At 46.5% G+C, this 72089-nt stretch overlaps 1 long non-coding RNA gene across 1 annotated transcript; it reads left to right on the top strand.

Moving 5' to 3' along the window:
* The first annotated feature begins 35644 nt into the window (after nucleotides 1-35644).
* On the top strand, nucleotides 35645-59698 carry LOC143982763 (uncharacterized). Its single transcript, XR_013274505.1, has 3 exons — nucleotides 35645-35718; nucleotides 56145-56235; nucleotides 58869-59698. It is a non-coding gene; the product is annotated as an uncharacterized LOC143982763 (long non-coding RNA).
* Nucleotides 59699-72089: the final 12391 nt, after the last annotated feature.

Below are 72089 nucleotides of genomic sequence, written 5' to 3'. Positions count from 1 at the left end.
ACTACATTTTCAAAAGTCAATACACAGGAAATAAAATATAAGAGGGAATGCTGCACACAGGAAGTGAATTCACTGAATTCTTCCATACACAGGAAGTGCTGGGGGAGAGTCCACCCTCAGTGCCACTCAACACATACAGTATCTCAAACAAACAAAAGTGAGTACACCCCTCACATTTTTATCTTGGTCTCATAAGACCACAGGACATGGTTACAGTAATCCATGTCCTTAGTCTGCTTGTATTTAGCAAACTGTTTGCGGGCTTTCTTGTGCATCATCTTTAGAAGAGGTTTCCTTCTGGGACAACAGCCATGAAGACCAATTTGATGCAGTATGCGGCGTATGATCTGAGCACTGACAGGCTGACCCCCCCCCCCCCACCTCTTCAATCTCTGCGCCAATGCTGGTAGCACTGAAACATCTATTTCCCAAAGACAACCTCTGTAGGGCTGTTCTGAGTGGAACCTGTCCTGTCTAATTGCTGTATGGTCTTGGCCACCATGCTGCAGCTCAGTTTCTTGGGTCTTGGCAATCTTCTTATAGCCTAGGCCAGTGATGGCGAACCTTGGCACTCCAGATGTTTTGGAACTACATTTCCCATGATGCTCATGCACTCTGCAGTGTCCTTAAGCATCATGGGAAATGTAGTTCCAAAACATCTGGGGTGCCAAGCTTTGCCATCACTGGCCTAGGCCATCTTTATGTAGAGCAACAATTCTATTTTACAGAACCTCAGGGAGTTATTTGCCATGAGGTGCCATGTTGAACTTCCAGTGACCAGTATGAGAGTGTGAGAGGGATAACACCAAATTTAACCCAGCTGCTCCTCATTCACACCTGCGATTGTTTCACATGACACCAGGGAGGGAAAATGGCTAATTGGGCCCAATTTGGACATTTTGACTTAGGGGTGTACTCACTTTTGTTGCCAGCGGTTTATACATTAATGGCTGTGTGTTGAGTTATTTTGAGGGGACAGCAAATTTACACTGTTATACAAGCTGTACACCCACTACTTTACATTGTAGCAAAGTGTAATCTCTTCAGTGTTGTCACATGAAAAGATATAATAAAATATTTACAAAAATGTGAGGGGTGTACTCACTTTTGTGAGATACTGTACATCTCATTCCCTGTGTCCATTTCACCACTGTGATCTGTACTAAAGAATGCACAGCTTACACCATTACCCATGTAGCTGTACCCCTGTAGGGGCTTCTAAAAGTTGTGGTCCTCCCTTCACCCTGCCCAGCCCTGAATTCACTTCCCAATCACCTTGGAGACAATGAACAGTCCATGCAGAGGCGTACTAAGTGGGGGGGCGGAGGGGCGTGCCGCCCCGGGTGCCACACACTGGGGGGGGTGTCAGGCCAGCGCTTCCCCCCCCCCCTCCGCAACTGAAGTGTCAGACAGCCGTGCCTCGGGTTCGCAGCCCATACAGAGAGAGCCCGAGGCACTGGCAGTGGGCGGCATTGCGGGGGGGGGGTGCGAGCAGCACCCGAGTGGAGTGAAATCTGCCGGCTCAGTGATCCGGGACCCGGCTCCCCTTCTCTCTGTGGTCGCGTCGCGCTGCCGTTCTGATCAGTCTCGGGCAGCGGCTGTCACTCACAGCCGAGCAGAGTGAAGCCGCCTCCCCCTCCTCTATGCACAGCACTGTGTAGACAAGGAGGGGGAGGCGGCTTCACTCTGCTCGGCTGTGAGTGACAGCCGCTGCCCGAGACTGATCAGAACGGCGCGACGTGAGTCACGTGACCACAGAGAGAAGGGGATTATTGCGCCGGGTCCCGGATCATTGAGCCGACAGGTGACACTCCACTCGGGTGCTGCTCGCACCTCCACCCTGCAATGCCGCTGCCTTGGGCTCCAGGTACACTATGGGTCCTTAGGGGAGGCTGTGCACTGTAGGGGGGTTCTTTACTGTGGTGGGTCCTGCACTGTAGGGGGTCCTGCACTGTAGGGGGTCTGCACTGTAGGGGGGTCCTGCACTGTAGGGGGTCCTGCACTGTAGAAGGGGTCCTGCACTGTAGGAGGGGGGGTCCTGCACTGTAGGGGGTCCTGCACTGTAGGGGGGTCCTGTACTGTAGAAGGGGTCCTGCACTGTAGAAGGGGTCCTGCACTGTAGGGGGGGTTCTTTACTGTGGTGGGTCCTGCACTGTAGGGGGGTCCAGCACTGTAGGGGGGAAGTCCTGCACTGTAGGGGGGGTCCTGCACTGTAGAAGGGGTCCTGCACTGTAGAAGGGGTCCTGCACTATAGGGGTCCTGCACTGTAGGGGGGTCCTGCACTGTAGAAGGGGTCCTGCACTGTAGGGGGGTCCTGCACTGTAGAAGGGGTCCTGCACTGTAGAAGGGGTCCTGCACTGTAGGGGGGTCCTGCACTGTAGGGGGTCCTGCACTGTAGAAGGGGTCCTGCACGGTAGAAGGGGTCCTGCACTGTAGAGGGGTCCTGCACTGTAGGGGGGTCTGCACTGTAGGGGGGTCTGCACTGTAGAAGGGGTCCTGCACTGTAGAAGGGGTCCTGCACTGTAGGGGGTCCTGCACTGTAGAAGGGTTCCTGCACTGTAGGGGTGTCCTGCACTGTAGAAGGGGTCCTGCACTGTAGAAGGGGTTCTGCACTGTAGGGGGGGATCTGTACTGTAGGGGAAGATTCGGCACTGTAGGAGGATTCTGTACTGTAGGGGAGTCTGTACTGTAGGGGGGTGGGTCTGTACTGTAGGAGGGTCTGCACTGTAGGGGGGGGGGTGGTCTGCGCTATAGGGTGGAGGGGTCTGTACTGTAGGAGGGTCTGCACTGTAGGGGAGGATTCTGTACTGTAGGGGGTCTACACTGTAGATGGGGGTCTGTATGGTAGGGAGGGGGGTCTGCACTGTAGGGGATCTGTGTAACATGCAGAGGGTCCAGAGCTGTGAGGGGCTGTGTAATGTAAAGGGGTGCAGAGGTGCAGGGTGCTGTGTAATGTAAAGGGGTCCAGAGGTTCAGGGTGCTGTGTAATGTAAAGGGATCCATAGGTACAAGGGCTGTGTAATGTAAAGGGGTCAGGAGGTTCAGGGTGCTATGTTATGTAAAGGGGTCCAGAGGTACAAGAGCTGTGTAATGTAAAGGGGTCCAGAGGTGCAGGCTGCTGTGTAATGTAAAGAGGTCCTTAGGCGCAAGGTCCTGTGTAATGTAAAGGGGTCCAGAGGTGCAGGGCGCTGTGTAATATAAAGGGGTCAGGAGGTTCAGGGTGCTATGTTATGTAAAGGGGTTCAGAGGTACAAGAGCTGTGTAATGTAAAGGGATCCAGAGGTGCAGGCTGCTGTGTAATGTAAAGGGGTCCAGAGGTGCAGGGGGCTGTGTAATGTAAAGAGGTCCTTAGGTGCAAGGTCCTGTGTAATGTAAAGGGGTCCAGAGGTGCAGGGTGCTTTGTAATTTAAAGGGGTCCAGAGGTGCAGTTGTGGAGAGGGGGGGGTACACAGTAGTGACAAAAAGATATTGAAGGATGCAGAGGTATGCAGGGGACACGGTGGGTGTTTTTACATTTTATGGTGGGGGGGGGGGGGGGGTGCCAGATATAGGATCCGCCCCGGGTGCCAAATGCTCTAGGTACGCCCCTGAGTCCATGTGCTTGTTTTTGTATTTTTATTGAAGAATTTAAACTTGGATAGGTATGGGAATATAAGGGATGCCTAGTAGAAGGAACAATGGGTTGATTGGATTGGACAAATATATACACTTTACAGCTCCAATCTCCTCCAGCACATATCTTGCTTGCAGAGTGCAGACTGTTACTCTCACTCTCTTTCTCTCTCCTACACAACACTTAACTCCAGGCACAGCTAGCACATGGTTAGGCCCAACACTTACTTAGGCCCTAGAAACTGCCACTTGTAGGCAAAGACCGAAGGTCCCTTTTAGTGTAGCAAACATAGAATAGAAAGTCTTTAGTGCTAGCTGTCCTATGGTGGACTACCACTCCCAGGAAGCCCTCTTCAGGCCCTGCCAGCCCTCCCAGTTGCAGCTGCCTGACTCCACTGCCTGTGACATCATAGTCCCCACTGCTGGCTCCGGACTCATCCCATACTGCACACTCTCAGTCCCCTCCGGCACACCTCCCCAGTCCCCTGACTGTGCCCATCACCCACTGACCCTCCCAGTCACACATACACCGGTGGTTCCCTCCTGAAGACTTGCTCGGTGGTACTAGCTCCCACTGTCCTCTCTGACACCTCTCTGTGCCTCCTGTCCAGATCCTTCTTGTGTTCATAAAGAGATCCCTTCTGCACCCAAGTCACAGGCCCAAGGTTACCCCCCCCCCCGACTGGGGGGCTCCCTCAAAGGCCCCGACAGCCTAGCACTCCATCCTCAGTTCTTCCACCCAACTCCCCAGCTGGGCTGACCCTGGGTATATAAACGAGGCCTGCCCCCTGCCAATCCTAGATGGGGATTGGTCAGGGCTCCCTGAGACATCTCAGACAGCTCCATCTCTCTTCTCCTCCTCTCTTCTAGAATCCTCTAGAAGCCAGAGGGAGGTATCTGAGAAGTGATGCTATCTATGAGTCACCAGCCTACTCTGAGCCACTCCCAGCCCACACAGATCAAAACAAACAAGACTAGCTTCTAGCTAGGTCTGCCTAAATTTACTTGTACTCACCAAAAATGTACCTCTAGCACCTGCCTAGGTAGAGGGTTCTACACCCAGTATCTATGTCACCAGTGATATATGCAGTCCAGTACACGCAGCTGGTTTCTAGTATCTATTTTGACAGTAAGCTTTACACATCAGTACATATAAGTCGCTACTTAGTATTCATGCCACCAGGGAGATTTGCAATTAAGAACTCAGAGTGTACTCAGTAATACTCATGCCACCTTATTCTGTAGAACTTTTAGCACCGCTGAGATCTACAGTACCTTCTAATGCACACTGATCACCTCCCAGTAACTATGCAATCAGTGGGATCTGGCTTCATACACACAGCTCACTCCTTAAAAGCCATGACATCAGGGCCAGATTGAAGGGAGGACAAGAAGAAGAATTTCTTTGGGACCCCTACAATTGCAAAGTTTATTAGTGTTCAATAAAGTGATTGTAAAGTCTTGCTTTTTTTCTGTTTAAAAATAACAAACATGTTACACTTGCCTGCTCTGTGCAGTGGTTTTGCACAGAGCAGCCCAGATCCTCCTCTTCTTGGGTTCCTTGCCAGCACTCAGAGGCGTAACTAGAAACCTCAGGGCCCCGATGCAAGAAATCAGGAAGGGCCCCCCCCCCCGAAAAGCATGATTTTGATACTATATTTTTTTCCACTGTAGAACAAAGTAAAACATTTCTGTGCAGCCTGTGTCCCGAGTGAAACCTGTGTCACCAGTGCAGTGGTGGTACTGGAGGGGGGTGGCAGTGGTACTGGAGGGGGATGGTGGTCCTGGAGGTGGGTGGCGGTGGTGGTCCTGGAGAGGGGTGGCAGTGGTACTGGAGGTGGTGGCAGTGGTACTGGAGGTGGGTGGTGGTGGTGGTACTGGAGGGGGGCTGATGGTGGTACTGGAGGTGGGTGGCGGTGGTGGTACTGAAGGTGGTAGCGGTCCTGGAGAGGGGTGGCGGTGGTACCGGAGGTGGGTGGCGGTGGTACTGGAGGCTGGGTGGTGGTACTGGAGGAGGGTGGTGATGGTACTGGAGAGGCATGATGGTCCTGGAGAGGGGTGGCGGTGGTACTGGAGGTGGGTGGCATGGTGGTGGTACTGGAGAGGGGGTGGCGGTGGTACTGGAGGTGGGTGGCGGTGGTGGTACTGAAGGGGGGTGGCGGTCCTGGAGAGGGGTGGCGGTGGTACCGGAGGGTGGGTGGTGGTACTGGAGGAGGGTGGCGATGGTACTAGAGAGGCATGGTTGTCCTGGAGGTGGGTGGCATGGTGGTGGTACTGGAGAGGGGGTGGCGGTGGTACTGGAGTGGGTGGTGGTGGCACAGTCTGGAGGGGTGGTGGCAGTCTGGAGGGAGGGTGGTGGGCTGGTGGTACTGGAGGGGGGTGGTGGCACTGGAGAGGGGATGGTGGCATTGGAGGGAGGGGTGGCACTGGAGGGCGGTGGTGGAACAGTCTGGAGGGGGGTGGTGGAACAGTCTGGGGGGGGTGGTGGTGGTGGCACAGTCTGGAGGAGTGGTGGTGGTGGCACAGTCTGGAGGAGTGGTGGTGGTGGCACAGTCTGGAGGAGTGGTGGTGGTGGCACAGTCTGGAGGAGTGGTGGTGGTGGCACAGTCTGGAGGAGTGGTGGTGGTGGCACAGTCTGGAGGGGGGGATGGTGGCATTGGAGGGAGGAGTGGTGGCACAGTCTGGAGGGGTGGTGGTGGTGGCACAGTCTGGAGGGATGGTGGTGGTGGCACAGTCTGGAAGGGTGGTGGTGGTGGCACAGTCTGGAAGGGTGGTGGCACAGTCTGGAGGGGTGGTGGTGGCACTAGAGGGGTGGTGGTGGCACTAGAGGGGGCTAGTGGCAGTCTGGAGGGGTGGTGGAGGCACTAGAGGGGGGGTGGTGGTGGCACAGTCTGGAGGGGTGGTGTTGGCAGTCTGAAGGGGGGGTGGTGGGCTGGTGGTACTGGAGGGGGGGTGGTGGCACTGGAGGGGGGATGGTGGCATTGGAGGGAGGGGTGGCACTGGAGGGCGGTGGTGGAACAGTCTGGAGGGGGGTGGTGGAACAGTCTGGGGGGGGTGGTGGTGGTGGCACAGTCTGGAGGAGTGGTGGTGGTGGCACAGTCTGGAGGAGTGGTGGTGGTGGCACAGTCTGGAGGGGGGGATGGTGGCATTGGAGGGAGGGGTGGCGGCAGTCTGGAGGGGTGGTGGTGGTGGCACAGTCTGGAGGGATGGTGGTGGTAGCACAGTCTGGAAGGGTGGTGGTGGTGGCACAGTCTGGAGGGGTGGTGGTGGCACTAGAGGGGTGGTGGTGGCACTAGAGGGGGCTAGTGGCAGTCTGGAGGGGTGGTGGAGGCACTAGAGGGGGGGTGGTGGTGGCACAGTCTGGAGGGGTGGTGTTGGCAGTCTGGAGGGGGGGTGGTGGGCTGGTGGTACTGGAGGGGGGGTGGTGGCACTGGAGGGGGGATGGTGGCATTGGAGGGAGGGGTGGCACTGGAGGGCGGTGGTGGCAGTCTGGAGGGGGGGTGGTGGAACAGTCTGGAGGGGTGGTGGTGGTGTCACAGTCTGGAGGGGGGGTGGTGGTGGCACAGTCTGGAGGGGGGGGTGGAGGCACTGGAGGGGTGGTGGCACAGTCTGGAGGGGTGGTGGCACTGGAAGGGGGTGGTGGTGGCACTGGAAGGGGGTGGTGGGCTAGTGGCACTCGAGGGGTGGTGGTGGCACAGTCTGGAGGGGGGGTGGTGGCACTGGAGGGAGGTGGGGGTAGCGGCACTGGAGGGGGGTGGTGGTGGCACTGGAGGGGGGTGGTGGCACAGGAGGGGGGGTGGTGGGCTGGTGGCACTATGGTGGCACTGGAGGGGTGGTGGTGGCATTGGAGGGAGGGGTGGCACTGCAGGGAGGTGGTGGCACAGTCTGGAGGGGCGGTGGTGGCAGTCTGGAGGGGGGTGGTGAAACAGTCTGGAGGGGTGGTGATGGCACTGGAGGGCGGGTGGCACAGTCTGGAGGGGTGGTGGTGGCACTGAAGGAGGTTGTGGGCTGGTGGCACTGGAGGGGGGTGGTGGCACTGGAGAGGGGGTGGTGGGCTGGTGGCACTGGAGGGGGGGTGGTGGCACTGGAGGGAGGTGGTGGCACAGTCTGGAGGGGTGGTGGTGGCACTGGAGGGGGTTGTGGGCTGGTGGCACTGGAGGGGGGTGGTGGCACTGGAGAGGGGGTGGTGGGCTGGTGGCACTGGAGGGGGGGTGGTGGCACTGGAGGGAGGTGGTGGCACAGTCTGGAGGGGCGGTGGTGGCGAACAGTCTAGAGGGGGATGGGGTGGAACAGTCTGGAGGAGGGGATGGGGTGGAACAGTCTGGAGGAGGGGATGGGGTGGAACAGTCTGGAGGAGGGGATGGGGTGGAACAGTCTGGAGGAGGGGATGGGGTGGAACAGTCGGGGGGGGATGGGGTGGAACAGTCTGGAGGAGGGGATGGGGTGGAACAGTCTGGAGGGGGGGATGGGGTGGAACAGTCGGGGGGGTGTGGTAGAACAGTCTGGAGGGGGGGTGGTGGTGGCACAGTCTGGAGGGGGGGTGGAGGGCTGGTGGTGGCACTGGAGGGGTGGTGGCACAGTCTGGAGGGGTGGTGGCACTGGAAGGGGGTGGTGGTGGCACTGGAAGGGGGTGGTGGGCTAGTGGCACTCGAGGGGTGGTGGTGGCACAGTCTGGAGGGGGGGTGGTGGCACTGGAGGGAGGTGGGGGTAGCGGCACTGGAGGGGGGTGGTGGTGGCACTGGAGGGGGGTGGTGGCAGAGGAGGGGGGGTGGTGGGCTGGTGGCACTATGGTGGCACTGGAGGGGTGGTGGTGGCATTGGAGGGAGGGGTGGCACTGCAGGGAGGTGGTGGCACAGTCTGGAGGGGCGGTGGTGGCAGTCTGGAGGGGGGTGGTGAAACAGTCTGGAGGGGTGGTGATGGCACTGGAGGGCGGGTGGCACAGTCTGGAGGGGTGGTGGTGGCACTGGAGGGGGTTGTGGGCTGGTGGCACTGGAGGGGGTGGTGGCACTGGAGAGGGGGTGGTGGGCTGGTGGCACTGGAGGGGGGGTGGTGGCACTGGAGGGAGGGGGTGGCACAGTCTGGAGGGGCGGTGGTGGCGAACAGTCTGGAGGGGGATGGGGTGGAACAGTCTGGAGGAGGGGATGGGGTGGAACAGTCTGGAGGGGGGGATGGGGTGGGACAGTCGGGAGGGGGGGTGGAACAGTCTGGAGGAGGGGATGGGGTGGAACAGTCTGGAGAGGGGGATGGGGTGGAACAGTCTGGGGGGGGGGATGGGGTGGAACAGTCTGGGGGGTGTGGTAGAACAGTCTGGAGGGGGGGGCTGGTGACACTGGAGGGGGGGGTAGTGGGCTGGTGGCACTGGAGGGCAGGGGGTGGCACAGTCTGGAGGGGTGGTACTGGAGGGGCGATGGTGGGCTGGTGTCAATGGAGGGCAGGTGGTGGCACTGGAGGGGGGTGGCGGGCTGGCACAATCTGGAGGGGGGGTGGTGACTTACCGCCAATCAGTCGATGATGATGATCGATTCCCCCTCCTCAGAATCCTGCAGAGTGACGTAAAGTTCCTCCACGAAGCGTGCCTCCGCTGCTCCTTGCTTCAGAGAGTGCCTTCACTGCATTGGCTGAAGGTTTTTTTGTGTCGCAGAGTCGCAAGTGCCCTGTAATTTTCGCCCACTTCAGGGGGCCCACCGGCAGCCCGCCCGCCGCCCGAGGGGCCCACCTGACTGTCCGGCCGGGGGTGTGCGTGTGCGGTGTTATTAATGTCAGGTTCATGCCGTCCTTCACCAGCGTGAGAGAAGTGCTCGGTTGGCTCCGCCCCCGCCTATCCAGAGCGACTGTAAGGGAGGCGGGGGCGGAGCCAACCGAGCACTTCTCTCACGCTGGTGAAGGACGGCATGAACCTGACATTAATAACACCGCACACGCACACCCCCGGCCGGACAGTCAGGTGGGCCCCTCGGGCGGCGGGCGGGCTGCCGGTGGGCCCCCTGAAGTGGCCGAGAATTACAGGGCCCAGTCGCACTTGCGACTGTTGCGACCCTGATAATTCCGCCACTGCCAGCACTCCCTCCTGCTCAGTGCTTTCACAGCAAGCAGCTTGCTATGGGGGCACCCAAGTTGAGCCACTGCTCTGTTTCCATTCAGACATGTAGCCACGGCTCGGCCACACCACTCTCTCTCCTCATTGGCTCACTAACTTTGATTGATAGCAGTAGGAGACAATGTTGTCTTAGCCAATAAGGAGGGAGAGTCTTGGACAGGCGAGGCATAGGTAAGTATTAGGGTGCTGCTGGACACAGAAGGTTTTTTATCTTGATGCATAGAAGAACCCTACAGTCTTATTCTGTAGTGTTCTGGGAAGGCTGTCCACAAGGTTTAGGAGTGTGTCTATGGGAATGTTTGACCATTCTTCCAGAAGCCCATTTGTGAGGTCAGGCACTGATGTTGGACGAGAAGGCCTGGCCCACAGTCTCTGCTCTAATTCATCCCAAAGATGTTCTATTGGGTTAAGGTCCAGACTCTGTGCAGGCAAATCAAGTTCCTTCACCTCAAACACATTCATCCATATCATTATGAACCTTGCTTTGTGCAATGGTGCACAGTCATGTTGGAACAGACAGGAGCTATCCCCAAACTGTTCCCACAAAGTTGGGAGCATGAAATTGTCCAAAATGTCTTGGTATGCTGATGCCTTAAGATTTCCCTTCACTGAACTAGGAGGCCAAGCCCAACCCCTGAAAAACAACTCCAAACCATAATCCCCCTCTACCAAATGATTTGGACCAGTGGTTACACCTGTTTATTATCTCATGTGTATATATGAAAGGTATTTAGGACCAGAGCACAGACATACCCCATAATGCATAATGCAGGTCAATGGTTACAAGTTAGAGATACCTGAAGTAAATAAAAAGGCAGGGATGTCTGAAGTTGCTGGACTATTCTTTATTAGGAGCCAATGAGTATGCTCTCTGTGCTGTAACCCCTTTGTATTTTATGTACAATGTATAGTTTATTTTGGTCCTTTTAGGGACATACCTTGTTACATGCATAGATGTTGGAGCCCGACAAAGATATTGGTGCTGTTCACCATGCAAAACCTTTTTTAATTTTTCATATAGCGATAAGGATTGGATCCCCTGTGTGGTTTTCACTGCCGATAAGGATTGGATCCCCTGTGTGGTTTTCACTGCCAAACATGGTTTAAGTTTTACCTCAATTATTGTAAAAGTGACAATAGTTTTCTCCAAACAGGAAGGGGGGAAAAATCTGCAATAGGGACAAAGGTAGCTACTCAAAAAAATAAAAAACTACGGGGGTCCTAGCCTTCCCCTACTCAATTAAAAAGCTATTTTAATCAGGACTGTGTTGCCGATGCAGATTTTTCTTCACTTCCTGTCTGGGAAAAATGCTATTACCGAGACATGGGTTTGTCTGGAGTCTGGACTGAACTTGTACTCTAAACATCTCCCACCTAGCCTATAGACTAACTGTGGCCAATCAAAGCTAATCACAATAGTATGCACTGAACAAATGGATGTGATTCACAATTGTCTGATTTCCTTTAGATTTACCAAAACCATGTAGTGCAAGGGCCTGTCTGATTTTTTTCCCAAAATATTCGGTCTTTATTTGTTTATTTAGCAAAAAAAAACAACAACAAACCTAGTGGTGATTAAATGCCGTGAAAAGAAAGTTCTAATTGTGTGGAAAAAATATATAAAAACGTAATATTGGTACAATGTTACATAACCAAGTAATTGTCATTCAAATTGCGACAGTCCTAAAAGCTAAAAATTTTCCTCGGTAGGAAGGTATTGAAGTGGTTAAAGTAACACAAAACCTAGAGTTAATATTTATTTGGTTACATAGTTACATACATACTGTAGGTTGAAAAAAAAACATATCCAACCAGTGGAAATAAAATTAAAAACCTTCAATCACTATACCCTAAACTGAACCGGAATATGAAGACACAGTATTTCCACAATATATTTGACAAATGAGCAGAGTAACTTTGTTTTGTGCTCCTGTTGATAGTAACAGATTATGCCATACTGGCGGGGATTTTGTTTTGTTTCACAGCATTATTTTGCAGTTTTGCACTTAGCAAACACACTCATGTTTTCTTTCCAAGGCACCCACATCAGATAAACCCACAAAAAAAGCAGAACACCCAGCACTAACAGTAGCAAAAGATGTTTGCTGTATATAATGGTTAAAGCAGAACTCGAGGCAAATACTGTAGCTAATCATTAGTGTTTTTAGGTTTTGTGCTGCCCTAGGCCTCACTAAACTTTTGTATCCCCTAATTTAAATATGACCCACCCTTTCCTGTCAATGTCATGCCCCTTCCTGTTTAAGATCTGCCCTGTCATCTGTAAACACACCCCTTCCACCTTTTCCTCTTAGAGGCCCACCTCTTCCTCTGTGTACATTAAAAGTGGGTACCAAGTGCAGCCTCGTCAATGTCCATCAAGGCAGCCTCATCAGTGCTAATCAAAGCAGCCTCACCAGTGCCCATCAACGCAGCATTCCCAGTGCCCATCAACGCAGCATCCCCAGTGCTCATCAGCTCAACCTCATCAGTGCCCATCAATGCAGCCTGATCAGTGCTCATCAATGCAGCCTCCCCATTGCCCGTCAATGCAGCCTCACCAGTGGCCAGCAGGTGACTTTGGGTAAGATTTGTATAGACATATATGCATGAACCCACACAGATGTCTGTCAAATTACCCCCGAAGTCAGACTGCATTGCCAGTTTGAAATTGTGCGAGTTCAGCTGAACTAACATGATCTACAACCTGCACCAGTGTGAACCTGGGCTTAATGTAGTCAGCAGGATGGGTAATGGCAGGTAGGTATGAAAGGTAACCACATATACAAGGAGACACCAGGTGTTAAATAAATTAAAAGGTACTAGTGCGCACAACCAGAATCGCCTACCTAGAACAGCCACTAATAAAAAAATATTATTAAATGGGAAGCTGCCAACATAAAAAGTGATCTCTGCACAATTAAGATATATGTATAAACGGTATGTGGCGCTACCTAAATTCCTAAATATAATCATATATATTACCTAATAAAAAAATACAGTATTCATATCAATAATAAAGTGCAATCAATCATAAATGTGCAAACATAATAACATGATGATGTGCAAAATAAGCTGAAACAACGTGCAAATCCACAAATAAATGCGCGAATCCTATGAGACAAATAATGTGCAAAAAGCAAATAAAGTACAAATAGCTAGCAAATAATTCAAGTGAATCCGTGTATCACACTAATGATGTGATCTGGTTAGCAAATACATTTCTTTTAGCAAAGTCCCAAAAGTGATAACCAATGCTTCCAAAAGTTCAATTGATTCATGCAAATAAAACTGAGTGCAAAACACTTCAAACAGTGACAGTCCACCGATGATCTATGTTCCGGAGTGCGCCCCCTTGTTTCCCCCAGCCTCTCACCTCAATAAACAGCCACTACGGAACATATGACGCTGTGTATAACTGGCTGTGAATAACTCCTCCTTCACTCCTCGCAGGTTCAGCCCGTCATATATTAACATGTATTATCGATAATATAAACTCATGTTGGATAAGGGAAAAAGAAGAGGGGGGCTCCAATATTTAGTATATAAAAATCAACTTTAATAAAACAATATCCACACTTACATTTAAGCAGAGTGCGAAGCGCTTGTAAACAAACTATACTTCCGGTCTCGGCCGTGACCGGAAATGACGACAATGACATCTGGCTCCTCTTTGACGCGTTGCGTCACCGTGCACGTGACTTTTTCAAAGGGTCAACGTTAATATATGATGGGCTGAACCTGCGAGGAGTAAAGGAGGAGTTACTCACAGTGAGAGGCTGGGGAAAACAAGGGGGCGCACTCCGGAGCACTTTGGAACATAGATCATCAGTGGACTGCCACTGTTTGAAGTGTTTTGCACTCAGTTTTATTTGCATGAATCAATTGAACTTTTGGAAGCATTGGTTATCACTTTTGGGACTTTGCTAAAAGAAATGTATTTGCTAACCAGATCACATTATTAGTGTGATACACGGATTCACTTGAATTATTTGCTAGCTATTTGCACTTTATTTGCTTTTTGCACATTATTTGTCTCATAGGATTCACACATTTATTTGTGGATTTGCACATTGTTTCAGCTTATTTTGCACATCATCATGCTATTATGTTTGCACATTTATGATTGATTACACTTTATTATTGATGTGAATACTGTATTTTTATTAGGTAATATTTAGGAACTTAGGTAGTACCACATACCGTTTATACATACACCACGTGTTAAATGCCATTAATTCCAGAAGCACTGGCCTGCAGATATTGAGCTGTAAAGAGTTAAGCATATATGCAAGCAGCAGTGTACATGTGTCCATTGATGCAGAGAAGAGAAGCACAGTCCTTCCCTAGCACCAAGGACACAGAAGGTTAATTACCATTGTTCCCATTTCAGATAACAGCATAGTTGCCAACATTGTAAAAAAAATTATAGGGACACTTTTTTGCCCGTAGGCGGAGTTTTATTATAATTAGGGGCGGGTCATTCACTTGTAGGCGTGGTATATCAGAAAAAGAATAAATGCGGTGCGCTAAGCACACAGCTGTGAAAAATAGGCGTGGTTAAGTAGAATATTGGGCATTGCTTAGATGGGCTTGGTTTAAATGGGGTGTGGTTAGAGTTTGAGATGAATGAGGGAGAGAGAGAGAGAGAAAGAAAGAAAGAGATAGGGAGGAAAGGAGAGAGAAGGAAGGAAAGAAAGAGGAATGGAGAGGCAGCAGGCCCAGATCCTACACCATAATAAAAATATGTGTATTCCAGAAAGTTCAACAATCAGCAGATACAGAGACCCCAAACAACTGGTCTTAGTACTTCAATCATCCCAGCACCAAGGTTTTTATGGTGTCAGGATGATTGAAGTGCATTATTTCTATTATTACATTGTAATATAAAATTAAATTGTTCAACTCACCATAATGGAGAATCAGTGGGAGCCCTGAGTGTGTCACCTGCAATGTTGCCTGCCACCAGATGCCACCAGGTGCCCCCCAGCGGAGTTCCTCCTTACATCAGGGGCCCCCAGCGGAGTCTCTCCTTACATCAGTTGCCCCCAGCAGAGTCCCTTCTTACATCAGACATTCCCAGCAGAGTCCCTCCTTACATCAGGTGCACCCGGCAGAGTCCCTCCCTACATCAGGCATTCCCTGCAGAGTCCCTCCTTACATCAGGTGCCCCCAGCAGAGTCCCTCCTTACATCAGGTGCCCCCAGCAGAGTCCCTCCTTACATCAGGTGCCCCCAGTCCCTCCTTACATCAGATGCCCCAACAGAGTCCCTTCTTATATCAGGCACCCCAGCAGAGTCCCTTCTTACATCATGTGCCCCCAGAAAAGTCCCTCCTTACATCAGGTATTCCCAGCAGAGTCCCTCTTTACATCAGTGTCCCCAATGGAGCGACAGTTCTTACATTAGTGTCTCCAGCAGAGCCATAGTTACATCCTTACATCTGGTGCACAACAAGCCGTGGGATCAGTGGAGAGGGGAGGGGAGTCCCATTCGTGCAGCCAATTGGTTTCAGGGTGCAAGAGGATAGTCTATAGTCTAGAAGCCGATTGGCTGCCCCTCCCCTCTCCATTGAACACACAAGGAAAGACACCTCGCAGCGGTGGTGGTGGCAATTCGTTGTAGCCCACTGGCTGTTTTTGCCTAAAACATTCCTGATTTCCCGGGACAAAGGAAACATCCTAGGAATTTAATGGGGTCAAGCTCCGATCAGGACGAGGGTCCCAAAATCTGGATTGTCCCAGGAAAATCGGGACTGTTGGCAAGTATGTAACAGGAGATAGGAGAAACAAAGTGAAAGCTGGAGCACAGATAAGCAGAGGTTTGAGCTTTGTAAGGATAAACAGTGAGGAGGATTGGTATCTTACTTTCACTCCCTCCAAGATATGCAGAATGTAGCTAGGTCTGCCAGCTGAAGCCACAATCTGACTATTCTGGAGGCTCCATGTGCACATGGAAAAACAACACAGGAGGCTGACCAGTTCTCTCTCTACTCTCCTGTCTGTGCAGAGGGGAGGGGAAGTGGGGAACTGTGAGCATACGGTCTGCTCTATGAGAGACGCTGTAGCCAGCAACTTCCGACAGTGAATGGACTGACTCCAGAGGAGGAGGGGTGGCTTTTTTTGTTCACGGGGGCCGCCCCCAAACTTGTAGGCCTAGGCCAAAATACAGCACTGTAGCCAATTACACAGATAAAATACATATATGGGAGCTGTTTAACCTGCCAAAGGCTTTGTATTTCTGTCCATCCATTTCTAAGATTTACACAGCTATGCCCCACAATAGAACTCTGTCTAGTGGGGCAGGGAACCTGATCTTTCTCTGCTGCAGTTTTACTTTCATTTACAGGTCCCCTGCTCACACTTATCCTCACCCTCACCCTGTGATTTGACAGTGAATGGAAAAGCAGCAAACTGATTAGCTCAGGTCTGTGTCACTTCGCTCTACCCTCCCATCAGCATGCTTTCCTGCATTACAGCACACCTGATTGGCTCCTTGTGCTTCTTTTCCCTCCCTTCTCTGAGCTCTACTGTAAAGAATGTAAAGTAAACTACAAGAAGCGAATACCAAGTCAAATTCAGACTTTGAATCTTGCATTTAAAAATAAACTGCATTTTAGGACGTATGAATAAATACCAATCTGCATCAGTTGTGCCTTTTTATATCTGCCTGGAATTTAGCTTTTAAAGGAAAAATGTATTATGTTTTTTAAGCAAGTAAATGTAAAGTCAGTCCTGGACTTCCAATGCTTCCACAAACAGCTCTTTAGGATTATGTGGTATTGACAATAGGTAATTATGTCACAACTTCCATCACTCCACTTACTGTCAGAACGATGATGTCAGATGATCTGAATTACATTTGAATTAGCTAGGCAAGAGTCCATTGCTTATGTAGGTAATCACGATGCAATTTATTTTAGCTATTGCAACTCTGTGGAAAAGTTGTCGTTGTGCTAATCTGTGCCCCCATCAACCCCACTTAATTTTATTTTAATAATATGCTAACAATTTATGCAAAGCATTCAATCCCCTGTATACATCACAATGCACCAATGAAATAAACTCTTACCTTGACTTTGAGCCTTACTATCCTGCTGCATTGATTTAAAGTCACACAAATGTGATAATTTAATCAGCAGACTTTGTTGATTATGCTTTGGGATAAATATATGGAGGTGTGCAAATTACATAAATGTTGCATTAGAAAAATTACAAGAATGTTTTATTTCTAATTTTTTATTTATTGCCAATAAAAACCAAGCAAGTTAAAATATATGTATCCTAAGTTTCTACCAAATTAAAGCCCTGCCTGTCATTAAAGTATCTTTAACCACTTGCCGCCCGCCCTATAGGCAAAGGACGGCTGCAAAGTGGTTTCAAAATCCTGACTGGGCGTCATGGGGCGTCCTCAGGATTTTGAGCCGCTGCGCGCCCCCATGGGCGCGCATCGCGGCGATCGTTGTTGCAGTGTGTGTGTCTGACCCCCCGCAACTACGATCTCGGTAAAGAGTCTCCGACGGAGACTCTTTACCACATGATCAGCCGTGTCCAATCATGGCTGATCACAGTGTAAATAGGAAGAGTCGGTGATCGGCTTTTCCTCGCTCGTGTCTGTCAGACGTGAGTAGAGGACAGCCGATCGGCTGCTCCTCTGACAGGGGGGGTCTTTGCTGATCGATTATCAGCGCAGCCCCCCCCCCCCTGAGGATGCCCATTCTTGACCACCAGGGATGCCACCAGACCACCAGAGATATCCAGCACCAGGTATGCCACCCTAGACCACCAGGGATGCCAGTCAGTGCCCACAATTGATGCCAATCAGTGCCCATAATGGATGCCAATCAATGCCCACACTGGGCATCACTGATTGGCATGCATTATTGTTTGGCACTGATTGGCATCCATCAGTACAAAACAATACAATACAATGCCGCCTATCAGTGCCCATCCGTGCCACCTATCAGTGCCCATCCATGCCGTCTATCAGTGCCCATCCATGCCCATATGTGCCGACTATCCATGCCCATCTGTGCCTCCTATCCATGCCCATTCATGTTGCCTATCCATGCCAATCCGTGCCAGCTATCAGTGCCAATTTGTGCCACCTATCAGTGTCCATCCGTGTCGCCCATCAGTGCCACCTATCAGTGCCGCCTATCAATGCCATATATCAGTGCCCATCAATGCCACCTCATCAGTGCCACTTCATTGGTGCCACCTCATCAATGCCCACCAGTGCCGCCTTATCAGTGCCCGTCAGTGCAGCACCATCAGTGCCCATCAGTGAAGGAGAAAACGTACTTATTTACAAAGTTTTGAAACTGAAACAAAAAAATTTGTTTAGCAAAAAATAAAAACCATAGAGGTGATCAAATACCACTAAAAGAAAGCTCTATTTGTGGGAAAAAAAATGGGTACAGTGTAGCAATTGTCATTCAAAGTGCGACAGCGCTGAAAGCTCAAATTTGTTCTGGGCAGGAAGGTGTTTAAGTGCCCGGTATTGAGGTGGTTACGTTCTAAAGGCAATATTTAAAAAAAATAAAAATAAAAAGCAGCTCTGATCCTCTTCTTTTTAGGTCCCCTGACGGCGGTCCTGGCTCCTCCTCCCAGCTGAGTACCCCCAAAAGCAAGCCTCTTGCTCCCGAGCGAAGCTCCTGTAAATAGATATTGTCCATTTACACAGAGAGCCCACAGAAAAGTAATAGAGGGTAAATCTTCCAATGGTGACACTAGGACTGGAGTCCCTAAGAAATTCCCTTAATTTGTAGGGATTTCCTCTCACTTCCTGTTTGGCTATGGCACAGTAAAGGGCAATCCCTGCCATGGGACACAAATGTCAATAAAAAAAAAATCTGACAGGGGTTATAACCCTTCCTTGCTCTATCCAAAATGAAAACAAAGTTTTGCCCTAAGTTCTACTTTAGTGCATACAAAGTATTAAGGTAAAAAAACCTAACCTATATAATAGGCGGAACAGACATATTCCCAAAAGAGAGAAAACACTCTGGGACTCAAGGGAATTTCAAGAGGAAAAGGTCTGGGGACTCAAGTGGTTAAAGAAGTCTCATGAGGACTTGGTCTATTGAATTGTGTTTAAATCATTATCTCTGCTTGAACAAAAAAACGCTGATGAATTATCGAAAAAAAAATTGAACCTCTATGCTATTATTGCTATTGTATTGCTCAGTCCCTCCACGATGCCCAATTTGTGGGTATTCCTATTGTGCAGCTCAAGCAGAGCTTAGTTTGTATTGCTCCTTCTACAGTGATCATGAATGTTGGGCCAGTCATGTGTATGTCCTCCACTGGGAAGAAGAAACTCTTGCTGACATGCCCTCCTCATCCTGCATGAGTAGTAACTGCGCTGGTCTCGGTTGTATCCCTACAAGGAGACAAGGGCTGTCAGAACAAATTATGTATATTCTTCCTACCGTACCAAGCAGCATGGTTGAACAACAATGGGGGCAGGGGGCATGCTGTTGACCACTCTAGCTCGGTGTTAACAAAATGTATTAAAAGAGGACAAAGTGCTACGTGAATCGTGTCTCATGTGGGATTGCATGAAAAGAAAATGAGTGTGTTATGACTTTATATAATGGGATGCAAAAACATTTTTTTTTTTTTTTTACATATTTTCTTTATTTATTAGGACAAAAATAAATAAAAGAAAGGAACAAAAAAAATGATGTAAAAGAGAAATATTGCTTATAAATATTATGCAGTCTTCTCTCCAGCCAGACCGTGCAACCCCAGTTTCCTTTTCAGCTATTCAGCTCTGCTCCAAAACTCGAATGTATCATCTCATCAGTGACTCATCCCTTATCTGATGGCTCAGCAGGACATTTTAATCAGACAAACAGAGGTGCAGAACAAGCTGCTTTGCTCTTCGGCTAACCAACCTCTTTGTGGTGAAAATATTTAGCAGAAACATGTGTATGCTTTTTTTTTTTTTTACACCATCTTAATATGCCCATTGTTGTTTTTCACAGCTGAGGTCTGAAATACAGAGAAAATGTTTTTGATATGGTGTAGCGTGAAGCGAGGGCAAGAATAAATGGCTATACAGTCTTTAACTTCTCCAATCTCTGCTATAATTGCAAAAATATGCAGATAAGATGGGGTTTTTGAATATATATTTCATTTGTATGGATTTTTATAAGTTAGATTTTTCACAGACATTGTATAACTATCCTGATAAAATCCTGATGTCCTAATGAAAAGGATGTTTATTTTGATTTCTGTGAAACATGTAGATACAAACTATCAGCCTTTCTCCAAAAATGTGTATGAAAATATTAATTTGAGACACCAAGATGTGTGTGTAGCTGGGTGCTTAGCTGGCCAAATGGAGCAACTATATATACAGTGCATTGCAAAATTATTCACCCCTTTGGCATGTTTCGTGTTTTGTTGCCTCACATCATTGCATCATTTAATTTACAGAACATGCCCACAACTTTGAATATGTTTTTTTTTAATTGTGAAGCAAACAACAAATAGGACAAAATAACAGAAAAAGTCAATGTGCATAACTATTCACCCCCCTAAAGTCAATACTTTGTAGAGCCACTTTTTGTGGCTATCACAGCTCCAAGTCGCTTTGGATAAGTCTCTATGAGTTTGCCACATCTTACCACTGGGATTTCTGCCCATTCCTCCTTGCAAACCTGTTCCAGCTCCTTCACGTTGGATGGTTTACACTTGTGTACAGCGATCTTTAAGTCTGACCACAGATTTTCTATTGGATTGAGGTCTGGGATTTGACTAGGCCATTCCAACACATTTACATGTTTCCCCTTAAACTGCTCAAGTGTTGCTTTAACAGTGTGTTTGGGGTCATTGTCCTGCTGGAAGGTGAACCTCCATCCTAGCCTCAAATCACCCACAGTGTGGTACAGGTTTTGCTCAAGAATATCCTTGTATTTAGCACCATCCATCTTTCCCTCAACCCTGACCCGTTTCCCAGTCCCGACTGCTGAAAAACATCCCCACAGCATGATGCTGCCACCACCATGTTTCACTGTGGGGATGGTGTGTTGGATTTGTGCCAGACATAGCGTTTTCTTTGATGGCCAAAAAGTTAAATTTTAGTCTCATCAGACGAGAGCAACTTCCTTCATACATTTTGGGAGTCTTCCACATGCCCTTTTGCAAACTCAAAATGTGCTATTTTGTTTTTTGCTGAAAGTAATGGCTTTCTTCTAGCCATTCTGCCCAACTCTCTGGAGCGTACAGCTTATTGTCATCCTATTTACAGATACTCCAGTCTCTGCTGTGGAACTCTGCAGTTCCTCCAGGGTTACCTTAGGTCTCTGTGCTGCCTCTCTGATTAATGTCCTCCTTGCCCGGTCCATGAGTTTTGGTGTGCGGCCGTATCTTGGCAGGTTTGCTGTTTTGCCATAGTCTTTCCTTTGGATATGATAGATTTGATGGTGCTTCTAGGGATCATCAAAGATTTGGATTTTTTTTATAACCTAACCCTAACTTTTACTTCTCAACAACATTGTCCCTTACTTGTTTGGAGAGTTCCTTTGTCTTCATGGCAGTGTTTGGTTAATGGTGCCTCTTGCTTAGGTGTTTCAGCCTCTGGGGCCTTTCAAAAAGTTGTGTATATGTAATGACAGATCATGTGATACTTAGGTTGCACACAGGTAGACATCATTTCACTAATTATGTGGCTTCTGAAGGTAATTGGTCGCACCAGAGCTTTTTTTGGGCTTCATAACAAAGGGGGTGAATACATATGCGCATGCTAATTATCAGTTTTTAATTTCTGAAAAATAGTTTTATGTATATAATTTTCTAATTTTACTTCCCCAACTTAGACTATTGTGTTCTGATCCATCACATATAATTCAGATTAAAAAAACATTGAAGTAAAGTCTGTAATGTAACAGAATAGGTAAAAAGCCAAGGGGAGCGAATACTTGCAAGTCACTGTAGGTACCGTGTTGAAGCCACTTTTGTATGCTCACATAAGACTCCCATGCTGACTTACTGCTGTTTTGCCTTTGTCTACTAGAGGGAGTCAGTGAAACATGGAGGACTAGAAAGAATTCTAATGCAGACTGTGCTAGATGATGGAAGATTCAGTTTGGGAAGAGTGCTCTGTTATGGAAGCAGATGGAGGGCAGAATACAATCCCCAGGGGAGATTCATGTAAGGAGAAGAAAGAGCAGTTTTCCTGGGCAATGAAAAAAAGAACTTCTTCTTGCTGCAAGAGGACTGAAGGATACACATCTCCACTTCTTGTGAGCAGTCAGCATAAGAGCCTCATCCTTGGGCTGTAGACCATGAGTAAAGCAATTGGGAGTCAGAGCCACAGAGAAGATATTGGCACTATTCTTGTTTGCCAAGCATCTGGACCAGAGCTTGCCATGTAAGCAGGACTGCAGAGTGGTTGCTTAATTGGGGTTCACATTACCACTGCTATCAGAGTGAGAATGATCTTTGCTAAGGAGCATTAACCACTGCATGCAGAATCTTAAAGGGATGGTAAACACACCACCTTACAGACTGGACCCCACTAAATAGCTACCAGAAGAATGTGAACAAAGAGCCAATTAGGTATTGATGGCATCATGGTGATCACTCACATAATTGGCTCTTAGTCTGGGAAACCCTTTGCGAGTTACTTACCAAGTGCACTTTGGAATGTTCATGGATTACTCTCTGATAAGAACCACGGTTTGCTATAGGTTACTATACTAGATACTGCTATTGCTGATTGTATTTTCTGCTTGATATGTTTCTGCGGTATAGGTATTAAGTGTGAGTCATTATACAGTAAACCAATGCTAATACCTGTTATTCCATATAGAGCCATAAACCAGCCTCGTGTCCATTTTCTGGTGCCTCTTCATAGTTGTGTGCAGGATATTTATATTTGTGCATGTATAGGTGTTTGCAGCAATCCTCTACACAGCCAGGTGTGTCAAGAGAGACAAAGCTATTTACCGATTTTTGGCACATAAACATGGAACCCAATATATCCAATGGCTCCTCTGGTGGTAAACCAAAAATGTGCATACACCGATCAGTCATAATTTTATGACCACCCACCTAATATTGAGTAAGTCCTCTTTTTGCTGCCAAAACAGCACCTTTTGCCATCAAAACATTTCTGACATGTCAAGGCATAGACACCACTGGACCTCTGAAGGTGTGCTAGGGTATCTGGCACCAAACCATCAGTAGAAGATCCTTTAAGTCCTGTACGATACAAAGTCGGGCCTCCATGGACCGGATTTATTTATCCAGTACATCCTCTAGATGCTCAATTGGATTGAGATCTGGAGATATTTGAAGGCCAAGTCAACCCCTCAAACTTTGTCTTGTGTTTCTCAAACCATTCCTTTGCAGTGTAGCAGGGTGCATTTTTGTGCTAAAGGAGGCCATCTTCTTCCATTGCTCTGAGGCAAGGCAGATCTAATAATCATTTGCCCATTGTATGCACTTTAGGCTGCGGACATGGGCATCCTGCACAACACACTACTATGACAATTTGTTCTACTTTTAACACATTAACAACTTTAGGGGCAACAAGTTAACTTGCTGCCTAATATATCCCACTGACTTTCAGATACCATTGCAACAAGATAATCAATGTTATTCACTTACCCTGTCAGTAGGATTGCCAACTTTCATAAATTTACTGACGGTTGGCAACCCTGCCTGTCAGGGTCATGAAGTTATGGCTGATCAGTGCATATAACATAAGAATGAGGCACCTCCAAAATATAAGCTCCAAAATATAAAAGATTGCCCTACGTTATACATTTTTGAACACTAACAGTGCTGAATCATGTATTAATACATGGAGAGCAAGTTAGTAAAACACTTTGAACTCATATTGAAAAAAACTTTCATTTTTTTTTTTTAGTTTGCTTAAAGACATTAAAACCAGAGATTGATATTGTTATTGGCAATATTGTTTTATTATGCAGGTGTTATATAGTGCCAACAGCTTGTGCTGCACTTTACAACATAAAAGGAGACAGTACAGTAAACTACAATTCAAAATAAGAGAGTTTAGGGGGCCCTGCTCAAGAGAGCTTACAATCTAAAAGGGAGGGTCAAGTAAAACAAAAAAAAAACTGTGTCAGGTGAGTTTATGAAGAAAGTAGGAGGACAGTTTATTAAGTGATGGCAGAATAGGCTTCCCTGAAAAGATGGGATTTTAGGGATCGCCTAAAGGTAGAGAGAGTAGGAGATACCCAGACAGATTGGAGTAGGGAGTTCCAGAGGTCTGGATAAGCTCTGAAAAAATCCCAAAGGCCAGTATGGGAGGAGGTGGTGAAAGAGTTAGAGAGCAGGAGTTCTTGGGAAGAGTGAAGAGGATGGTTTGGGTGAGATTTTGAGATGAGGCTGGTGATGCCCCTTGGGGAAAAATTAAGGAATGCTTTGATAGTTCTTGTTAGTATTTAAAATTGTATTCAAACAGTGAGCTGGGGTCAGTGAAGGAATTGGCTGAGAGGGGTGGTAAAGTGGATGAGTCAAGCAGCAGCATTCATGAGGGGGGAATAGCATGTGTAAAGATAAACCAACGAGGAGGGAGTTGCAAAGAGCCAGGGAACCATGAACATTCTGGAAATACTGTGCCAAATATTTATCACTTTCCCAGATCATACTACTAGAACAAAATTGACTTGGATAATAAATATTTGGAAAAAAAAACATTTCCAAACCCCTTTCCCCCTCAGCCTCCTGACACTCACCTCTCGAGTGCCCCCTTGACATTATTTCCTCTATTTTAGCTAGCATAAAACATCTTGTTCTTCTGGTTATGATGGGGCATGTGATTTTATACTATGATGCAGTGCTCAGGCCTAGAAGTCAATTGCTAGGCTATAGCACTGTCACATGATGAAGGTGGTAATGGAGGGAGTGACATCATATCTTTCTCAAGGCTTCAACAACTGCTGATACTGTTTATTTTGGTAGTGGTGTCAGTGGTGACAGCAGCGATTGGCAGAATCAGTAAAGAATCTGTGCTTAGGCATACTTCATAAGTGATGAAACAGCGTGTAGGGCAGCTAATTTATTTCAATGGGTTGCCCATCCCACAGAAACGTGAGGAAAGAGGTCCTAAAATCGTACCACACCCATGAGGTTGGCTGTGTGCCAAAATGCACTGCATTTGCCGATGCGTGGGAGTGCCTGTAAGAAGTAATGACACAAATGAGGCATCTGCTTAAGAGCAGAGCGTTTCTCTGCATGTGGGTAAAGCAAGCGATTGCAGACATGCAGTAGTCTGAACCTAGCTTTAAGCCTCGTACACACAATCAGATTTTCAGTCGACTGAACATCCGTTTTTTGTGGCATGCTAGTCTCATGTCGAAAGTGATGAGGTTACTCACCATATGAAAATTCTCGTACCACACAATACAACTTCAGAAGTGATGTAAGTTGACTAGTTTTGTATTTATTCTTTCGTTTCTGAGCATGCGTAGTCTTCTGCTCTAGTAGTCTACTAATTAAACGAAAATCGGACGTTGAGTTAACGTACAACAAAAATGTTATAGTCTGCACATCCAGCTTTTGTTTGACGAACAACTGGAATCGGCTGTTGAACGCACCATACTAATGACCCAAAAATCGGCAGATCGTTTAGACGAAATTTTACTTCCGATTTTTGTATCGTGTGTACGGGTCTTTAGGCTCTAACATCCTAACTGCTCTCTGGGGATCTCAAAAGTATTCAAGACACTTACTGAATAGCATAAGGTCTCTATATCGGGTGAGTTCCGGGGAGTACAGAAAGCAGATAATAAGAGAAAATTAAGAAACATTACATTAATATGTACAAATAAAGTCAATTATTTTTTCAAATAAATAAAGAACTGCATTAATTAGTATTTTCTATATTTGCTTGGATTGAACTTTTAAGCCTTTTGATTGAATAATATATCTTTCCTAGACAGCCTTGGAAAAATAGGCATGGCTTTATGAAGATTTCTTTTTACACTGCCTCAACCAGAGTTTTTTCTATGGAGTAAATGTTTCAGCTTGAAGTGAGAAATACAGAGTTAAATCAGTACTGCTCACATTCAGACAAAATGTATTATGAGACCGGATTTCCCCTAATGTGGTTGCCTTCAAAACGTGAATGCTCTTCTAATTTGCATTTATTGAACTGTCACTTACCAGAACAATCATCACATAAGGCATTTTTAGAACACAGCTGTCATGTAAACATATTCACATATGTTTGCTGCAAATGACTGAATAATTTAGTATTTCTAGTAAGTATGTTGTTTTTTTTTCTTTTTCAAATTAAGAGGACTGTTTAACCACTTGCTTACAGGGCACTTAAACACCTTCCTGCCCAGACCAATTTTCAGCTTTCGGTGCTCTCACAATTTGAATGACAATTACTCAGTCATGCAACACTGTACCCAAATGAATTTTTTGTCCTTTTTTTCCCACAAATAGAGCTTTCTTTTGGTGGTATTTGATCACCTCTGGGGTTTTTATTTTTTGCGCTATAAATGAAAAAAGACCGAAAATTTTGAAAAAAACCGCATATTTCTTTGTTTCTGTGACAGAATTATGCAAATTATTAATTTTTCTTCATAAATTTTGGTCACAATTTATACTGCTACATGTCTTTGGTAAAAATAACCCAAATTAGTGGATATTATTTGGTCTTTGTGAAAGTTAGAGAGTCTACAAGCTGTGGTGCGAATCGCACAAAATTGATCACATCTGATGTACTGGTGGCCTATCTCGCTTCTTGTGACCCGAACAAGCCAGGAAAGTACAAATACCCCCCAAATGACCCCTTTTTGGAAAGTAGACATTCCAAGGTATTTAGTAAGAGGTATAGTGAGCTTTTTAATGTTGTCATTTTTTTCCCACAATTCTTTGCAAAATTAAGATTTTTCATTTTTTTTTTCTCCACAAAATTGTCATTGTAATAGGTTATTTCTCTCACGTGGCATGTGTATACCACAAATGACACCCCCCAAAAAATTCTGCTACTCCTCCTGAGTATTACAATACCACATGTGTGGGACTTTTTCACAGCCTGGCCACATAGAGAGGCCCAACATGCAGGTAGCGCCATCATGTGTTCTAGGAACATAAGTTACACATCTAACTTGTTGACTATTTATTACACTTTTGAAGCACCAGGACAATGACACGTGACACTGATGACAGATGGCACTGATACGTGGCAATGATGACAGGTGGCACTGATGACAGATTGCACTAATATGTGGCACTGATGACAGATGGCACTAATATGTGGCACTGATGACGCGTGGCACTTATACGTGGCACTGATGACACGTGGCACTAATACGTGGCACTGATGACACGTGGCACTGAAACGTGGCACCGATGACAGATGGCACTAATACGTGGCACTAATATGTGCCACCGATGACAGATGGCACTAATACATGGCACCGATGACGCGTGACACTGATGACAGATGGCACTGATAAGTGGCATTGATGACACGTGACACTGACAACAGATGGCACGTGACACTGACAGGTGGCACTGATGACAAATGGCACTGATACGTGGCACTGATGACAGATGGCACTATGTGGCACTGATGACACGTGGCACTGACGGCAGGTGGCACTGGGGGCAGGTGGCACTGGGGACAGGTGGCACTGGGGGCAGGTGGCACTGACGGCAGGTGGCACTGGGGTGGATGGCACTGGGGGCAGGTAGCACTGGGGTGGATGGCACTGGGGGCAGGTAGCACTGGGGTGGATGGCACTGGGGGCAGGTAGCACTGGGGTGGATGGCACTAGGGGCAGGTAGCACTGGGGTGGATGGCACTAGGGGCAGGTAGCACTGGGGTGGATGGCACTGGGGGCAGGTAGCACTGGGGTGGATGGCACTGGGGGCAGGTAGCACTGGGGTGGATGGCACTGGGGCAGATGGCACTGCTGGGGGCGGATGGCACTGCTGGGGGCGGATGGCACTGCTGGGGGCGGATGGCACTTTTTATTTCATTTTTTTAATTTATTTTTTTTCCACAATCAGAACGGCTGCCGCTGCAGCCGTTCATCTCTCCCCTCTCGCACTGTCTGTGCGAGGAAGGAGAGCGGCGCTGCGAGATGATCTCATATGTTTACATATGAGATCATCTCCCATTGGACACGCCGATCACGCTGTAAACGGCCGCTGTGATTGGCCGTTTACAGCGATCTGTGTTTGCCTGTCCCCGGGGGACACGGCGAACACAGAACTTCCGCGATGCGCGCCCGCGGCGGCGCGCATTGCGGAAGTAAACATCAGGCCGTCCAGGGACGACCGCCCGAACGAACGCGCCTGCTCTACGGCCGTCATTCGGCTATAGGGCGGGCGCGAGGAGGTTAAAATGAACAGTAAATTTAAGTTACAGAGTTAGGCCAATTTGTCAAGATGAAGCATTAATACAAGCAATAACGCAAATAGCTCTAAAAAAACAGGACAAAATCTTTGACCATATGATTTATGAGTCAGTTGAGAGTGATGATCCTTATGCTGCGTACACACGACCGGACTTTCCATCGGAATGAACTCTGACAGACTTTTCAACTGACTTTTCAACGGAGTTTGGCTGAAACAGACTTGCTTACACATGATCACACCAAAGTCTGATCATTTAACGTGATGATGTATGACGGGACTAGAAAAAGGAAGTTCGATAGCCAGTAGCCAATAGCTTCCCTTGCATCGTTGTTGGTGCATTGAACCTGCATACAGACGAGCGGTTTTCTCAATAGGAACTGGTTCTGGCGGAATTCCGGTGGAAAGATTTGAAACGTTCTATTTCTAAAGTCTGTCAGATTTTTAGATAGAAAAGGTCAAATGAAGCCCACAGACGATTGAATTTTCTGACGGATTCCTGCAGTGCCCTGGTAGTTCATTGAGAACCACATATCGACAGCCGCAAAGGCTGTTCTTTCATTCACAAAACTGTGTGATTAAATGATGCAGCCGGGTGAGCAGAGCCCCGCATGGCCGCAGCTATTTTTTTTAATTGTGACAGCGAGCAGGGAGAGAAGATCCTTCGCTCGCTGTCACAACAGGAGTTCAGGGGTGAGGAGGCTTTGAGGGAGTGTGGGGGCTAGTGCTACAGTAATATGTTACACCCTGAATATGAGTGTAACATGTAACATGTTACAAACAGTGAACTTATCCTTTAAAATGCACTCTGCCAGTGGTGCGGCTCTTGTTCTGAGCCGTTGTCATATAACGGCGGCACATTCACGCAGGGAATGCGCGTGATCACGGGTGCGCAGCCCTGCACTGTTGGTGGTGGCATGCCCCCGAGACACAGCGCGTCACCGACAAGGGTGAACAGCCATTGGGCATGGCTGTTCACCATGTGATTGGCCGCGATTACATCACGGCCGATGGCAAATGGGTATTCCCCGCTTTAGACCATGCATGCACGCAATTGGGTGTGTGTAGTGGGGTCATGTTGGTGGTGACATGTTCCCAGAACCGACAAGGGTAAACAGCCAATGGCTGGCGGCTGTTTAACAAGTGATCGCCTGTGAACCATTCACAGCCGATCACTAAATGTAAGCATAGACCGGTTACTAGCTGTTACCAGCTATTCTCTCCTCACACACCATTTCCAGTGTGAGGAGAGATGAGCCAGGAGCAGTGAGTTACTGATCCATATGTGTATGTGCACCAACACCACAAAAAAGAGAACTTGTCACATCGCCCTCCCCCCACCCCCATTACAGCTGTCACCCAACAGTCACCGCATCATTCCTTATAAAAGTGCACCTGTCACCCATCAGTGCCCACAAAGTGCACCTGTCACCCATAAGTGCCCACAAAGCGCACCTGTCATCGTCAGAGACTGCTGTCAGCGGTGCACCTGTCACCCATCAGTGACCATCGCCAGTGACATCATCAGTGACCCATCCGTGACCCTCAACAGTCCCATAAAGTGCACCAGTCACCATCAGAGACTGCCACCAGTGACCGTCACCTGTCACCCACCAGTGATCATCACACGTCACCTGTTACCCACCAGTGACCGTCACCTGTCACCTGTCACCCATCAGTGACCATCATCCGTCACCTGTCGCCCATCACCTGTCACCCATCAGTGACCATCATTTGTCACCCGTCGCACAGCCCATCAGAAAAAATGGCCAAAAGATTCTATACAAGTGAGAAGGCATTCCAGATCCTCTCCATGACTGATGAGAGCAGCGGGGAGTTCTCATCAGATTCAAATGCCAATTCCGATTGTGAATCAAATTCAGCATTTGAACCGATCGATAGTAGTGGATCGGCAAATGAATCAGAGTAAGAATGGATCCCTCATAAAAGAGCATGGTGCTCTGGAAACCAGACAGCCACCAGCAATATACCCCAGGATCAAATTCCCAGGTGCAGTACCAGCGCTGCCACCAGCGATAGATGCCAAAACCAAAGGCCCATTAGCAGCGCTGCTACCAGTGAAAGGCCACAAGAAATGACCAGGCCCAGTATCAGCACTGCCGCAGCATCCCGCCCAAATGCCAGCACAGGAACTTCAAATCCCCCAACTACCAGCACTGGAGTGCCACGTCCCCAAAAAGCCTGGGCCGCTACACATCTTCCAGCTGGTCTTGCCAATCCAACATGGTTGCCTTCTGACTCAGGATCAGCAAGAATTCCCCCTTTCACCGCACAGTCAGGTGTGCAGGCAAATACCGAAACTTTTTCTGAAAGTGATTTGTTTTTATTTATTTTTGCCCGACACTTTGCTGCAACTCATCGTGAACCAGACCAATTTATATACCCAGCAGCATATTGCCAACAACCCCCCAATCATCATACACCCGTCCATTTGAGTGGAAGGATTTGACTATGGAGGAGCTCAAAGTGTTTATGGGCCTCACCATAAACATGGGGCTTACAAAAAAAATGAAGGACATGCCTATTGATCCACCAACCCCATCCACCTCATGCCCATTTATTTTTCTGTAATGTCTGGGTCCCGATATGAGATGATAATGTGCTTTATTCATTTCAGTGACAAAACCCAGTGCCCTCCTCGCAATCATCCAAATTACGATAAATTATATAAAATTCGCCCACTCAATTTATTTTCCAGGATTTGCAGAACTCTATGTCCCGATAAGCATATATGTGTAGTGAGTCCCTGGTACCCTTTTCAGGCCGGCTAGGAATAAAACAATACATTCCTAGCAAAAGGGCCAAATACAAATACGGAGTAAAATTTTATAAGCTTTGCGAGAGAGTCAAGGGATATCTGTATGAGTTCCGCATATACGAAGCAAGAAATTCCCAGCTCCAGCCCCCTGAGTGCCCAGCCTACATGGGTATACACTAAATAAATTGTATGGGATCTGTCATACCCACTGCTGAAGAAAGGTTACTGCATATACCTGGATAACCTCTACACCAGCCTGCCCCTTTTCAAACACCTATACCTTGCAAAAAATCCTGGCTTGTGGAACCTCCAGAAAGAATAGGAAGGGCTTCCCACAAGCCATAGTGAATAAGAAATTGCGAAGGGGAGGAAGACCAACTTTTAAATGCAATGAAGTGCTGGCCTTGAGGTGGATGGATACCAGAAATGTGTACATGATGTCCACCATCCATGATGACACTACAGTTGAAGTTCAGAGAAGACAAGGTCCCACTGTAAATCCAACATGTGTACAAGATTACAATCTGTATATGGGGGGGGGGGGGGTGGATTTCAACAACCAAATGCTTTCAGCCCTATTTATCAATAAGGGAGTTCAGTTTCTGGTACAAAACAAAGTAGTACTCTAATTCATTTGGTCATTTATAATACCTACATAATTCACATCAAATCCACAGAAAGCCCTGCCCAATTCCTAAAATTCATAGAAGAAGTTGTCACGTCCCTCACCTACCATCAAAGAGCCCCCCAGAAAACCTTCGATCTGATGCTGTTAGCCAACTTCACGAACGCTACTTCCCAAACAACATTCCACCATCTGTAGCAGGCCAAAGACGCCAAGTTTTCGAAGAGATACCAGCTATCATTGTCCCCAGTGTCCCTCCGAACCTAGCCTTTGCATTGGTGAATGCTTCAGAATATATCACACATCCCTAAAATATTAGCTTATATTCTTAACCATTTCCCCATTTTCATCATCTGTGCTGACCATTTCCCATGCTTCCTCAAATAACCATGCCACTGCCTTCCACGTGAACTGGCCCTGGCCTGTTTTTTGACTAAGCCTCTGCAAACCGTTTGGACTGCTTCCACGTGAACTGACCCTGGCCTGTTTTATCAACTATAATTCTGCCTACTGCTTGGACTGCTTCCATGTGAACTGACCTCGGTCTGTTTTGTCAACTATGTTTCTGCCTACTGCTTGGACTGCTTGCACGTGAACAGTCCCTGGCCTGTTTTATGGACTATGCTTTTGACTACCGCTTGGACTGATCTGTTGCCCTGCTACAGTAGTACAAAGGGGTCTCACATGTGAGGGGTCCAAAAATGTTTTTCCGTATGGAGAAAACAATTATTTTCGTTGTCTCCGGGTTTCGTAATTTCCCGATTAGGCTTCATAGAGATTTGGGTGGGTCAAAGCCTCTACCTCTGTGCCCCTGTGCACAGGTCTTACCTGATTGCGGCCCTCAGCCTGCTGCTGACTTACTGCCGCCATGCCCTCTGCCTGCAGCATAAACTGACCACACCTCTGCCTGCTATCTGGACTATGGAAATAATTAGCTCTAGCAAGAGGTAGTATGTTTATGAAGGGCTGGAGAGCATTACAATAATGAGTGCAGGCAGGTAACGGTATACCAGGACCAATATTATGGCTGTGCTGTCTCTGCCTGGACAATTTCTATGGACAAATGCTTTGGTTGTGCTGACGATATCCTTGTGCTGACTATAAACAATATTGCTGCCTGGATAATTACTTTTGTTGCTAAGCACATCCCTGCCTGCTGCCTGAATCAATTCACTCTTCTGGGGACACTACTAAAACCACAGGTAATATTTTTTTTTACCCTTTCCTCAATAGAGTTTATTTTGGAGTTGTAATTTTTGGTATGTAAATGCTATGTGTTAGAAAAATAATAGGTTGTCAGGAAATTAGATGTGTAATTTATGCTTGTAGAACACCTGAAGGTGCTACTTCAATGGTGGGCCTCTGTATGTGGTCAGACTGTGTAAAAGTCTCACACATGTGGTATTGCCATATTCAGGAGGTGTAGTAGACTGTATTTTGGGGTGTAATTTTTGCTATGTACATGCTATGTGTTGGAAGTATCATAAAAATGGACAACTTTGGGGAGAAAAAAATGCGTTTTCATTTTGTTTCCACATTTTCCCAAAACTTCTGGAAAAAAATGAACCATTCAAAAGACTCATTATGACTCATAGATTATACGTTGGGGTGTCTGATTTTCAAAATGGGGTCATTTTTGTGGGTATTTGTACTTTCCTGGCTTGCTAGTGTCTCAAGAAATTAGAGGTCTTCAGTACATCAGGTGTGATCAAGTGTGATCAATTTTCAATGATTGGGACCATAGCTTGTAGACTCTATAACTTTCACAAAGACCAAATAATATACACTAATTAGGGTTATTTTTTACCAAAGATATGTAGCCATATAAATGTTGCCCAAAATTTATGAAGAAATATTACTAATTTGCAAAATTTTATGACAGAAACAAAGAAAATGCATTTTTTCACCAAATTTTCATTTTTTATTTTAATTTATAGCACAAAACCCACTAGTGATTAAATATCACCAAAAGAAAGCTCTATTTGTGTGAAAAAAAGAACGCAAATTTCATTTGGGTACAGTGTTGCATCAATGAGTAATTGCCATCTAAAGTGTGAGAGTGCTGAAAGCTGAAAATTGGTCTGGGCAGGAAGGGGGTGAAAGTGCCCTGTAGGCAAGTGGTTAAAATCCAACTTGCAGTGAACAAAAAAAACTGGCATTTTTTATTTTTGAATGGATTTTAAAGTTTTTTTTCTAGTCAACAAAATAAAAAATAAAAAGAATCTACCTATAGCATTCTGTGTTGATATGCGTCAGTTAACGTGAAAATACCTCTATGACTAAGTTTTCTTATTGACAACTTGTTCTGTGAAATAGGAACAAACATTGTTGCACATTCTTAGTTCTCTATTGCAAAGTTTTTAACTTTTGACTTCACACATTAAGCACAATAAAAATAAAAATTCCCAGGTAAACTATTTGATACAATTCTTAACCCTGAACATAGAATTTACAACTTACAATGCTGCTGGCTCCTGTTTTCTCAGGTTTTCTTCCCTAAACTTGCTGTCTTCACAGTCTGTTAGTTTGGAGAAGGGAGGGGAAGGATCAGGGGAGTACCATGCCATCCCAAGCTATAGGGCTGTTTGTTACTATTGATGCACACAGTGTAGGGAGACACAAATCTAGTCTCTGCATGAAAGAGTGGCTTCATAGGATGCTGTAAAAGAAAGGAGCCACCCTAAAACAGAGGTAAACTATTTGATACAATTCTTAACCCTGAACATAGAATGTACAACTTACAATGCTGCTGGCTCCTGTTTTCTCAGGTTTTCTTCCCTAAACTTGCCGTCTTCACAGTCTGTTAGTTTGGAGAAGGGAGGGGAAGGATCAGGGGAGTGCCATGCCATCCCAAGCTATAGGGCTGTTTGTTACTATTGATGCACACAGTGTAGGGAGACACAAATCTAGTCTCTGCATGAAAGAGTGGCTTCATAGGATGCTGTAAAAGAAAGGAGCCACCCTAAAACAGAAGACCTGTAGTGGTAGGCATGTCCCAAACTTAAAACCGGAGCATAGCCAAATATTTAAAGATGAGAAAGCTGCATATTCAGTATGTGATTAAATCAGCTGCTGAAAATGCTTAAAAAGCATTTAATATTGCTTTAATTAATAATAATAATACATTCTCTGTGAAAGGGACATTTTATATTTGGACATATCACTACAGTCATATAGATATTTTTTGTGAGCAGCAAAAGCAGTAGTATCAAAAGGGACACGAGGCTGCCTGGATAAAAAGATTAAGTGCTTTGGCTTGCCCTCTCACGGTCTGAAAATATAAAACCCTATATAGTGGCATTTATTATCACCTGGATGTGGTTGTCACCTTTTATTTTATGACACTATGACCAATTAATTTATAGTCCTTGCTTTTAAATGCAAAATATTGTCTGCATTTGTCAACTATAAGACTTACATGTTGCTCTTTTTATTCAGGGAGACATTCATTGTCTGTTTAATGGGAAAGTCAGACACTGAAGTGATGCATGCACCAATGCAGCAAGAACATATATTTCACAGTGACCTAAAAAAAAGAAAGATATATGCACAGGTTGGCTTGTATACTTTGAAAATAAAGATTCAGTCTATGTTTTTAGCAACAGAACTTTTGAATATATATATATATATATATATATATATATATATATATATATATATATATATATATATATATATACTTTTGAGACAGTGTAAGTGACTGAATGGAACACCCCCTAATAAAAGCTACGTTCACCTGTATAAAAGAAAACTAATATAAACACATATGTTTACAGGAAAAATTTAATTCATAATTTTTTTTTACAGAGCATGCCTGCAGTGCATTGCATCAACAATCAGCGTTACAGCTTTCCGCCTGTAACTCTATATTGGCTGTCAGGACTTGAATGAATTGCGAGGATTCTCATCAGTGCCATGGTGAGAGTCAGGAGTTTCCTCATTTATAAATTGCTCACTGTCACAATGGGAGATGGGGGGGGGGGGGGGGGTTGCAGGGATCAGTGCTACAGTAACACGTTACACCCAAAATAATTTGAAATGGTATAAGTTGGGTGAATTTGTGGGTGTATTATGGGACTATATAGCCCTCCTCCCCTGCCAGGTCCAACGTCAGCTCGTTCTTCTGGCTTCTGGCGTTCACGCGGTTACAGCCGACGAGGGTAATTTCCGGCGCACCTGCTGATGTCACTTCCACGTTCCTCGTGGGGGTCAAGTGGAATCTTCTCTCGCAGCACGGGGCGGTGCTCCAGGTAGCGTTCGAAAAGGGGGTGGGAGGGGAGACCCTCTGTTCACTCAGGCGGGTTCACGTTTTTTGTAACCATTCACGGCATGATGGCTGGGGGGGGCTGTCCAGCTGGGCTACAGAGGGGATCACAGGGGCATGGTTGCTGTGGATCCAGCACTGAGGGTTGGCTTTCAGCATCATCAGCATACTTGGCTGTCACCTCTGTATGTTGAGCAACTCTAATAATGGGCTTGCTGGACTCATGTATCAGGCTGTCCGTCATACTATTGGTATTCATGTGGGGGTTCAGGTCCTCTGTTCTGGGACGAGCTGGGATACGGTCTGGTCTGCAGGAGTTGGTCTCCGTAGGGGTGATGGGCACTCCATTGGGTTTTGGGCAATTGCAAAGGTTGTCAGGGGATTGTGCATTACCTTGATGATTTCCTGCTCTTGGAGGACCTTGGTTGGACACCTAAGGATTTGCAGTGTCTTACTGAACTGTTTGCAAAGTTAAATGTTCCACTGGGTGCTCACAAGGTGGAAGGTCCCAGCAACATCATAACTTTTTTGGGTATCACGCTTGATTCAAATCGCATGATTGCAAGTCTGCCCAGGGAGAAGTTGGCTAGGATATGTCAGACGATTCATTTATTTGTCCGGTCCCCAGTCTGGTCGATGAGGGATTTAATTTTTTTTTTTACAGATCATGCCTGCAGTGCATTGCATCTATGATCAGCCTTACAGCTTTCTGCCTGTAACACTATGGGCTGTCAGGACTTGTGAATGAACTGCGAGGATTCTCATCATTTCCACGGTGAGAATCAGTAGTTTTCTCATTTACAAATTGCTGTAGTTGAGTGACGTAGTAGGGGAGTCACAACAAGAGATCGGGGGGGCTTGTGCAGGGATCAGTGCTACAGTAACATATTACACCAAAAATAATGGTGTAAAACATGTCGCAGGCTCCAAAAAAATTATAATTATATATATATATATATATATATATATATATATATATATATATATATAGTCATGGCCAAAAATATTATATAGTATGTATGTATGTATATATGTATATATATATATATATTCATGTAGAATAGAATACTTTCATTTTGAAAACAGTACACAACGCAATGTGTTCAGCAACAGATAATAATACAAATCATTAAATGTCTAACAGACAGTGTCAAATGGAATCCAAATTGAATAGTCCCATTCTTAGTTGCTCAGTTATAAATGAAAACCAGTCATTTTGTGAGAACATCTTTAGATGCAGGGCTGTTTTAGAATGTATATGACGAACACTAAACTGGCTCTAAATAACATAACTCTGTCCCTGTCATTTCTGGTTTCACCCCCTAATTCTGACTCTCAGTCACTAACAGACTCTTATCAGTGCTTATGTTGATAGGTGTTCTTGTCAAACAGTTTCAACTGAAAAACAAAGCTGCTTAAATGCATGCATTTGAATACAAAACACATTGGACAAGAAAAGGCAACGTTTGACTTGCTACTTTTGTAAAATCAATAGGAATCTGCTGATCTGCTTTTTCTGCATGTTTCAAACCTGTGGGAATGGCAAAATGGCCAACTGTGTGCTGCTATGAGAAAGTAAAAGGTATCAGTAACAGCTCCCACATGCACTGCATACTGGGACTGTGAGGTAAAGCACAGAGACAGGTGAAGATTTTTTTATTAAAAAGTCTAAAAGGTCTATTGAGGTCTATTAAAACCACTATGAAAAAAAGGTTTCAAGTTTTAGTGCACTTAGCATAAATGTTCTGCAAGGTTTTCGTAAGGAACCTATACCTAATAATACAATTCCGGGTGTGAGAACAAAACAGGACAGGAGATCATGCAAAGCACCATATGGAAGCCAATCAAATATCTGCAGGATCTAAAAATACTGGAAATATTTGAATTTTGATTTGTATATACCTAGTTATGACTTGAACTAAAAATAAACTGTTACTAATGTTCCTATTATAAGCCTCCATGCACAATGGACATTTTTAACTCAGCTGTTGGGCATCTGGTAGGCTTTTATTTTTCTCCAGCTTCTAAAGGCCCCTGCACACATAGGCCTTTACAGGTAGGGTCGTTTAGAGGCAGTGGAAAAACCCACTGCAAGCATGTCCAGGAGCAGCAGTGTTTTGGTAGAAGCGCCTATACATGTATAAAAAAGTGTAAACATGTATAAATGTGTGTTAATGCTTGAGCATTAAAGGGGTTTAAACCCTTGTGTTTTTTCACCTTAATGCATAGGATGCAAAAAAACTTCTAGCAGTGACCAGCCCTGCTTTACTTACCTGAGCCCCGTATTTTCCTCCCGACTCTTGATTGGCTAGATTGATAGCAGCGCAGCCATGTGAGGAGGAGCTGCCAGGGGGACCCCAGAAGTTGAAGATCGGGGCCACTCTGTGCAAAATGACCTGCGGTCAGAGGATGCTGGGACTGTGACATCATAATGGGCGGGGACATCACCCGGCGATGTCCCTATATAAGTCACCGCATGCCGCGTCAAAGTCATTGTGGCCAGAGACAGTGACGAGTCAACAGCTCAAGAAGAGAAGAACAGAAGAACAGAAGGTGGCGACGAAGACAGCGGCGACAGCGGCGATAGAAGACCGGGCCACCACTTGTAAAAGAGCTAGAAGAAGGCACGGAGGCCCGGCAAGAAGAACCGAAGAGGGGGACAAGACTCCTGAAGAGGGGGACAAGACCCCCGAAGTCGGAAGAAGAGGGCGGCGATGAAGAAGAAAGCCGGGCTCCTCCGCTAGTAAAAGAGCTAGCAGAAGATAGCGGAGGAGCTTGGCGAGAAGACCCCCAAAGACGGAAGAAGACCCCCGGAGCTGTGCAATAAAATTTTTAACCCTTATGTGTTGTGTTTTATTACATTTTTTTCACAGGTGAATGGGTAGGGGTACATTGTACCCCATACTCATTCACATAGGGTGGGGGGCCAGGATCCAGAGGCCCCCTTATTAAAGGGGGCTCACGGATTCCGATAAGCCCCCCGCCCGCAGACCCCGACAACCAACGGCCAGGGTTGTCGGGAAGAGGCCCTTGTCCTCATCAACATGGGACAAGGTGCTTTGGGGTGGGAAAACCCCAGGGGCCCCCCTTCCCCAAAGCACCCCCCCATGTTGAGGGCACGCGGCCTGGTATGGCTCAGGAGGGGGGGCGCTCGCTCGGGTTGCGTACTCGGATAAGGGTCTGATATGGACCAGGTGACGGGGCCAGCGACGCTTCCTTCGCTGGTCCCGGCTACCTGGAGCCGCGCTCAAAATGAACGGACTTTCCTCCGTGTGTGCGTGGGCAAGTCTGTTCATTTCAAAAGTAGGGCGGATAGTCCGGAAAAGTCACGTGTGTGGGCAGGTCCGCTCGTTCGGACAGACCGACAGACTTTACGGTGGTTTGTCCGCCAGACTAAGTCCGCCAGATAGTCTGATCGTGTGTACGCAGCATTATTGTCACTTTGGGTGTAGGATTCTGTAACCCTTTGTTTGCTCATTATAGCCCACTAGAATGCCCTCAATGGCTTTGTTCTCAAGCTTGGATCGCTTTTCACTTGAAATATAGGCATATGCACCTGACCTGCATGCTTTGGCCAATCACAGTGCGCTCTGCTAAGAGAGCCATAATTGGCCAAAGGCGGGGTGCCTTTGGTGCACTTTAAGTTTATTACTCTACACAGACACACTCCACGGATAAACTATAATAAACTATAATATACTGCAATATAATGCAACAAACGTACAGTGACACACACAGAACTATATGGCGCTAAACTGGCAGTAACGAACACAAAACGATATGGCATTAAACCGGCAGTAACGCACACAGAACTATATGGCGTTAAACTGGCAGTAACGTATGCAAAACTGTATGGCGTTAAACTGGTGGTAACGCACACAAAACAATATGGCGTTAAACTGTCAGTAATGCACACAGAACTATATGGCCTTAAACTGGCAGTAACGCTCGCAAAACTATATGGCGTTAAACTAGTAGTAACACACACAGAACTATGTGGCGTTAAACTGGCAGTAACACAAGCAAAACGATAAGGCGTTAAACTGGCAGTAACACACACAGAAGTTAATGGCGCTAAACTGGCAGTAACGCAATCAAATAGATGCTGTTCAACCGTCACTACACTGACACTATCTGAACTGTCCCTACTCTAGCTATACACTAATGTAAAGATTACTGACACGGTCTCACTATACTACACTGAAACTATATGAGCCGTCCCTACTCTACTCTAATGAATGCATGAATGACACGGTCTCACTATACTACAGTGGAACTATCTGAGATGTCCATATTCTAGCTGCACACTAGGCAAAGCTGAATGATGGTCCTCCTCACTACACTCACACTATCCCTAGACTGACACTAAACTAATATTCTACACTGACAATTGAAGCAAAATAGCACAGTATAGCACACTAACTAATAGCACTGAAAAGAGCCCTGTTCTATTTCTCACCATGCCAAAATCACACTAAAAATGGCTGCCACTGAAAGAATACTTTTATATTGTGGGGCAAGTCATGATGACAATGTCCAGTTATGACTCTGACAGTGCTCTGTGCCCTGATTGGCTGAAACTTTCACTGCTTCAGCTAATCATGGCTTTCAATGCACTGTTCAATGCCGCAATGCATTGTAGTCAGTTTGAGGTGCCAAACAAATGGTTGAACGACCCAATTGTTCAGCAGTTCATTGAATGTTCGAACAGCAAAAGTTCGGCCCGAATTTATACTCGGCCCGAACCGTTCGCCCATCTCTAGTACACAGTACACAATACAGTGCAGCTGTAGCACAGTTTCTAATACAGTGCAGGCGGTGTACACAGTATCTAATGCAGTGTGTACAGTTTCTACTACACTTCTGATGGTGTACACAGTACAAAATACAGTGCAGCCGTATTAGTTTCTAATACTTTTCTGGTGGTGTACACAGTATCTAATACAGTGTGTAGTCTCTACTACACTTCTGGTGGTGTACACAATACAGTGCAGCCATAGTACAGTTTCTAATACAATCCAGGCTGTGTATACAGTATCCAATACAGTGTGTGCAGTTTTTACTACACTTCTGGTGGTGTACACAGTACACAAGACAGTGCAGCTGTTTTACATTTGCTAATACAGTGCAGGCGGTGTACACAGTATCTAATACAGTTTGTATAGTTTCTACTACACATCCGATGCTGTACACACTACACAATACAGTGCAGCTGTAGTACAGTTTGTACTACTTTTATGGTTGGGTACACAGTATCTAATACAGTGTGTACAGTTTCTACTACACTTCAGGGAAGCCCGGAGCATGGTGACACGCAGGGGAACCATAGTGCAGGGCTGGGCATGACGAGGTGCCCAGTCACGCCCAGGGGAGGAGTTCCGGGAGGAGCTCGGGGGGGGGGGGGGGCGGCCGTATATTAGAGGGGGCGGAGCTGGAGGAAAGCCAGTCGGCAGGACAGCGTGCGAGAAGGTGTTTTTTTACACGCCGCTCCTCGCTGTGGATCCAACAATGGCAGACGCCGCGGGACTATTAGAACAGTTGCGGGCGGCGGCGGAGATGAGGGGACCGGCTTGGCACCAGGCACAGGTCGCGGTGGCGCTGGCTGGGGGTGGCGAGGTCGGGCATAGCCGGCGGGAGGCTGCCGCTCCGGTATTCCCCGGGGGGGGGCCCGCGAGGATGGCAGAGAGCCCGGGCAGGGAGGATTCTACTCCGCCGGCGAAGAGGGGCTTCTATTCGCCCACAGAAGGACAGAGGAGGCCTGCTCGCTGGCTTACTGGTTCGGGGGGAGGGGCCACGGGCCAAGATGGCACCGCTTCCCCACCGCATGGCAGTCAGCTTGTTCAGGATGGTCCCCCAGCAGCTCTGCACGGGGTGAGGGGGAGGATTGGGGGGAAACACAAAGGAAAAGGCTCCGGCGCCGGGAAGGCCCGGGGGGGCGGAGGAATGCGGCGGCACGCATGGGGGGGTTGTGGCCCGGGGGTTCTGCGCAGGTGGGGGGATGAGGGTTTGGGAAAACGGCGGGCACATGGGGCGGAGGGCCCGGGGGTCGCTTTGGGGGGACTACCGCAGGGTTCGGGCTCCCCTGCAGCCCTGCACGGGCGGGGGGGCAGACAGAAGGATGTCGGCGCCTCCGGCCGCAGCTGGTCCTGTGGGCCGGGTCACGAGAGTCGCGGCAGGGACGCAGACGCCTCCGGGCAGTAGCCGACGTGGGTCACGTGTCCAGAGTGGTGCCGTGGACGGCCGTTCTGTGTGGCAACCCAGGAGCGGAGGGACCCCTGCAAGGCATGGTGCACTGCCGGTGAGCCACAGAATCGAGAGAGGTCGCACGGCGTCCAGGTCTCCATCACCTGGGGGGCTGCAGTCAGCAAGCGGTCCGGAGGAGGAGGGACGTTCCGAAGGAGAGCTGTCAGAGGACGGCGAAGTGTCCGGACGGTCGGTTCCTGCTCAGGCAGTCAGCGCAACGGCTGTGGAGACTGCTCCCAGTCAGCCCGGTAAGTCGTGTGACAACTCTGCTTTTACTGATGCATTACAATGTTTGTTGGGGGTAGTGTCGGGGGGTGGGGGCCAGGGAGTCCCCCCTGCTTCGCAGGTGGCTGCCACATGCCAACCGCGGGTTGGGACTGGGACGGGGGCCACGGGATCTGGGGGTCAGTTGCAGGAGTTGCTGGTGGCGTTGAGGACGCTGGTGGGTCACTTTGATGGGAGTACGGGGCAGTCTGTGGGGGAGGTGCCTGGGGGTGGGCCGGTTTTGGGTGTGGGGGGGGCTCCCTCTGGGGAAACGGGGGTTTCGTCCCAACTGGGGGCGGCGGCAGCTCCCCTGGGGGCGCCGGCGGCGGCTGAAGTGGGGGCTGGTTCAAAGGGGGCCGCGGAGCCGTCCGCTAGGTCAGACATCGTGTGGATCGCGGACGCGGCAAAATGTGAGATGTATGTGTGCTTCGAGGGGCCATTGGGAGCAAATTTGAAGCAGGAGGTCAGGGACAAAATTGTCAAGGGGCAATATGTGGAGATCTTTTCACTATTGCCCCTTAAGAAGTTTAACTTGGATCGGGTGAAGCCGGACGATTCCAAGAAAGAAGATGAGGAGAAGAGGCGATATAGATTGATTCCGCGAACGTTTGCCAACTGGTTGCAAGCGTTCGCAATCATGGCCAGTGTCATAGGAGAAAAGAACCCCGAGCATTGCTCGCTGTTGTTTTGTTATATGGACGCTATCGGAGAGGCTTACATGGTTTATGGGGGTACTGCTTGATTGAGGTACGACGAGCAGTTCCACCAGCGTAGGGCCGTCCGACCCACGCTGCGCTGGGACCATAAGGACATTAGCCTCTGGATGAGGCTCATGGCTTCAGCGAGGACGCCTACGCAGTTATTTCCAGGGGGGCCGGGGGTAGCCACTCCTCAGGATCGCCGGCCGGAAAGAAATGGGGAGTGTGCTGGCAATTTAATGAGGGCACGTGCAAATTCGGGGGAACATGTAAGTTTAAGCACGAATGCTTGGGGTGTGGGGGAGCCCACACCTTCACCAGGTGTTTTAAGAAGGGGAGACGTGCCGGAGATCCTGCTCACAAGAGGGACGACACCGGTGATGTGGGAAAGGATGCAGCCTTTCCTAAATAGGTACCCGGACCGGGCTGTGGCGGGGTTGCTGGGGGCGGGCTTCCGTCACGGTTTTAGGATTCCTTGTGGGTTGAAGGTGGTCCCCTTACAGGCCGAGAACTTGCGGTCGGCGTTGCAACATCCTGGGGTGGTGTCGGAAAAATTGGCTAAGGAGGTGGCGTTGGGGCGCGTAGCGGGGCCGTTCACGAGCAAGCCCATTGGGGATTTGGTGGTGTCACCATTGGGGGTGGTCCCGAAAAAAGAACCCAACAAGTTTCGGCTGATACACCATCTGTCCTTCCCAAAAGGGGGGTCGGTGAATGATTTCATTTACCCGGAGGCGTGCGCGGTGTCCTACACGTCGTTTGATGACGCGGTGCATTGGGTACGGCGTTACGGGAAGGGGGCGTTGATGGCAAAGTCGGACGTGGAGGCGGCGTTTCGGTTGCTGCCCGTGCACCCTGAGAGTTTTAGATTGTTGGGATGTTGCTGGCAGGACCGGTTTTATGTCGACAAGTGCCTGCCCATGGGTTGCTCCATTTCCTGCGCGATGTTTGAGGCATTTAGCTCATTCCTGGAGTAGGTGGTAAGGGACGTGTCGGGTGTGGAGTCGCTCATACATTACCTGGACGATTTCTTGTGCGTGGGCCCTCCCTCTTCGAATGTGTGTGCGATTTTGCTTTCTACGTTGCAACACATGGCGGAAAGGTTCGGCGTGCCATTGGCTGCTGATAAAACAGAGGGTCCTAGGACTGAACTGAGCTTCCTTGGCATCGTGATCGATTCCATGGCTATGGAATGCCGGTTGCCTGAGGCTAAGTTGGTGGACTTACGAAGGGACATCAGGGAGATTCACAGTATGAAAAAGGTTTGGTTACGCTCGTTGCAATCGTTGTTGGGCAAGCTTAATTTTGCTTGCCGGATTATTCCCATGGGGAGGGTTTTCTGTAGACGGATGTCTGCGGCGACGGCGGGGGTCGCTTCCCCAACTCACTTCATTCGCCTCACCAAGGAACACAGGGAAGATCTGAAGGTGTGGTATCAGTTCCTGGCAGAGTACAATGGCAGGGCAATGTGGATGTCGGGCCCGGTGAGCAATTTCGATGTGGAATTGGTCACCGATGCAGCGGGGTCTACGGGGTACGGGGCCTTTATCCAGGGACGGTGGAGTGCTGAACCCTGGCCACGCTCCTGGGTCGCAGCAGGCCTCGTGCGGAATCCGGTACTGCTGGAACTGTTTCCGATAGTGCTGGCTCTGGAACTGTGGGGGGAGGCGTGTCGGAACCTTAAGCTGAGACTGAACTGTGACAATATGGGGGTGGTGCAGGTCATCAATAGTATGTCGGCGTCTTCACAACCTGTCGTTCGGCTGATGCGGCAGTTGGTGTTGCGTTGCATGCAATTGAATGTGTTTCTTTACGCTGTGCACATATCGGGGGTGGATAACACACTGGCTGACGCTTTGTCTCGCTTTCAGTGGGACAAGTTCAGGGCCTTGGCTCCGGAGGTGGACGAAGAAGGCAGGGATTGCCCGGGCTTGATGTGGGAGCTGGTATTGGAATCGCCGCAGGATGGATCAGGAGGTTGGTGAGTGGCGTGAAGTGGGGGGCCTATACGAAAGTGTGGAAGGAATGGTCGGATCTGGTGCAGGAGGCGGGAGGGGAGCAGGATGGGTCGGCCGCGCAGTTGTTGGTCTTGTATTTTGTGTCCAGAAATATGGAAGAGGGGCGCTCGGTGTCGTCTATCGAGAAAAAGATGGCGGGTTTGGCGTTTTTGTTTAAATTGAGCGGACAGGAGGATTGGACGAAGTGTTTTTGGGTACGGCAGGCTCTCAAGGGTTACCGGAAGGCGCATCGGCGACAGGATACGCGCAGGCCTATTACTTTTGCTAATTTGCTGACCTTGATGCAACATCTGGGGTCGGAGTGTTCATCCTCTTATGAGGTGTCGCTGTTTTCGGCGGCTTTTTCATTCGCGTTTTTTGGGGCGTTTCGGGTAGGGGAACTGGTTAGCCCATCTAGGGCTGTGGCGGGGGGGTTTTTGGAGGAGGATGTACACCTCGGGGAAGATAGGTTGTCGGTTACGCTGCGGAAATCAAAAACGGATCAACGAGGGAAGGGGGTTCGGGTGTGTTTGTTTGCGTTGCCAGGGTGTGCAGCGTGCCCGGTGGAGGTGGTGGGGTGTTTTCTCAAAAGGAGGGTGGTTGGTGGAGGGCCTTTGTTGGTACACGAGGATGGGTCTTATTTGTCTAGATTTCAATTCATAGCGGTCTTGAGAAAATGTCTTAGTAACATGGGGATGGACGGTTCGGCATATGCCTCGCACTCCTTCCGGATCGGGGCAGCCATGGAGGCTGCCAGGTGCGGGTTGGACGAGGCGACAGGGGGGAGGTTGGGGAGATGGGAATCGAAACGATTCCGCAGTTACGTTAGGCCAGGTTTGGTTTGGGAATGATTTTTCTGTTTAAAAAAAAAAAAAACTGGGGACATGTTCTGTGGTGGGGGGTATTGCCTTGCTGCATTCATCTGGGGTTGTCCATTATTTTGTTTGGTCTTTTCGTTTCAGATGGAGGTTACCCACGCCTTGTCTGGATCGTGGGACATTCTTATGTCTCCTGGGGAGCCAGGAGAGGGGACGCCAGACCTGAGGGGAGGCAGTTGGGGATATCTCGGATGGAGGCTCAGATAAGGTGGCTGGGTAGGCCTGGGATGATGTGTGGGGGGGGGGTTGTCCCGGAGGTTAAAAAGTATGTGAGGTTCGGCGGGCCACCAGATGTGTTGGTGATACACGCAGGGGGTAATGATTTGGGGTTGCGGACAGTCAGGGATCTGATCGCGGACGTAAAGTCGGATCTGGGGTACCTGCGTTCGGCATTTCCGAACACATTATTGGTGTGGTCAGATATGGTGGCTAGGACCGCGTGGCACATGGCCAGGTCAGTAGACAGGCTCAACAAAGCCAGGATTTGGGTTAACAAGGTGGTCAGGAGGTTTATGGTCCGTGAGGGGGGTTTGGTGGTACGTCACTGGGAGCTAGAGAAGAATGTCGGCCTTTACCTAGGGAGGGACGGAGTGCACCTTACTGATGTGGGACTTGATTTGTGGTCCCTGGGTTTGCAGGGGGGGATACAGCAGGCCTTGCGGGTGTGGAGGGGCCCTCTAGGTTGAGGTGTCATCCTATCAGGCTGTGGCGGTGTTTTTGTTTGTTGGTCAGTGACGGGAGCGGTAACGGAGGTGACAAAATGGGGGGTGGGGGGCTCATCGGTAGTATGGCCCCTCCGGTGTATTCATCAAATGGTTGGTGAATACCGGTGGTTGCACTGCGGGAAAAGGGGGTGTCTCCGAGCGGCACAGCTGGAGGCCTATGATGGTTGATAAAGGTCCCGCAGTGTACTGGTGTGATCTATAGGGATATATATATATATCCGCTGAAAGAGGAGATAGCTACACCACTGACCAATAAACGGGGGTTGAAACATGTTGTTTCTCATGGCTGTTATTACTTTGTTTTATAAAGTTATTTTGGAGTTTTATGTTATCTGGTTAATAAAAGGCTGTTATGGCCATTTATACTCCATAAGAACGGTGTGGTCTCTTATTCTAAGAAGGTAAAAGGGGTATGATGGGTCTGTAACAGTTAGAAGGAAGTTATCTGGGTTACACTAGTCATGGTGATGTACACAGTAGAAATACAGTGCAGCTGTAGTACAGTTGCTAATACAGTGCAGGCAGCCTACACAGTATCTAATACAGTGTAGTGTTGTGTTGAAAAACAAAAAATACATCATGTCCGGAAGGCCACCAAGGTGAGGCAGACACTCACAGGCCACCAAAATAGGGCAAGCAGCCTCTATGTCTACAGTCAACAGTGCTGATCGTGGACATGGTGCATCCTCTGCAGGTGGCTGTGGGGCACGCTTGTCCTTTTTTTCTGCTGCTGGCCATGTTATTGAGCCAGAACATGCAGAAGAGTTGGTGGAGTGGATAACAAAGCCATCCTAGTCCTCCTCATCCTCTGTCATCCAGGCTCACAGTAGTTTGCCTTCCAACGGAACTTCCAAAGCAGCCTATTCCACCAGCTCCTTGTCCACAGTCACTCCTTTCATAGCCCCAGCATCATGCACAGGGGAGTCCTCGAATTATTCGACCACAGTGTCGGGCACATGCTGCTCGAGGATGCGCAGTGATTTGAAGGCTCCAATGTTGGTTCCGAGGTTGAGGAAGGGAGTAATGTGAGCCTAGAGAGAGGAGGTGCCAAAGAAGGACAAGAAACTGTGAGTCATGTTCCCCCAGTTGCAGCATAGTGACAAATTTGCTCCAGTGACAAGGAGGCAGGTCACTGACTGTAATTGGGAGCCTGAGAGAAGAAAGGAGGAGACACAACTCCAACGAGGCAGGATGTCCTCTGGGGGCAGCTTAAGGGCAGCCACACTCCACATGTGCAGGACACTGCTGACTCCCACTAACTTTTAAAAACTTCTTGGTATGGGCCTTTTTCGACACGTGTGCAGCAGCGGATCAAGCGTGGCCAGAACAGGAGCCACTTGGTCACCACATGCTTGACCAGACATGACCAGACATATGATGATCTGCCATTCAGTCCATTGTTCTTCATCTGGGATCTCCAACCCTACTATATTTCCAGTCCTCTCAAAAACCTGCACTGAGAGGAATGAATGTATAGCAATAGGTGTCCCAAGTACTTGCAGCCAATATGCTAGCAGTAAACCCCCATCTGAATTTAGCAGGCAAATTTCCCTACCACTGTTGCTGAACTATAAAAAGAAATTTGGTTCCAGCCACCCACATGCTCAGTATCTAAATGCTAGCTTGGCCAAATTGCTAGCAATGCAACTGCTGCCTTTTCAGCTGGTCGACTCTGCCCCCTTTTGTGAATTTGTGGAATGTGCTGTACCTCAGTGGCAGGTTCCAAAATGGCATTTCTTTTCATGGGAGGCCATTCCGACTCTCTACCGGCATGTGAAAGGCAATGTTTTGGCCTCGTTGGACAGGGCCTTCAGCAGTAAGGTTCATATTACCTCAGACTCATAGTCCAGCAGGCATGTGCTAGGATGTTACCTTTCCTTCATGGCACACTGGGTAACTCTGCTGGCAGCTGGGAAGCATGCAGGACAGGGTTCATGGTTGTTGGAGCTTGTTCCACCACTATGCCTCCAAAATGCTAGTGGTGATTCTGCCACAGCTCTCTCCTCCACCCCTCTTCTTCTTCGTCTATGGCCTCTGCAGATTTGTCCTCTGAACCAGCGGTGCTCCATAATCGTTCAAGGGGCTACGCAAGCAGGTAGGCTAAAATATGCTATGCGGTGATTGAGTTGCCTAGGGGACAGAAGCCACACTGGGGCAGAGATTCTGTCAGCTCTGCAAGGGCCGGCTCAGAGGTGGTTGACACCACACCAGCTTAAGCCAGGAATGGTTTTATGTGACAATCCATACCAAGTGACGGGGCTCGCAAGGTGTCAATCTCGCTAATGGAGGTGGCGACATTGACTTCCTTCTCCAGTCCCATCGTACCTGAAGTCACGTTCAAAATGAACAGACTTTAGTGTATGGACAAGTCCGTTCATTTGGAAAGTCCGGTGGACCTCTGCGGAAAAGTCCATTCATGTGTGGGCGTGTGTGGGCAAGTCCGCTCGTTCGGAAAGTCCGGCAGACCTCCACCGGATAGTCTGATCCTGTGTTCAGCCATTAGTGACCCAGACGACTCAGAATCAAATACCTCTGAAAACTTATGCTGCATGGCCTCCCTGATTCTGCAAAGCCTGCGAAAGGACCCTAGGATTTGTGGTATCAAGGAGAGGGATCATTACTAGAGGTAACCCTTCTTGAGCCACGTTACAAGGGTACGATTGCAGAACTCATCTTGCCTTCGCAGAGGGAGCAGAGGATGAAACATCTTCAGGAGGCCCTGAAGAAAGGTTTGTGCAGTGCATTTCCAGACCCTGGGAGGTTACATTTTCCTGGTGCTGAACAACATGTTTCTGAGGCTTCCTTCAGTTAGAAGAAGAGCGGTGGAGAAGGTGGCTGGCTTACCAATGCCTTTAAACATTTTTTTAGTTCTCAGCACAAAGGTCTGATAGGTTCAAGCAACTGCCAGCATTTGCATTTCATGGTGCAGAAATATCTAGGGGCAAGAGCAGACTTGGTGTCAGGATCAGCGGCTAGGGAGGCCAGACACATAGCTACACAAGGGAACTGAGACCAAACAAAGGATATATATATTAAAGTAATATTTATTCATAGTGAAACACAGCAAACCATTAACACAGCAAATACAGCACACAGTAAATGTGAACATAAACAAACCCCAAAAGACAGATAACAAAGGAACCCAACTACTAACTATATACAAAAACCATCTAAAGGACAAGGATGCAGGGAATGCAAGGTTGCAAGGAAGGGGGCTCTCAACAGGGTACTCGAATAGGAGCAATGCAGGAACAAGGCAGAGAGGTACAGACTGGATCAAGCTAGGCACAGCCACCAAGGAAGGGACCAGAATCATGACGCACCGGGGGAAGGGAGGAGAAGCCTTAAGTAGCCCCCAGGCAGCTGAACATTAATTAGCCTGATTACACCAGCCTGCTGTCTCCTGGGTGACACCTGCTGGTGGACACTAGAACTGCAGCAAACAGCCCAGAGCAGGATAGTGCCACCAGCAGGCGAACGTAAACAGATTCCCCCCCTTAAGGAGTGTCCTCTGGACGCTCCATAGGGCCCCACCACCAGGGTCTGCAAGCTGACTGAGCACTCCACTGTCCATGCCTGAAGGCCTGGTTAGAACCCCGCCGCCGGGGTCCCAATACTGACTGGGTTTTCTGCTGGTCAGATCCCCAAGGAGGCGCAACACCAAAGGCGTATTCTCAAAATCAGCCTGTGTCCCAATTCTGGGACACCAAAGGACACCTGACCGCCCAATTCCAGAGTCCCTGGTCCATGCAGGTATCCTAATACCAGGGCATTCCTTCAAGACTGGACCTTCTCTTCCTCTGTTACTAGTGGCCTCTCTGCACGGTACCTGTCCCTCGGGTCTGCCCAGCGCATAGGTTACCCCACTTGGGTCCCCAAATGTGCCAGGGATTGCAGAGATGACTCCTGGGTCAGGACAAAGCTCAAATGGAACACTGTCCTTTCCCATGGGACCTCTACTACCAGAGCTGTAACAGCAGACGTGGCTCTCAAGTTCAAAGTGGAGATCTGGACCTCCTGGCCTTGGTACAACAGGCTCCTCTAGCTGCAAAAAGAACTCAGGATGAGCAAATGTAGGGATCTGGACCCACCCAGACAACCCCTTTAGACCACATGACACTGGATTTTTAGAACCCTCAGACACATCAGTAAGTGGGAGTTTAACCCAGTCAGAGTCCAGCTTAACAGCAAGTAGGGATTTGGCATAGTCCAGAGGTGCGGCAGCCCCAGAATCAGCATAGTCCAGAGGGACGGCAGCCCCGGAATCAGCATAGTCCAGAGGGGCAACAGGCACCAGATCAACAGGCTGGGCAGTGGGCACATCAGACTCGGTAGCAGCCTGGGAACCAGGATAGTCAAGCTGGGCAGTGGCAGCCCGGGAACCTGCCATGACAAGCTTGGCAACAGACAGCAGCATGGAGAAGGAATGTACACCATCGGCAAGCAACAGCATGGAGGAGGCATGGACCCCATCGGCAGGTGGCAACATGGAGGAGGCATGGACCCTATCGGCAGGCAGCAACATGGAGGAAGCATGGACCCCACCATCAGGCGGCAACATGGAGGAGGCATGGACATCAGCAGCAGGCGGTAACATGGAGGAGGACTGGATCACATCAGCAGCATTCATCTGCATGGAGGAGGACTGGATCGCATCAGCAGCAGTCATCTGCATGGAGGAGGACTGGTTTGCATCAGCAGCAGTCATCTGCATGGAGGAGGACTGGATTGCATCAGCAGTCTGCATGGAGGAGGACTGGATCGCATCAGCAGTCTGCATGGAGGAGGACTGGATCGCATCAACAGTCTGCATGGAGGAGGACTGGATCGTATCAGCAGCAGTCATCTGCATGGAGGAGGACTGGATCGGTGAGAACAGGATCAGCAGGCAACATGGATAATGGCACAGGTATAAGAGCAGGAGACGAGTTTTGTTTTGTTTCTTTTTCTTAGGCTTAGATATTGGAGTCTTGCACGTAGTTGCCTTATGCCTCTTTCACACGGGGCGGATCAGTAATGATCCGCCCCGTGATGATCCGCTCGCTCAGCGGGGATCGCTCCGTTGTCCCTGCTGAGCCGGCGGCGGACAGGGTGGTCTCCGCACACTGTGCAGGGACCGCCCTGTCAGCTCTCCGCTTTCCTCTATGGGGATCGGGGATGCACAATGGACATTAATTATTGCAGGAGACCCCAATATTGCTCTAATTCCCCATCTTGACAAGAAGTCTGCAAAAGAAATACCCCCACCTCCTGTGGCGGCTGGTGTTTTTTTGTTTGGGGGGTGGCAAACAACCAATCCTGCTAGCCTGCTGATATGCCTGGACTGGGGTACCAACTTACGAACATCTGGCCTCGGGATGTGACTACCTCCCCATGACCCTTGCCCTACCACAAGCTTTTCTGTTGTCTTTAGACATTGTGAAGGCCTTTAATTTTGTCTTTTAGCTAAAAGGAGCCTCAACCGCAGCCCTTGACATCACCAAAGGGCTACACATAATGTTCAATATATGCAATGCTTGTAAGGCCTGTCAGAAACTGTAGACCTAATAGAGGAAATGAGGGTCAGAGAGTGTGGGCATACTACATTTTGGCTGGGAATTTGCTGCAGAGGACAATACAAAACTGGGAACATATTACAGGAGGCTAGTAGAGATCAATGCTTTCACCCTAATCAATGTCCCCACTACAGACTGCTGAGAATGGAGGACTGCACAATATATATCAAAGGGCCACAGGTTGGGCGCCAGGGCCCTAGACTGTTTAATGGAGCCAGAGTGAATGGACTGTTGCCTGTATCATTTGGAGCCTCTGCATTGTTTGGGAAAGAACCAGTTAAAATCAGCAGCTCCTACAGGGGTAGCACTACATGTAAAAGAAATATCTTGATTAGGGTGGATAGCGGTGGTCAAGATGACATTCCTTCCAAAACTACATTACCTATTCTGAGTGTTTCCAGTCCAAATCTCTCCCCTATAATCTGTATAGTGCAAAATCAATTATTCTCCTTTATCTGGAATAAATTGCAGGTAATTTGACTAAACTGTAAGTGCCACATGCCTATGTAAGAATAGGACACTTTTTTTTGGAAATAGGACTTTTGAGGCACTACATTTACACAAAAATGTTTTCATTAAAATTATACATTCTTTATTAAAATTATTTCATTAAAATTATTACATTCTTTATTCATACAAAAATATACAAAAACTATATCTTAAAAATAATATAATATAGTGATGTGACTACCGTTTTTTATGATTATGTCCAGTTAATTGATTTATGAATATATAATTATTAAGAAATATATTTCCAACTATGTTATTTCAAACAGTAATGACTAGGCAGAATCTGCCTCTGGCTCGCTTTATCTGACTGAAATCTTAAATGGTGCTGTGTATTCAGGGATATGTCACTGAGATGAGTCGTTTACTTGTATGTGACAATTTTAGGCTGAACCCTTGAGGTTTGTAAACAACAGGCTTTCTCAATAGAGGCTAGTTAGGGCCTGTAATGCATTTGATAAAGAGTTGAGAGGCTAGTTGGAGACTGTAATGCATTTGATAAAGAGTTGAGTGCTTCACCTGCCACAGCATCTGGAAACATCATACATAAAGTCTACTGGTGCTCGTCAGCCTCCACAAAACAAGAGGTTTGGGTGTAACTCTGTTCCGGTGATGACTCTGGCCCACATGGTCTAACTTCTCAGACAGAGTTGATACCTTTTAAACTTGAGCCTTAGACCTAGGACCTAAAACCAGGCAAACAGTCAGTTCCTTGCAACCACCCATTCTGCAGCAGAGGAAAAGCTAAGGAACCTCCTCTACCTCTGTTTGGTCAAAGTTGAATCAAACCCACCAATGATAAGCTCAATGGTCAGCAGAAAAAGCAGACAGGATTCTTTGTATTCACCCCTGACACATGACGCTAGAGCCTCCTCAACAGAGTATCTATCAGGTGATGTCATACGGAATATCCTTGGGTGCAATGCTTTGCAAGACAAAACTGCAAAATTAAAGTAATGCAAAAAACAGTCATGTTGTTAGGGGACACCTCCCTACATTATAATGCAATATTTCATAGTGACCTGACAAAATGTAACATTATACATTTTTAGTCCTAAATCTGACCATAATATAATTCACATTGATGTTGATTTACTAAAACTAGAGTGCTAAATCTAGTGCAGTTCAGCTGTCAGTTTTTTTTTTTTTTGTCAAAGCTAAAAGTTATGCCCCGTACACACGAGTGGATTTTCCGTTGGAAAAAACTTGGATGCTTTTTCTGCCGAAATTCCACTCAAGCTTGGCTTGCATACACACGGTCACACAAACGTTCGCTGAACTTTCGACCGTCAAGAACAAGGTGATGTACAACACTACGACAAGCCAAGAAAATGAAGTTCAATGCTTCTGAGCATGCGTCAAATTGTTCCCAAGCATGCGTAGGAATTTTGCACGTCGGAATTTGTGCAGACGATCGGAATTTCTGATTGGAACTTTTTCCGACTGAAAAATTTAGAACCTGCTCTCAATCTTTTTCCAATCGTGCGTACAGGCATTAGAAGCTGATTGACTACAATGCACAGCTATACCAGATTTTGCACTCTCCGGTTTTTGTAAATCAGCCCCATTGCCTTGCTGTGATGTGGAAGACCTGGCCTTACTACTTTCAGGGTCATTAACAAGGGACAGGTATGCAGATCAGAAAAGCCAGTGTGAATTTAGAACTCCTGATCTCATTATTTGGTAAAAATGATTTACCACTGCATCTGTCTGATGGTAAGGAAGCTAGAATTTTAATTTATGACTATTCACTCATGGCTTAATTTCATGACAAGTTTACTTTAAAGCCCAACTGAACTTTTACCCAGTTAAATACATTCTAGATGCCTAAAACAAATGGTGTATTTTTTTTTGATTTTTTTAGTTTTTTGTAGAAAGCAACCCCATCCTGAGTCAAAAGCTTCTCCCTTGCCAGTGTGCTGCATAGAAGGGTCATTGCCCTGTGTGAATGCAGTGGTCTCTCTGCAAAGATACCCCTGCTTAGTTAGAGCTAGAGATCTTCAAGCAGCAGGGATCAAGAGCTTTACTCACTAAAGAGCTACAGGTCTGTGTGCATGTCAGACCTCTACAGAAAGCTTAAAGAGTGGATTCGACTTCATGTCACATGGGCGAGCACATTCCCATGTCCTATACCTTCGGCAATATTGACTGTCTTTCCCCCTGGTCACCCCCTTAGTTATTAGGTCTTTAGGATCTCTTCGGGTAGCTCGGATTGCCCAATCATTTTGCCCTCACGTGGATGGGACTGGTTGCCCGCACGATGGCTGAGCTCTTCCACATTGGGTGCCATCTTGCCCATGCGCAGTTGATGGCGCACATGATTTCATAGCCATGGAGCTTGTGGAGGTATAAAAATGCTCCTTCATGTGTTCTCTATCCAATGGAAGCAGATGGACACATTCAGAAGAATCTTAAAAGCATATATTCAAGGTATAACAGTTTGCAGGTGTTTATATAATTAGCCCTTAAACTAATACCTTTTTTCTTATTTATATAAGAGAAATCACAGGGTCAGATGCATATCTAGCCTTATAACTATCCTCCTCCATCAAGACCTAGTGGGTGATTGTGACCTTTTTCTTTGAAGACCTATTGGGTGATTGTGACCCTTTTCTTTGAACCCATGTATACACTAGGTATATTTTACAAATATATCAATAGTAAAAAGGTCAGATCTGAGCATGTAGGCCCTTTACAAAATAATCTAGAGTGGGTGACTGGTGACAAAGAGAAGGCAAATTTATTAAATAATTTCTTCAGCTCTGTGTATACAAAGGAGCATCCTGGAGCTCATGTCCATAATGGGGGTGGTAGTGACACAGCCCCTAATGAACCACAATGGCTCAAAAGGGATGTGGTCCAGAAATATTTAGACAGAATAAAGGTGGATAAAGCACCTGGACCAGTTGGCATCTACCCACAGATCCTAAAATAATTGAGCTCTGTAATTTCAAAGCCATTGTATCTCATTTTTAGGGACTCATTAATGGCGGTAATAGTATAACTGGATTGGCATAGGGACAATGTGGTGCCTATATTTAAAAGGGGGACAAAGTCTTTAGCAAGTAACTATAGACCTGTTAGTTTAACTTTTATAGTCAGGAAGATACTGGAGAGTAATAAAAGACCACATAGACGAGTTCTTGCTGGAAAAAAATATTTTAAGCAACAGACAGCATGGATTCATGAAAGTTGTTCAAGTTGTCAAACAAACCCAATTTCTTTTTATGAGGAGGTAAGTAAAACCTTGGACAGAGGGGTGGCGGTGGACGTGGTATACTTGGATTTTGCAAAAGCGTTTGACATAGTTCCCCACACACGGCTCATGTGTAAGGTAAAGTCTACAGGCTTGGAAATATCAGTTTGTAAATGGATAGAAAACTGGCTAAAATACAGAATTCAGAAAGCAGTGGTTAATGATTCTTACTCTGTATGGTCTAAGGTTATCAGTGGTGTACCCCAAAGTTCAGTGCTGGCATCCTTACTTTTTAATATCTTTATAAATTATATTGGGTCTGGGATTAAAAGTAACATTTCTGTCTTTGCAGATGACACTAAGCTATGCAGTGGAATAGCGTCCTTACAGGATGTCTCCAATCTCCAAGCCAACGGCACTGTCTAATTGGGTGACTGTGGCAGGTAAGGTTTAATGTTGATAAAAGTTATGCACTTGGGGGCTAAGAATATGCATGCATCATACATACTAGAGGGAGTACAACTGTGGGAATCAATGGTGGAGAAGGATTCGGAGGTTTTGGTAGATCATAAGCTCAACAATAGCATGCAATGCCAATCTGTGGTTTCCAAAGCGAGCAAAGTCCTTTCTTGTATTAAGAGAAGTATGGACTCCAGAGTGAGAGATATCATTTTGCCCCGTACAAATCATTCGTAAGACCTCATCTGGAATGCAGTTCAGTTTTGGGCACCAGTTCTCAAAAAGGTTATCGGGGAACTGGATACATTTTTTCGAATGTACAAAAATGAATATGGATGTCGGTTATATCTAGCAGAATGTCATAAGTTGGTCCTAAGGAAGCTACGAAATCAGCAAAATGCATCAACCAGTGGATGAGAATACACACACACTTCTATCTTAAATTTCTGAGTATAATCCATGAAAAGATGTGTCTGTATATTGGTCCCAACTAGGATTTCTGTATCATATGATAATTCATTTTTGTAGGTGTAGGGTTGGCTGGCCGAGGAAGTACATGACAGGGACCGCACAGGACTGAAATTTTATGGGATAGATCAAATGAATGATCACTGGAGAGGAAGTAATAGAAAAATCTTTGTCTCACAGAATGAGACAAGGTGGAGATATAGGTTTGGGTCCCTGGTGCCGGGGGGCCTTAACCTGGACATTGACTCAACTGCTTTATATCAAACTTCTGAATATAATTATGTTTTGCCCTATATCAAACTTCCAAGCATAAAAATATAAAAATATTTATTTTATTTTTTTCTAAAACATCAGTGCCCGGTATTATAGTACAGTGGTCATCAACCCTGTCCTCAGGGCCCACTAACAGGCCAGATTTTATGTATTACTTTGGGGAGATGCAGACTAGAATACTGCAATCACTGAGCAGCAAATGATATCACCTGTGATGTATTTCAGTTATCTTGCAAACCTGGCTTGTTAGTGGGCCCCGAGGACAGGGTTGATGACCACTGTTATAGTATACCCGAAACAAGACAGACAGAGCGAAATCTTTTGTTTCTAATTATAATTTTTCTTATAAGAAAAGAGTAAATATTCAAGAGTACACAGTGACCACATTGGAGGGGTGGGAACCATGTATGGTCATTTAAGGTCATATATTGAAATAGACTGTTTTTTATCTAGTTGAAAAGTAAGTTTAAGTCAACAGCATACAAAATTAAAACTAAAGTAATAAACACTAATATAAGCTTCCCTCAGAATATATGAAAACATACTGAGTAATGGAGAGTGCACTACTCCATTCCAATACTACTGTAATACCCTTTCCAGTATTTATTTTGTTTAAAATTGTATATGTATATATGGTATGTCTACTGGATAATATCTAATTTGTAACTAAGAGCGGGATTGTTCCGAATTTGACCACCAGGGGCGTTTTTGGGTGGGAGTAACCAGGGATGTATAGTGATCAGCCTAGGTAGATATAAACGATGATTGTAACAACACATCCCTTACAAGGGGAGCAACCTAGCAACCATAGGAAGCTAATATTGAGGATGTACAGGGGAAACCTGTGCTGTTCCCAATTCTAAACCCACCCCAGTAAGTGCGGACCCTCCAGACTGCTCGCAATAACTAAATGTGAGGTGTACCAAGATGGCACTGCCTCAGACAATGTCCTATGACGAAACGAGTAAGGTGGAGCTTGGTATGCACTCATGTCACTTCCAGTTTGCAAAGTTACAGTCTGTGGAATGCACACCAGTCCAGAGCTTATTGTCCGCAACCAGATTATGTCAGCTGTTACACTTGACTGTGTCAAGTCTTATCCATAAATCTTTTTAACGGCTTGCCGACCAGCCGCCATCATTATACTCCCGTGAGCCATCGTAGCTATACGTCGGCTACTTTAAGCGGGATAGCAGGCATGTGTGCACCACTGGAGGCATGCATGCCCGCTGCTCTGTGGGGGTGCCGATGCTCATGGCCGATGGTTGCGATGACCACCGGCCACGAGCGATCGTGGGCACGAGAGACAGAACAGGGACGTGTGTGTGTAAAAACACAATTCCCTGTTCCGTTCTGTGAGGAGAGACAGAATGTGAGTTCCTAATAACTAGGAATCCCGATCTTTCATTTCCTCTAGGTCAGTCCCCTCCCCCCACAGTTAGAAGCACACACAGGGAACATAATTAACCCCTTGATTGCCCCCTAGTGTTAACCCCTTTCCTGCCAGTGACATTTTTATCGCTGTATAAATGCTAATGGTCCTAAAAATGTGTCAAAAGTGTCCGATGTGTCCTCCATAATGTCGCAGTCCCGATTAAAAATCTCAGATCACCGCCATTACTAGTAAAAAAAAATAATAAAAATAAAAATGCTATAAATCTATCCCCTATTTTGTAAACTCTTTAAATTTTGAGCAAACCAATCAATATACGCTTATTACGATTTTTATTACCAAAAATATGTCGAATATATATTGGCCTAAACTAAGAAAAAAAAATAGCTTTTTTTTAAAAAAGAAAAGGCGATATTTATTATAGCAGAAAGTACAAAATATTGTGTTTTTTTTTCAAAATTGTTGCTCTTTTTTTGTCTATAGCGCAAAAAATAAAAACCCCAGAGATGATCAAATACCACCAAAAGAAAGCTCTATTTGAGTGAAAAAAAGGACGTCAATTTTGTTTGGATGCAGTGCAGCATGACCACGCAATTGTCAGTTGAAGCGGCGCAGTGCTGAATTCGCAAAAAATGGCCTGGTCATTGAGCACCCAAATCTTCCGGGGCTGAAGTGGTTAAACTATTTTTAATAAAACAGACCACTCAGATCTTCACTATGAGTCTTTTTCATCCACGAGGATACCCTATAGGGAGCCGCAGAGGTGTTCACTGCAATGCATTCACTCGAGGTGGAGAGCCCCTGTTGAGGTGTTCAGATACCCCAGTGTCTATTGAGCCAAGGAGGAGGTGACCATCCCGTGAACTGCCTAGATATTTACTACATGCTTTCTACCCCTGCAGGGGTGCAGGGTTCTGGTGAGTGGGGAACTGAAGGGGAGAACGGAAGTCACTTGTTCTATGGTACACTTGTGGCCAAATATAGGCACAAATCACTTTGGTTAAAGCACATAAGTCACTGAAAATGTTGACACTACATGCAATACCTTTGATTGGACCTTAAAATAGAAATATAATTCCAAATGTACCAGATTTCGCTTTTTTAAGGATTTTTTTCACTAGACTTTCAACATTATTTCCATTTTTTTTTTTTTTTTAAGTTTATCATTTATTACTTCTTATGATTGTATATCTCTCACATATAAGGAATTATTAGGCACACATGTTAAGGGTCATCATGTGAGATATTTCCAATTTAATCAGAAAGCACATGTAAACCAGATAAGAAAAATATCACAATCTTGTGTTTGCACATTTATTTTCAAAGCACAAAGTAATTACAGGGATAAAATATCACCTAACAACAGAGCACAAACCGATAAATAATTTTTTTTTTGGTAAAGAGAACACGGAAAACACTCTTTACCCCCACTCTCCACCTGGGATAAGCGCCTCTATTAGTGGTTCACTTTTCAGGTAACGGAAGTGAGAACTTGAGGTGGTCCTAACTGGAACCCCCTTATAAAAGATTTTTGTAGGTGTAGGGTTGGTGGTGACGGGCAGCACCACCAACCCTACACCTACAAAAATCTTTTATAAGGGGGTTCCAGTTAGGACCACCTCAAGGGAGGCAGCAGTCCAGCCCACACCTATGTGCGGAATATAACAAAATATACTTATGATAATTCATGTTTATTGATTTCAGAGTTACATACTTACACATCTGTGTTATGTTTAAATGATTGTGAATAACATTTGATATTTTTTACACAACCTGTATTGTGTCTTATGTGGGTGCTAGTAAGGTCCACTGTCAGCAAGACTTGCTAATCATAGAAAGTTTAAAGATACCCTGGCAGGCCATCAGACACTTCCAGGAATTTCGGAGGACTGTGACCCTACTTGTGTGCTGTGGTGCCCTTCATCCACCTTCTGTATCACTACAGAACAGAACAGTGAAATTGCATTACTGCCAACTTTCTGAAATAGGAATGAGGGACACCTTTTAGCAAAAGTATGTAGGCATAGGAAACATCCCCCTTAACCACTTAACGACCGCCGCATGCCATTGTACGTCATCACAATGGCATGTACAGGCACAAGCACGTACATGTACGTGCTTGCCTTCCAGCGGGTGGGGGGTCCGATCGGACCCCCTCCCACTGGATGCGGTGGTCCGTTTCGCTTCAGGAGCGATCCGGGATGAGGGGATGGCCGTTGGTTTCTGGCCATCCCCTCTCGATCGCTCCTGGCGAATGAGAAGCTTCCTCCCACTGTGTATTGTATAAACAGGCAGGGAGGAAGTGATGTCATTCTCCTCGGGGCGGTCTTTTTGACCGGACTACGAGGAGAATTTCGGAGGACTGTGACCCTACTTGTGTGCTGTGGTGCCCTTCATCCACCTTCTGTATCACTACAGAACAGAACAGTGAAATTGCATTACTGCCAACTTTCTGAAATAGGAATGAGGGACACCTTTTAGCAAACGTATGTAGGCATAGGAAACATCCCCCTTAACCACTTAACGACCGCCGCATGCCATTGTACGTCATCACAATGGCATGTACAGGCACAAGCACGTACATGTACGTGCTTGCCTTCCAGCGGGTGGGGGGTCCGATCGGACCCCCTCCCACTGGATGCGGTGGTCCGTTTCGCTTCAGGAGCGATCCGGGATGAGGGGATGGCCGTTGGTTTCTGGCCATCCCCTCTCGATCGCTCCTGGCGAATGAGAAGCTTCCTCCCACTGTGTATTGTATAAACAGGCAGGGAGGAAGTGATGTCATTCTCCTCGGGGCGGTCTTTTTGACCGGACTACGAGGAGAAGACTAAAAGTAAGTGCACCAAACACTACACTGACACTAACTAACACACAGGCACACAACCCCCCCCCCCATCACCCCCCAGATCGCCCCCCGATCCCGTCCCCCGCCCCCCTCCCCCCCAGTCACAGTGTCACTGATTGCAGTGATCATTTATTTACTGATCACTGCATTCAGTGTCAGTTGTAAAAGTAAAAACTGTCAGGGCAGTTAGTGTTAGGTCCAGGGTAGCCCCCTACCACCCCCCAATAAAGGTTTAACCCCCTGATTGCCCCTAGAGTTAACCCTTTCACCCCCTTTTGCCAGTGTCACTAAGCGATCATTTTTCTGATCGCTGCATTAGTGTCACTAGTGTCGCTAGGTAGCTAGTTATTTTTTTAGGTTCACCGCCAGGTTTTTATAGCGCTAGGTACCCCGATATACTACCCAATAATGGTTTTAACCCCCTGATTGCCCCTAATTAACCCTTTCACCCCCTTTTGCCAGTGTCACTAAGCGATCATTTTTCTGATCGCTGCATTAGTGTCGCTAGGTAGCTAGTTATTTTTTTAGGTTCACCACCAGGTTTTTATAGCGCTAGGTACCCCGATATACTACCCAATAATGGTTTTAACCCCCTGATTGCCCCTAGTTAACCCTTTCACCCCCTTTTGCCAGTGTCACTAAGCAATCGTTTTTCTGATCGCTGCATTAGTGTCACTGGTGCCGCTAAGTAGCTAGTTATTTTTTTAGGTTCACTTCCAGGTTTTTATAGTGCTAGGTACCCCGATATACTACCCAATAATGGTTTTAACCCCCTGATTGCCCCTAGTTAACCCTTTCACCCCCTTTTGCCAGTGTCACTAAGCGATCATTTTTCTGATCGCTGCATTAGTGTCGCTAGTGTCGCTAGGTAGCTAGTTATTTTTTTAGGTTCACTGCCAGGTTTTTATAGCGCTAGGTACCCCGATATACTACCCAATAATGGTTTTAACCCACTGATTGCCCCTAGTTAACCCTTTCACCCCCTTTTGCCAGTGTCACTAAGCGATCATTTTTCTGATCGCTGCATTAGTGTCACTGGTGTCGCTAGGTAGCTAGTTATTTTTTTAGGTTCACCGCCAGGTTTTTATAGCGCTAGGTACCCCCATATACTACCCAATAAGGGTTTTAACCCCCTGATTGCCCCTAGTTAACCCTTTCACCAGCAATCACCGTATAAGTGTCACTGGTGACGCTGGTTAGCCAGTTAGTTATTTAGGTTCCCCGTCAGGTTTTTATATAGCGTTAGGGACCCCCATATACTACCTAATAAAAATTTGAACCCCCTGATTGCCCCTAGTTAACCCTTTCCCCAGTGATCACCGTATAAGTGTTTCAGGTGACTCTGGTTAGTTAGTTTGCTTTTTATAGCATCAGGGCACCCACCATTTATTACCCAATAAAGGTTTAACCCCCGATCACCCGGCGGGTGATATCAATTAGGTTTTAGGGTCGGGGTCTGCGTCGCCCCAGGCAGCGCTGGGTTAGTGCCAGTACCGCTAACACCCACGCGCAAAGCATACACCTCCCGTAGTGGTATAGAATCTGAACAGATCAATATCTGATCTGATCAGATCTATACTAGCCTCCCCAGCAGTTTAGGGTTCCAAAAAAACGCATTGTTAGCGGGATCAGCCCAGATACCTACTAGCACCTGCGTTTTGCCCCTCCGCCCAGCCCACCCAAGTGCAGTATCGATCGATCACTGTCACTTACAAAACACTAAACACATAACTACAGCGATCACAGAGTCAGGCCTGATCCCTGCGATCGCTAACAGTTTTTTTTGGTAGCGTTTTATATTTAAATCCGGAAGGCAGTGCTTGGTTTTCGGGGTCCAGTACGTGGCTAGGCTCCCAAAAAGTCCCCCACACGTACTCGGGAGAAGCAGCAGAATTTATTTTGGGGTGTAATTTGACTTATGCCCATAGCAGGTGTGAGCAATATATAATTTAGTGACAACTTTGTGCAAAAAAAAAAAAAATTTTTATATTCCTGCAACTTGTGGAAAAATATAAAATATTTCATGGACTCAACATGCCTCTCAGTAAATAGCTTGGGGTGTCTACTTTCCAAAATGGGGTCATTTGGGAGGGTTTTGTGTTATTTTGGCATTTTATGGCCTTCGAAACTGTGATAGGTAGTGAGGAGTGAAATCAAAAATTTGCACCCTTAGAAATCCTGAAGGCAGTGATTGGTTTTCGGGGTGCCGTACGCGGCTAGACTCCCAAAAAGTCCCACATATGTGGTATCCCCGTACTCAGGAGAAGCAGTAGAATATATTTTGGGGTGCAATTCCACATATAACTATGGCATGTGTGAGCAATATATCATTTAGTGACAACTTTTTGTAAACTTTTTTTTTTTTTTTTTGTGTCATTATTCAATCACTTGGGACAAAAAAAAAATATTCAATGGGCTCAACATGCCTCTCAGCAATTTCCTTGGGGTGTCTACTTTCCAAAATGGGGTCATTTGGGGGGGGGGGGTTGTACTGCCCTGCCATTTTAGCACCTCAAGAAATGAGATAGGCAGTCATAAATTAAAAGCTGTGTAAATTCCAGAAAATGTACTCTAGTTTGTAGACGCTATAACTTTTGCGCAAACCAAAAAATATACGCTTATTGACATTTTTTTACTAAAGACATGTGGCTGAATACATTTTGCCCTAAATGTATGACTAAAATTGAGTTTATTCGATTTTTCTTATAACAAAAAGTAGAAAATATATTTTTTTCTCAAAATTTTCGGTCTTTTTCCATTTATATCGCAAAAAATAAAAATTGCAGAGGCAATCAAATACCACCAAAAGAAAGCTCTATTTGTGGGAAGAAAAGGACGCAAATTTCGTTTGGGTACAACATTGCATGACCGCGCAATTACCAGTTAAAGCAGTGCAGTGCAAAATTGTAAAAAGACCTCTGGTCCTTAGGCTGTTAATTGGTCCGGGGCTGAAGTGGTTAAAGGAGGGATTGTACAAAAGAAAAATTATTGGTTAAACCCACAAGTCTATTTTTTACCACTACTATTCCTTTATATTGGCTTTTGGAATTTACAAAATGCAGCAATTTAGAAATTGGATGAAAGGTTTACAACTGGGAAACACTTTTTGATAGATAAGTAGTGTATTTTAAATGCAACTATAGAGATCAGACCAAAATGATGGACAAATGAGGAGGAAAGAGGGACAGAGGGACTTTGTTCCAAATGAGGGACAGTCCCTCAAAATCAGGAACAGTTGGGAGGTATGAATTATTGGGGTCAGGAAATGTAACCACGGTGTAAAGCAGGGGACACAGGCATCCAACACTTTGTTGTCAAGTGTTAAAAAGAATGATGGAGGCTACAGTGTTGAAACCAAGGAAAGGTAGAGAACATGGGCAGCCAGAGAGGTGGGTATGCTACTTTTTCCATTGCAGGGGACTGGTGTTTTTAATTGTTTAGAGACTTGACTAGCTCTCTTTAAGCCAACTGGATAAAATAAATGCTGCCGGCATGGGATCAATGTAGAAACAACCCACAATATTTTTCACGCAAGTTAAAGGACATTTTTTCCATTAAAAAATAACTTTTTTTAGTAAAACTATGTTATGTTACAAAACTGTACATTTTGTTAGTATCTTTTTTTCAATTCCCCTAACCTTTTGTGATCCCTCGTGCACAGAATAGGGCTTTGTATTGAAGCATTATATCTGTCCATGTAGTGTGGATGCGGTATGCTTTGTATCTTCTTCTCCCATGTGGGAAGGCTTATAATCATGGTTTCAGACAATAGTAATGAGTTATGCTAAGGAGCTTAGGTGTAAAATAATTTACCAGTAAATGCTTGAAAATAGGTTTACTATTGGGTCTAAAATGGGTATACGCATTAATCACACTGATATTCCATTGCACTTGGTCATGTCTAACATCATGAAGAAGGATGATTTTCAGTATCATAAGCATAATTCAGAGAAAATAAAACAATTATTGATCACCACTGGATAGTCATTTTCTCTGTATTTATTTTTCCTATGTGTGCAAGCTTATGGAACTGTTTTTTAATTTATTACAGAAGGGCCTTAAACAACTACATAGACTGCACAAGTCTACACAGCCTCTCCACTATGCCATGCATTCCTGACATCCGTTATTTAAATATTTTGAGAGCAAACAAATTATCAGTATTTCCTTTCTGGGCCAAGACCTACTCATACAAACAGCTGTGGCCATTCACGATGTGCCATCCACATTCAGAGCATGCAAGAGACATCAAAAGTCTGTTTATCTGCTGGGGAGCAGGGAGGAAATCCTCTAAACGGGAACAGAGATTATGTACATGGAAATGTTTGGTGTCAAAGGCTCAGTCTTTACTGTCTCGCTATCAAAAAGTCAAAATAAGATAAATACATAATTATACATAATTAAAATTGCAGTCACCTTGACATGTTACTTGAATGCTTTGACACCTCAGGAAAAGCTATCTAGCTATCTACTGTATAGATATTTTGGCATTCAAACCTTTAGTAACTACGGCTCCAAGTACTGTATACTGTAAATTTCCTTAAGGGTCCTATTTGTCACATTTTGCCATTATTCTGGCACCCGGAAAGATGTGGTTCTCAAAATTGGGGTCTATCTATCTATCTATCTATCTATCTATCTATCTATCTATCTATCTATCTATCTATCTATCTTCTAGTGGTGCTTAACTGTGACCTGAAGTGAAGTGCCTTTGCAATGTCCTCTGGCGCTCTGGGTGCAAATGCCAGTGTGCCCCCCAATCGCACTGTGTTGAAATGTATGGAGCTTGCTTATCTGCCAATAATTGAGATGGTGAGGGCTACAAAAAGGGCAGCCACTGTCCACTGACCCTTAGGTTACCACTCTTTAGTCCAAGGACAACAGAACAGGGTTGGGAAAGTGTGGTGGTGTAATTTAACTAGTGCAATTTAGTCATAATTAGTGATGAACCAAACTCAGTTCAAACGGGGTTCAGCTAACTTTAAAGAAGTTTTGATGGTGAACTTGAACTCTACTGAAATCAATGGAAGCTGAATCTGTCAAATTAAAAATGCCCATTTTCTGGACTTATAAGAAAGGGGGTGTCAAAATATAGAATGGGGGTAAGCATTGCCCTGGGCAAACTTTTTTTTGAATACCATGGGGCTAGGAAAAGTTATAAAGAAAAATAACGTTTTAAATTAACAGAAAATTACATCTCCCTACAGCATTCTTTTTTAAAAGAAAAAAATGACACAAAGACTCCAAAGGTCCCCCACAAAACATAGCAGACCACTAAGGATCTGCTATGCATTCTGAGGACCTTTCGAGGGGTCTAATTGCTTTTTTTTATTTACTGGTAATTTAAACAGTGGCCCTTTGTGTCTGGTATGAATTTTAAGAGGGACGCCACACAAACAAAAAAAAAAATGTGTAGAGTCCCCCTAAAAATACATACCGGAATTGACCAGGGCGCAATTTTATTATGTAAAGGGGTGCTCTAGAAGCTTGCTGCACAGCACCTTCCCTACCTCTGCTCCATTTCCTTCCAGATCCAGGTAAGCATTGTTTACTATGCTTCAGTTTGTAAAAGAATAGAAACTGCTCTGTACAAAGAACTTCTTTTTCATTCATCGGCAGTGCAGCTGAGGTAGAAGAGACAGGAACTGAGGCTCTCTGCCCTCAGTCTCTTTCTCTGTCTTAAAATGAGACATCAGAGTTCTGTTTAGGCCGTTGATGTTTCAAAAAAGCCCCCCCCCCCCCTTAAAAAAAAATAAAAATACAATTGTAAAAACGAACAAAAAAAAAAATAGTAGGGCCTCATTCACATGGGGCATACAAAGCATATGTCCATGTGAGGCCTCATTTGGATGCACAGGTGTACTGCACACTTTTCAACCATCCTGAATTCCGTGGGACTGTCCAGAGACTTTAAGTAAGTCCGGGGGTCCCGCGGGTTGGGGCTGAAGTTCCAGAGCAGCAGTGGGCTCCACTCAGTGGGGGTAGGCTCAGTCAATGCAATGTCTTCTCTCACACTGACTGTGCCCACTGAAGGCTCCTCTCCCCACCCCCCCACCCACTTTTCTTTTCCTCTCAGTCATTAGTTGCTAGGACTACCTAGTTCCTAGCATCTAATAACGTGCTTCAGGATCAGCTCCACCCCCCCCAACTTCGACTCCCACTTCCTGCCGCACAGCATCTCGTGTCTGGTAAGGGGACTAGCTGCTAAGTTAGTTTACAAGTTTAGCATTATTCCTCTCTCTCTGCGGCTACTGAGGTATGATGGCGCCACCTCTATAGTATTTAGGAGCAGAGTCTTCTTAATCAGTGTGATCAGGACAGGATCTTTAACAAGCACAGTGCCTCCACACAATTTGGGCTTGTGAATAAAAAGTGAAATCCCAATTGAGAAATATATCTTCACATAGGCAGTAATCCACACAGCATTGTATTTGTAAGTCCATGTATTTAAAGCGGGACTGTACTGCGGAAAAAAATATTAAAAGCCAGCAGCTACAAATACTACAGCTGCTGACTTTTAATAAATGGACACTCACCTGTCCCAGGGTCCAGCGCTGCCGGCAGCCGAGGCCGAGCGATCGCTCGGCTCTCGGCTGCTGCCACCACCATTCTAGGTGAGGGAATCAGGAAGTGAAGCGAATCGTCTTCACTTCCCGGTTCCCTACTGCGCATGCGCGAGTCGCGCAGCGCAATAGGAATTGTCCGCGCTGTCTCTGGGACCCGTGTGTGTCCCAGCAGACAGCACGGCAGAACAGGAAATGGCATAGACTCCCACGGGAGTCTATGCCCAGAAGTGGGTGTAAATACCTGTCTTTGACAGGTATCTGCACCTCCCTCCCCCCTGAAAGGTGCCAATTGTGACACCGGAGGGGGGGAGGGTTCCGATCAGCGGAAGTTCCAATTTAGGGTGGAACCCCGCTTTAAGAAATAACATTCAATGAACCATCCAACATAAAGTATTTTCAAAACAGGAACATGACATCATTAACAGTCTTTATGTATGTCTCCGTGAGGTGAATCTGCAGCACTTACACATTCTGTGTTCTCTTAGCAGAAATTCACTCTTCTCTCTCCACATGTCTCTCTCTCCACTCACTTACCCACAAAAAGCCCTTGCCATCCTCTGCTCTTCTTGATGACCTCATCTTTGGTGAGAGAGAGAGCATAACAACCATATTGGAAAAGGGCAAACAAACACTGCATAACAAGAGCATACATTGGTAAATGGGCATAGAAATGATCACAACACTACACAAGCTTTTCTAGGCACTTTCAGGTTTGCTTTTACAAGCAGTCTGCAAGAAGAGATGCCTGCTATGGCTGGGCAGCGGATTGCTGTGTACACAAGGGGTTATATTCTACAGAACTATGGATGATCAGGCCATGTGCAGACAGCATTACTCTGATAACCATATGAGGCCTGGAGCTGTGTATTCGTTGCATCAGTTTCTATCTGAGCTGATATGCTGTGCAGTGATGGTAATATGCTCAGTGCTACATGCAGCACTAATGACTTTAGAACCTGCACTATGGAAAATACATTTTCTAGCTCAGGGTCATGTCATACTAACCAACTCACCAGTGACAGGATTGCTAGGGGCACATTCACACTTATGCAAGTCCAATCACTGAAATGAATTAGGCCTTATTCTCACAAATGTAGTATAGCGTACGCCTGTGTGAGGGCAGTCTTTTTCCCTGCTCAGGGGATAAACAGGTGTTCCATGTAAGGTGTCCCATTCATGTCAATTAGGATGCAGCAGCCGCATGGACACAACCGCTACACCTAATTTGAGAGTAAGGATGAGCTCAGCTGTGTTCACAACTAGCACGTGCAGACCCCACCAGGAAGTTGGCACTGCACAGCGCTAATCACAGGCAGTGAGACATTTTCTCGATGAGTGGCTGCAGAGATCGAGGAATGTGCAGATTTCCTGGTGGGCTCTGCACGTGCTAGTTGAGAACACGCCTGAGCTCATTATTTGAGAGCTGTGTGGGTGCACAGCCTCGAACAGTAGCAGAGTCTATGCAGCTGCTGCATCCCAACTGACATGAATGGGACTGCCTGCATGGAACACCTGTGCATCCCAGAGTAGGCAAATATGGTGCTCACACACATATGCTATAATACGCCCATGTGAACATGGCCTAACACTGCACTGTCCTCTCCTCAACCCAAAATAGACCTAGGCAGCAAAGTACAACATGGTTGGGATTTAATGCAGTGCACCATCAGTGCATAGCTCTCCTTGATTTGGAGCAAAGTCCATCTGTTCTTTCTTCCTCCTCATGTGTCCCTCATTTTGGTCTGATCTATATAGTTGTATATAAAATGTACTATTTATCTTTAAAAAGGTGTTTCCCAGTGCAAAACCTTTAAAGTGACACTAAAGGTTTGAATATATATATATTTTTTTAAATATAACAAACATGTCATACTTACTCCACTACGCAGCTCGTTTTGCACAGAGTGGCCCCTATCCTCGTCTTCTGGGGTCCCTCGGCGGCTGTCTCCGCTCCTCCCCGCTTCTGATAAACCCCTCTGGGAAGTGCTCTCCCAAGGGGTTACCTTGCGGGTGCGCTCCCAAGTCCTGTATTCAGCGTCCATAGCTGAATACAGGACTCAGCCCCGCCCCCCGGCCCTTGCGTCATTGGAGTTGATTGACACCAGTGTGAGCCAATGACTGTGCTGCTATCAATATATCCAATGAAGAGCCAAGAAGACCGAGCAAAGGAAGAGCGTGTTTGCGATGCGGGACATTTCAGGGCTCAGATAAGTAAAATGGGGGGGCTGGGGGGCCAGTGATCGTAAGATGTTTTTTCACCTTAATGCATAGGATGCATTAAGGTGGAAAACTATGAACCTTTACAATCCCTTTAATCCAATTTATAAATTGCTGCATTTGTAAATGTCAAAAGCCAACATAAAGAAATAGTCTTGGTAAAAAAAAATCACTTGTGGTTTAACTAATCTTTTTTCTATAAGGCCCCTTTCACACAGGCTTTCTGATCACATCTGCCTGTCAGTTTTTTAGACGTACCTGATCGGACACTCCATTCATCCCTATGGGGCAGCGAATGTCAGCGGTGACATGTCCGCTGACACCCGCTGCTATCCGATCTGATCCTGTCTGTGAAATCCAGAGGGATGGAAACCCTATTTTCCATCCATCTGGCGAATCAGATGAAAACGGAAAGATGGTCCGTTCTCATCCGATCTCCCCATAGAGGAGAGTGGGACTCTGACAGGTCCATTTCAGCAAAGTGAGTGGAAACAGACCTGTCATCCGCCTGCTCAGCGGGGATTAACAGATTGATCCCCCACTGAGCAAAGCGGAGTCCGTTTGGTGGACCGGCCATGTGAACAGACCCTAATTCTCTGTTAAGGGGGCATAGCAGTGGGTGTGTCCTATGCCTACATATTTTTGCTGATAAGTGTCCCTTATTCCCATCTCAGAAAGTTGTGAGGTATGGTTTACTGTTAATTTGTGGTTTAGTTACTAAAGTTACAGAGGGCAAAATTAGTCATACTTCTGCAGATAAATCAATTAGCTTCCAGGTTTCATCGCTAAAGCTTAATTAAAAAAACTGAGGTTAGAAGCTGATTGGTTTTTCTGTATAATTGTGACAAATTGTGCCCTCTCTAGCCTTAGTAAATAAACCCAATAATGTCAATTAGGATGCGGCGGCTATGCAGACACTGCTCTCAACATGATATCTGTGGGGTGTGGGCGGCTGTCCCTGAAATCACATTGTCTGTGTTTGAGGCCATGCACCTGCACCCACACAGATTGGGAGCAGCAGCTGTATCCATGCAGCCACTGCATCCAAATAGACAGTAATGGGACTGCCTGCACATGGAACAGATGTACATCCCAGTGTGGGTAAACATGGCTTTCCATGAGTATATGCTTTAGTATGCCCCATTTGAACAAGACCATAGTAGTAATTTAGTTGTGTTTTGTGTGCTAATATTGTTTTTAGTGTATTTTTCGTGTATTTATTTCCATTGCAGGGGCCTAAAAAATCTGTAGCACCTTCTTTTATTCTACGGGTCTTGTGCTTAATATATGGTTGGGGGGCCTTTTACAAACTCTGAAAGCTGTAAGTGAATAATGATAACCTCCAGATATGTAGGCTAAACTGCTTATTTACAGTTTTGTGTACCTTTGACTTTCACCATTTCTCAAAAAGGCACAATTTACAAATAGTTGTCATTTATTAACTGAATACAGTTTTAGATTTTATATTTAGTAGGAATTTAGCAGGAATTGTGTAAAGCTTTCAGTGTATTTTAGTGAAAATATTGTTATGGTAAACATTTGCGCAAACATTGATGGGCCTAAAATATTACTTGCACTTTCTTTTTATTCTACTGGTCCTATGCTTTCAGAAAATATATAAATTATGAGGTCTTTCACAAATTCTGAAAGCTGTAAGTGGAAAAAATAAAAATTGCAAAATTGGTCTGCCAGTAAAAGGGTTAATAAACTAGATTGTGCTAGCTCCCCTGGTACTGCTAGTTCCTGAGCCTGTCCTAACTTTGTTTGTTTTGAAAAAAGAGCCTACATCATCACCATGTCTAGACAGCCCAGAATCTTCTACCCCTCCAGTATTGGGAGTCACCCCCTCCCCTTCTGCACTGTGACCAGGGGCTCCTGTATGCATTTGACTCCAGGGGCATGCGTTCACTTTATTTCCATTCTCCAATGAGGGGCTGTCGGCAATCCTCCTGGCTGGGGGCCTTCTTTAGGTCTCATGCATACAGGGATGTTTGATTTTCTTCTCTGAACTCCTTTTACTTCTGGCAGGAAAATTCAGCTTAAAGTGCATGTAAACCCAATTTATGACATTTGAGC

The sequence above is a fragment of the Lithobates pipiens genome, unplaced genomic scaffold (assembly GCF_037356315.1).
Source record: "Lithobates pipiens isolate NorthernLeopardFrog02 unplaced genomic scaffold, aLitPip1_a1.2 Scaffold_16, whole genome shotgun sequence".
In the NCBI taxonomy this organism is placed as follows: domain Eukaryota; kingdom Metazoa; phylum Chordata; class Amphibia; order Anura; family Ranidae; genus Lithobates; species Lithobates pipiens.
The sequence above is the reverse complement of the archived record's forward strand: the minus strand, read 5'-3'. Positions and strand labels throughout refer to the sequence as shown.